Here is a 60,607-nt window from a genome sequence, read left to right on the forward strand (position 1 = left end):
AGAAGAATGAAACTAGGCCACTCTCTTTCACCATACACAAAGATAAACTCAAAATGGATGAAGGATCTAAATGTGAGACAAGATTCCATCAACCTCCTAGAGGAGAACACAGGCAACACCCTTTTTGAACTCGGCCACAGTAACTTCTTGCAAGATACATTCACGAAGGCAAAAGAAGCAAAAGCAAAAATGAACTATTGGGACTTCATCAAGATAAGAAGCTATTGCACAGCAGAGGATCCAGTCAACAAAACTAAAAGACAACCTACAGAATGGGAGAAGATATTTGCAAATGACGTATCAGATAAAGGGCTAGTTTCCAAGATCTATAAAGAACTTATTAAACTCAACACCAAAGAAGCAAATAATCCAATCATGAAATGGGCAAAAGACATGAACAGAAATCTCACAGAGGAAGACATAGACATGGTCAACACGCACATGAGAAAGTGCTCCACATCACTTGTCATCAGGGAAATACAAATCAAAACCACAATGAGATACCACCTCACACCAGTGAGAATGGGGAAAATTAACAAGGCAGGAAACCACAAATGTTGGAGAGGATGCGGAGAAAGGGGAACCCTCTTACACTGTTGGTGGGAATGTGAAATGGTGCAGCCACTCTGGAAAACTGTGTGGAGGTTCCTCAAAGAGTTAAAAATAGACCTGCCCTATGACCCAGCAATTGCACTGTTGGGGATTTACCCCAAAGATACAGATGCAATGAAACGCCGGGACACCTGCACCCCGATGTTTCTAGCAGCAATGTCCACGATAGCCAAACCGTGGAAGGAGCCTCGGTGTCCATCGAAAGATGAATGGATGAAGGAAATGTGGTTTATGTATACAATGGAATATTACTCAGCCATTAGAAACGACAAATACCCACCATTTGCTTCAACGTGGATGGAACTGGAGGGTATTAGGCTGAGTGAAATGAGTCAATCGGAGAAGAACAAACATGTTTTCATTCATTTGGGGAATATAAATAATAGTGAAAGGGAATAGAAGGGAAGGGAGAAGAAATGGGTAGGAAATATCAGAAAGGGAGACAGAACATAAAGACTCCTAACTCTGGGAAACGAACTAGGGGTGGTGGAAGGGGAGGAGGGTGGGGGGTGGGGGTGAATGGGTGATGGGCACTGAGGGGGCTACTTGACGGGATGAGCACTGGGTGTTATTCTGTATGTTGGCAGATTGAACACCAATAAAAAATAAATGTATTATTAAAAAAAAGAAATAATGGCAGAGAATTTCCCAAATCTGGTAAGTGATTTGATATCTAAGTTCATAAAACTCAAAGGTCCCCAAACAACCTCAATGTAGAGATCTTTTGCAAGATAAATTACAAAGACTGTCAAAAATCGAAGACAAGGAGAATCTTAAAAGAAGCTCATAACTTACAAGGGCTCTCCCATAAGGCTATCAGCACATTTCTCAGCAGAAACTTTATGGGCTAGGAGAAAGTGGGTGTTATATTCAAAATGCTAAAAAAGAAAACCTATCAAGAATACTCTATTCAACAAAATTGTTCTTCATAAATGAGGAGAGATACTTCCCAGACAAACCAAAGATGAGGGAGTTCATCATGAGCAGACCTCACTTTTTAGAATTGCTAAAAGGGTGCAAATTAGTAACATGTGAAAATATACATTACACTGGTAAAGGTAAGTATATAGCCAAATTCAAAATATTCTAATATTGTGATATGGTGGTATGTTAAACACTGCACTCTGGTACAAAAGTCAAAGACAAAAGCATTAAAAAGAAGGATATATACAGGGACATCTGGGTGGCTCAGCAGTTGAGCGCCTGCCTTTAGCCCAGGGTGTGATCTTGGAGTCCTGGGATCGAATCCTGTATCAGGCTCCCTGCATGATGCCTGCTTCTCTCTCTGCCTATGTTTTTGCCTCTCTTTCTGTGTCTCTCATTAATAAATAAATAAAATATTTTAAAAAAGAAGTATATGTACAATAATTTGTTAAGGAATACACAATATTAATTAAGGTTAACTATGACATCAAAAACATAAAAGATGGGGGACTAAAAAAGTAGAGTTTTTGTAAGTGATCAAGGTTAAGTTGCTACCAGTGTAAGATAGGCTGTTATATCTATAAGATGTTCTATGTACCATTTGCTGGCAATCACAAAGCAAAAACCTACACTAGATGCACCAAAAATAAGGACAAGGCAATCAAAGCATACCACTATGGAAAACTGTCAATTCACACAGAAAGATGGCATGAGAGGATGAAAGGAACAAGGGAACTATAAAACAGCCAACAAATAATTAATAAGATGGCATTAGTAAGTCTTTACCTAACAATAATTACTGTAAATGCAAATGGATTGAATTCTCCCAACAAAATGTATACAAGGGGCTGGATGAATTTTTTTTTTGAAAGATCCAACTATATGCTGTCTACAAAAGATTCATTTCAGCTTTAAGGACATGCATAGGCTCAACTTGAAAGCTGGATAATGATATTCCATGCAAATGGAAACTAAAAGCGACCAGGAGCAGCTATGCATATATCAGACAAAGTAGACTTTAACTCAAAAGCTTTAACGAGAGACAAAGAAGTTCATTGTATAATGATAAAGGAGGATAATGATAAATGCATCAAAGACAATATAAAAATTGTAAATATATATGCACCCAACATCAGAGTAGAGGTATCTCCTTCTTTCTGAAAGTTTGCATTAAGCCACATTGCTTTTGCAAAAGACCTATATTAGTACCTGTTTTGCTAACCGAAAGACAGCCAAAGAAGATTTTCACTTTTGCATAGAAAGATAAAAAGCAAAAATAGTGTTCAGTGTTTGTTTTGCAGTGAGCCATGATAAAGAGCCCACCCTGAGCAGTGAGAGTGGGGCCACAAATCCCCTCCCTGGGAACTGCACTTAGCATCTCAGCATCAAGCCTTGATAGCTTTGAACTGTGTCTGTGAGCATCTGTGCTTTATCCAGATTTGTTTTGTGCTTTCATTAACGAGATGTGTCCTAAGGTATCAGAAAAAACTAAGAAAAGCCATTTTTTGGATAGTGAGAATGCTCTAAAGTTTTCCATATAAATTAAAGGCAATTGCTTTTTTGATTTATACCATTTCTGCTCATGAAAGTTTTCATAGAAATGCTCTACTTTCAAATAGTGGGAGATGTCTCTACCTAAATAAATTAAGCAAATACTAAAATCTGAAGGAGAAATACACTAAAATACAGTAATAGGGGAATTCAATACCCCACTTTCAATAATAGATTATTCAGACAAAAGAGTAATAAGCAAATGTTGGACTTGACCTATATTTTAGATCAAATGAACCCAACACACATTTACAGAATACTTCACCCAATAGCGGAGGAATACACATTATGTTAAGCATATACGGGACATTCTTCAGGATAGATAATACAAGGAGGTCACAAAAAAAATCTTAGCAAGTTTGAGACTGAAATCACACCAGGGATCTTTTTTAAAATTTTTTTTAGTTTTTTAAAATTTGTTTTAAGTTCAATTTGCCAAAATATAGCGTAACACCCAGTGCTCATCCCATCAAGTGCCCTCCGCAGTGCATTACCCAGTTATGCCAATCCCCCACCCACCTCCCTTTCCACAACTTTTTGTTTCCCAGAGTTAGGAGTCTCTCATGGTTTGTCTCCCTAATTTTTCCCACTCAGTTCCCCTCCTTTCCCTTATAATCCCTTCACTATTTCTTATATTCCCCATATGAGTGAAACCATATGATGATTGTCCTTCTCTGGTTGACTTATTTCACTCACCATAACACACTCTAGTTCCATTCACATCGAAGCAAATGGTGGGTATTCATCCTTTCTGATGGCTGAGTAATATTCCATTGTATACATAAACCACATCTTCTTTATCCATTCATCTGTCAAAGGACATCGAGGGTCCTTCCACATGTCTGGCTATTGTGGACATTGCTGCTATGAACATTGGGGGGCAGGTGCCTCGGCTTTTCACTACATCTGTATCTTGGAGTAAATCCCCAGTAGTGCAATTGCTGGTTTGTAGGGTAGCTGTATTTTTAACTCTTTGAAGAACCTCCAACAGTTTTCCAGAGTGGCTGTACCAGTTCACATTCCCACCAACAGTGCAAGAGTGTTCCCCTTTCTCCACATCCTCTCCAACATTTGTTGTTTTCTGTCTTGTGAATTTTCCCCATTCTCACTGGTGTGAGGTGGTATCTCATTGTGGTTTGGATTTGTATTTCCCTGATGACAAGTGATGTGGAGCATTTCCTCATGTGCTTGTTGGCCATGTCTATGTCTTCTTTGGAGAAATTTTTGTCCATGTCTTCTGCCCATTTCATGATTGGATTTTTTGTTTCTTGGGTGTTGAGTTTAATGAGTTTGTTATAGATCTTGGAGACTAGTCCTTTATCTGATATGTCATTTGCAAATATCTTCTCCCATTCTGTAGGTTGTCTTTTGGTTTTGTTGGCTGTTTCTTTTGCTGTGCAGAAGCTTTTTTATCTTGATGAAGCCCCAATAGTTTATTTTTGCTTTTGTTTCCCTTGCCTTCATGGATGTATCCTGCAAGAAGTTGCTGTGACCAAGTTCAAAGGGTGTTGCCTGTGTTCTCCTCTAGGATTTTGATGGATTATTGTCTCACATTTAGATATTTCATCCAATTTGAGTTTATCTTTGTGTCTGGTGTAAGAGAATGGTCTAGTTTCATTCTTCTGCATGTGGATGTTCAACTTTCCCAGCAGCATTTATTGAAGATACTGTCCATTTTCCATAGTCTTTCCTGCTTTGTCGAATATTAGTTGACCATAGAGTTGAGGGCCCATTTCTGAGTTCTCTATTCTGTTCCATTGATCCATGTGTCTGTTTTTGTGCCAGTACCACACTGTCTTGTTGATCACAGCTTTGTAATACAGCTTGATATCTGGCCTTGTAATGCCCCGGGGATTGGCTTTCTTTCTCAATATTCCTCTGGCCATTCGGGGTCTTTTCTGATTCCACACAAATCTTTAGATTATTTGTTCCAACTCTCTGAAGAAAGTCCATGGTATTTTTTTTTAATTTTTAAAATTTATTTATGATAGTCACAGAGAGAGAGAGACAGAGAGAGAGGCAGAGACATAGGCAGAGGGAGAAGCAGGCTCCATGCACCGGGAGCCCGACGTGGGACTCGATCCCGGGTCTCCAGGATCGCGCCCTGGGCCAAAGGCAGGCGCTAAACCACTGCGCCACACTGGGATCCCAGTCCATGGTATTTTGATAGGGATTGCATTGAACATATAAATTGCCCTGGGTAGCATAGACATTTTCACAATATTAATTCTTCCAACCCACGAGAATGGAATGTTTTCCATTTGCTGTGTCTTCCTCCATTTTTTTTTTTCTTCCTCCATTTTTTTTCAGAAGTGTTCTGTAGTTTTTAGGGTAGAGATCCTTTACCTCTTTGGTTAGGTTTATTCCTAGGTATCTTATGCTTTTGGGTGCAATTGTAAATGGATTGATTCTTTAATGTCTTTTTCTTCAGTCTCATTGTTAGTGTATAGAAATGCCACTGATTTCTGGCATTGGTTTTGTATCCTGCCACACTGCCAAATTGCTGTATGAGTTCTAGCAATCTTGGGGTGGAGTCTTTTGGGTTTTCTATGTAGAGTATCATGTCATCTGGGAAGAGGGAGAGTTTGACTTCTTCTCTGCCAATTTGAATGCCTTTTATTTCGTTTTGTTGCCTGATTGCTGAGGCTAGGACTTCTAGTACTCTGTTGAATAGCATGGTGAGAGTGGATATCCCTGTCATGTTCCTGATCTTAGGGGAAAGGCTCTCAGTTTTTCCCCATTAAGAATGATATTCACTATGTACTTTTCATAAATGGCTTTTAAGATATTGAGGAATGTTCCCTCTGCCCCCACACTTTGAAGAGTTTTGATCAAGAATGGATGCTGTATTTTGTCAAATGCTTTCTCTGCAACTATTAAGAGGATCATATGGTTCTTGTCTTTTCTCTCTCTCTTTTTTTAAAAAAAATTGTTTATTTATTTATTCATGAGAAACACAGAGAGAGAGAGGGAAGCAGAGACACAGGCAGAGGGAGAAGCAGGCTCCATGCTGGGAGCCTGACGTGGGACTTGATCCCAGGTCTCCAGGATCACACCCTGGGCTGCAGGCGGCGCTAAACCGCTGAGCCACCGTGGCTGCCCTCTTGTGTTTTCTCTTGTTGATATGATGTATCACGTCGATTGTTTTATGAGTATTGAACCATCCTTGCATCCCGGAGATAAATCCCACTTGGTCATGGTGAATAATCTTTTTAAGGTACTGTTGGATCCTATTGGCTAATTTCTTGGTGAGAATTTTTGAATCTGTATTCATCAGGGATATTGATCTATAATTCACCTTTTTTGTGGTTTCTTTGTCTGGTTTTGGAATCAAGGTAATGCTGGCCTCATAAAACAGGTTTTAAGTATTCCCTCCCTTTCTATCCTTTGAAACAGCTTTAGTGGAATAAGTATTTTGTCTTCTTTAAACATTTGGTAGAATTCCACTAGGAAGCCATCTGGCCCTGGGAGGTTTATGATGACTGTTTCAATTTCCTCCCTAGTTATTGTTCTGCTAAGGTTTTCTATTTCTTCTTGTTCCAGTTTTGGTAATTTGTGGTTTTCAAAAATACATCCATTTCTTCTAGATTGCCTAATTTGTTGGCATATAGCTGCTCATAATATGTTTTTTAAATCATTTGTATTTCCTTGGTATTGGTTGTGATCTCTCCTCTTTCATTCATGATTTTTTTCATTTGAGTCTTTTATCTTTTCTTTTTAATAAAGCTGACTAGGGATTATTTATCTTATTAATTCTTTCAAAGAAGCAACTCCTGGTTTTGTTGATCCATCCTACAGTTCTTCTGGTCTCAATTTCATTGAGTTCTGCTTGAGTCTTTATTATCTCTCTTCTGCTGCTTGGTGTAGGCCTTACTTGCTGCTCTTTCTCCAATTCTTTCAGATGCAAGGTTATCTTGTGTATTTGAGTTTTTTCCAATTTGGGGGGGGGGAGGCTTGTATTGCAATGTATTTCCCTCTTAGGACTGCTTTTGCAGTATCCTGAAGATTTTGAATGGGTGCATCTTCATTTTCATTAGTTTCCATGAATCTTTTTAATTCTATAATTTCCTGGTTGACCCATTCATCTCTTAGTAGGATGGTCTTTAACCTCCATGTGTTTGAGTTTCTTCCAAATTTCTTCTTGTGACTGAGTTCTAGTTTCAAAGCATTGTAGTCTGAAAATATGCAGGGGACAATTCCTATCTTTTGGTATTGGTTGAGACCTGATTTGTGACCCAGCATGTTGTTCATGTACTTGAGAAGAATGTGTATTCAGTTGCATTCAGATGGAAAATTCTATATATATCTGTGAAATCTATTTGGTCCAGTGTATCATTTAAGACCCTTGTCTCTTTGGTGATGTTCTGCTTAGAAGATCTGTCATTTGCTAAAAGTACCGTATTGAAGTCTCCTACTATTCATGTATTATTATTTAAGTATCTCTTTACTTTGGTTATTAATTGATATACTTGGCAGCTCCCACATTGGGGGCATAAATATTCATTATTGTTAGGTCTTCTTGTTGGATAGACCCTTTAAGGTGATACAGTGTCCCTCTTCTTCTCCTATTACCGTCTTTGGTATAAACTCTAATTTATCTGATATGAGGATTGCTACCCCAGCTTTCTTTTGAGGACCATCTGAATGGTAAATGGTTCTCCACCCCTTCCTTTTCAGATGGGAGGTGTCCTTAGGTCTAAAATGAGTCTCTTAGGGGATCCCTGGGTGGCTCAGTGATTTAGCACCTGTCCTGTGGCCCAAGGTGTGATCCTTGAGTCCTGGGATCGAGTCCTGCATCAGGCTCCCGGCATGGAGCCTGCTTCTCCCTCTGCCTGTCTCTCTCTCTCTCTCTCTCTATCATGAATAAATAAATAAAATCTTTAAAAAAATAAATAAAATAAAATGAGTCTATTATAGACAGCATATAGATGGGTCTTGCTTTTTTATCCAGTCTGATACTCTGCATCTTTTAATGGGATCATTTAGCCCATTCATGTTCAGAGTAACTATTGAAGGATATGAATTCAAGTGTCATCGTGTTACCTATTCGGTCCATGTTTTTGTGGATTGTTTCCTTGGACTTCCTCTTTCTTTTACAGGGTCGCCCTTAATATTTCTTACAAGCTGGTTTGGTGGGTCACATATTCTCTCAGTTTCTGCCTATCCTGGAAGATCTTTATCTCTCCTTCTATTCTGAATGAGAGCCTTGCTGGATAAAGTATTCTTGGCTGCATATTCTTCTCACGTAGTGCCCTGAATATATCATGCTAGCCCTTTCTGGCCTGCCAGTCTCTGTGGAGAAGTCTGCTGTTAATCTGGTATTTTTCCCCATAATAAGTTATGAATCTCTTATCTTGAGCTGCTTTAAGAATTTTCTCTTTATCTTTGAAATTTGCAAGTTTCACTATTACATGTCAAGGTGTTGAATGGTTTTTATTGATTTTTAAAAAATTTTTCATTTATTTATTTATGAGACACACACAGAGAGAGAGGTAGAGACACAGGCAGAGGGAGAAGCAGGCTCCATGCAGGGAGCCCGACACTGGGACTCGACCCCAGGTCTCCAGGATCACGCCCTTGGCAGAAGGCAGCACTAAACTGCTGAACCACCCGGGCTGCCCTATTGATTTTTTCATGGGGGTCCTATCTCTTGGATTTGAATACCTGTTTCCTTCCCCAGTTTAGGGAAGTTCTCAGCTATGATTTGTTCAAATATACTTTGTGGTCCTCTCTCTCAGTTTCTTCTGGAATCCCAATTAGACATATATTCTTCCTTCTCAAGCTATCATTTATTTCCCTAAGCCTTTCCTCGTGGGATCTTGATTGTTTTTCTCTTTTTTTCCTCAGCTTCCTTCCCTACCATCAACTTCTCTTCTATGTCAGTCACTCTCTCTTCCACCTCATTAACCCTAGCAGTTAGAGCAACCAGTTTGGATTGTACCTCCTTTAATCTATTTTTAATTTTGGCCTGATTAGATCTCAATTCTGCAATAACAAAATCTCTAGAGTCCTTTCCACTTTTTTCCAGAGCCACCAGTAACTTTATAATTGTACTTCTGAATTGAATTTCTGACATTGTATTGAAATTCAAATTCTGTAACTCTGTGGCAGAGAGCATTGTTTCTGGTTCTTTCTTTTGTGGTGAATTTTTCCTTCTTTTCATATCATCTAGTGCAGAGTGGCTATATGAGCAAGCTGAGTCAAAAATATCAACCACAACCTAAGTAAAATACACTCTAGATGATTCTGAAGAGGTCAGAGACCAGAAAATAAGAGAAAAAGAAGAACTGAACAAAATAAAACAAAAGGAGCACTAAAGTGAAAAACAAATTTTAAAACAAAACAGTAAAATTTAAAAAAACAACAAACAAAAAATAAGAAAAAAAAGAAAAGAGAAAAAAGGGGGGGGGGTGATGGTGGTGAGGAAGTGGTAGTGGAGAAAGAATGTAGTCTCCCTGAGGTGGTCCTAGAGGGTGAGCCTCTTGGTTCTGAGTGTATATTGTTCTGTATGTTGGAAGATGCTCAATCCCAAATTTATATAAACTAGTAATACTTAAAGACCAAATGTTGACCGCCAAAACAAACAAGATAAAAGAGGGGGGCAGAATGGGAAGGAAGAGAGAATATAATTGCACAGAATGAACCAACCCGGTGTTCCACTTTGTTCTGGGTGTATTTTGGTCATGTGTTAGAAGGTACTAACTTGTAAAACAAAATGAGACAGAAAAAAAAAAAAACAATACCCATATCTTGTACATTTACCAAAATTAAATTGAATATGTTGAAGGGAAACCAGAAGTGAAAAATATATCTAAGACATGTAATTGTAGAAATATGAAAGTCAAAAAGGAAGAAACTGAAAAATGAAGAGTTGATAAAATATTGTAGTTAAGGTAGGAAAAGAGAAAAACTATTGGAAATTGTTTTTAAAGATTTTATTAAAAAAAAGATTTTATTTATTAACTCATAAGAGAGAGAGAGAGAGAGAGGCAGAGGGGGAAGCAGGCTTCATGCAGGGAGCCCAAAGTGGGAATTGATCCCGAGACTCTGGGATCACACCCTGAGCCAAAGGCAGATGCTCAACCACTGAGTCACCCAGGCGTCCCATAAATATTGGAAATTTTTAGCCTGATATAAAAACAAGTCATAATGAACAACAACAAAAAAAAAAAAAAAAAAAAGGAAGAAGACCCTCTAGCTCTATATACTATTTTCCCTCAGTCCTGCAGCTTTCCAGTGCTGCTTGGTCAATAAACTTGTTCTTCCAGCTGGTCTTCTGGGGGAGGGGCCTGCTGTGCTGATTCTCAAGTGTCTGCCTGGACGGATATGCCCCACCTCCTGCTAGGTGCCAGGCTCAGCATGAGCTGCTTATCCTGTGAGGCCTTTGTTCCCTAGAGGCCCCGCCTCTCCCAGGCACCAGGTGAAACAAAGGAAAACTGGTGGTGGGCAGATTTCCAGCTCTGGAATCAAGCTCCCCACTGCCAGCAACTAACCACAGTCTCCCAAGTTCTCACTAGCCTAGATGCTCCTAGGGGCAAGCGCAGGTGCACTGATCTTCACTTCTTGTAGGGCACCCAGGGGTAGAACAGTTTTCGCTCTCCTGTGCCCTCCCTGTTTCCGCCTGTCCCAGTGGGTACAGAGGATCACCGGCTTTGTCCACTTGGGCGCCCTGATATCTGGGGCCCTGTGTTGCTGGAACCACACTCCCAGGGCTGCCTCTCCTGAAGTGAATAGGCACAGCCACCTCCTTCTGTTGCCAGGATCTAGGATAAAGGGAGCTCCAAAGGAGCCCACCTGACTGACTTGCATCTTCCAAATGCCCGGGAGGACTGTGGTGCTCCAGCCCTTTACTGGTATCAGACCACGGTTTGGGCTGAGCTTTCCCCTGGGTGCCCCTCCTCTTATAGTGACTCCAGGAATCTTGAGGCTTCACTGCCTGTCCTGAGCTTCTGTCTGATTTTCCTGCTAAGCACTTTTTCATCTGGGGAAACTCCGGGGGGGATTTTTAAAGTTCCCACTTGTCCAGGGCTGGGCTTTCTTATCCTGGAGGCTCTCACTGCTCGAATTTAGCCTTGCTAGTCATGGTTCCCCTCCCCCACTTTATTCTTTTAATTTTTTTTCATCTTCGTGCTGTTAGAAGCAAAAACTTTTCTCTTTGCAACATTTCAGCTGTTCTCTCTTTAAATCTCAGATCGAATTCATAGGTGTTCAGGATGTTTTGAAAGTTATCTAAACAAGTTTGTGGGGCCAGGTCAATTAAAGACCCCTACTCTTCCACCATCTTGCTCCCCGCCCCCCAGGGATCTTTTCTTATCCAAATGCATAAAACTAGAAATTAAGAGCAGGAGGAAAACTGAAAAATTCACAAACAGATGGAAATTAACCAAACACTTCTAAACAATCAATGGGCAAAGAAGAAGTGAAAAAATATCTTGAGAAAAACAAAAGTGGAAATACAACCTACCAACACTTATGGGATGCAGTGAAAGCATTAAGAGGGAAGTTCATAGGAATAAATACATTAAAAAAAAAGAATAATCTTAAATGAGCAACATAACTTTATACCTCAAGGAACTAGAAAAAGAAGAACAAATTAATCCCAAACTTAGCAGAAGGAAGAAAATAACACAGATCACAGAAGAAATAAATGAAACAGAGACTAAAAAGACAATAGAAAAGACCAATGAAACTAAAAGCTGATTCTTTGAAAAAAAGAAACTGACAAATCTTTAGCTAGACTCAGAAAAAAGGGGGGAAAACTCAAAATCATAAATGAAACCAGAAACATTACAAATGATATCACAGTAATACAAAAGATCATAAGAGACTACTCTGAATGATTATACACTAATAAATTGGGTAACCTAGAATAAACAGATAAATCCCCAGAAACAACCTACAAAGACTAAATCATGAAGAAAGGCAAATTCTTAACAAACTAATAAGAAGTAAGGAGACTGAATCAGAAATTTTGAAAAACAAGATAAAACAAAAACCACTTTTCATGAAAGGAAAACCCAAGACCAGATGGGTTCACTATGAATTTTACCAAACATTTAAAAAGAATTAACATAATCCTTCTCAAACACTTCTAAAATAATTGAAAAGAAAAGTAAACCCAAGATTCATTCTACAAGGCCAGTATTATCCTGAAACTGAATCCAGAAAAGGACATGAGAAAAGATAACTAAAGCCAATATCCCTGATGAATATAAGTATAAAAATTCTTAACAAAATACTAGCAAACTGAACTCAGCAGTGCATAAAAAGGATCATACACCATGATCCAGTTGGACTTATCCCTGGGATGCAAAGATGCCTCAACATATGTAAATCAATAAATATGAGACATCATCTTAATAGAATATAAGATCAAAATAATTTGATCATTTCAATCAATGCAGAAAAACATTTGAAAAAGTTCAGCATTCTTTCATGATTAAAACTCAACAAACTGTATACAGAGGAGCATACCTCAACATAATAAATGCCGTATATGACAAGCCCACAGTTATTATCATACTTGAGGTTAAAGATTTTCTTCCAAAATCAGGAACAAGACAAAGGTGCCCACTTCTCACTACTCCTATTTAACATAGTACTGTAATTAGTAATCAGTTATCAGGCAAGAAAAAGAAATAAAGGGCATCCAAATTTGAAAGGAAGAAGTAAATTGTCTCTGTTTGCAGATGACATGATTTTAATATATAGAATATCCTAAAAACTCCACCAAAAAAACCCCCACAAAACTGTTAGAACTAATCAACAAATTCAGTAAAGTTACAGAATACCAAAACAGCGTACAGAAATCAGTAGCATTTCTGTACACTTACAGTGAAATATGCGAAAAAGAAATAAATAGTCCCATTTACAATAGCATCAAAAACAATAAAATATTTAGGAATAAACTAAGTAGGTAAAAGATCTGTATATTGAAAACTACAAGACCTTGATGAAAGAAATTGAGGATTTAAACAGAAATGTATCCCATGTTAATGGATTGGAATAACTAATACTATTAAAATGTGCATACTACCCAGAGCCATCTATAGATTCAATGTAATTCCTACAACTATTACAATGGCATTTTTTTTACAGATATAAAAAAGATAATCCTAAAATTCATTTGGAAAGACAAAGACCCTGAATAGCCAGAGTAATCTTGAGAAAGATGAACAAAGCTGGAGACATCATACTCCTTGATTTCAAACTTTATTATAAAACTGCATTAATCAAAACAGTAGGTATTGGCATAAAAACAGACATATAGACCAATGGAGCAAAATTGAGATCCCCCAAAATAAAACCCCATATATACAGTCAACTAATTTTTGACAAAGGAGCTAAGTATACTCATTGGGAAAAAGATAGTCTCTTCAATAAATGGTGCTGGGGAAATTGGAAATGTACATGCAAAAGAAAGAAACAGTGAAAAGAAAGAAAGAAAGAAGAAAGAAAGAAAGAAAGAAACTGAGTATTATCTTACATCACTTACAAAAATTAACTCAAAATGGATTACAGACTTAAATGTAAGATGCGAAACCATAAAACTCCTAGAAGAAAATATAAGGAAAATGCTCCTTGACATTAGTCTTTGCAATACTTTTTGGACTATGACACTTAAAGCACAAGCAACAAAAGCAAAAATAAACAAGTGAGACTTCACCAAATTAGGAAGCTTCTACATAGTAAACGAAACAATCAGCGAAATGAAAAGGCAACCTGCGGAATGGCAGAAAATATTTGCACACTACATATCTGATAAAGGGTTAATATTCAAAATATATAAGGAGCTCCTACAACTCAATAGCAAAATCCCCATCCAATTCAATTAGAAAAATGGGTACAGGCCCCGAATAGATATTTTCCTAAAGAATATATTCAAATGGTCAACAGGTACATGAAAAGGTGCTCAACATCACTAATAATTAGGAAGACACAAATCAAAACCACGATGAGATATCACCTTATAGCTGTTAGAATGGCTGTGATCAAAAGAATAAGAGATAACAAATGCTGGCAAGGTGTGAAGAAAAGGGGACCCTTATGAACTGTTGGTAGGATCATAAATTGATTTAGCCACTATGGAAGACAGTATGGAAGTTCCTACTTTTCTTTGCCTGTTTTGGTACTATCTTTTCTATCATAAGTTTTTTTTCTTTCAAGATTTTTTTTTTAAATTCAAGTTAGTACACATATAATGTATTAGTTTCAGGAGTAGAATTTAGTGATTCATCACTTACATATAACACCCAGTGCTCATAACATCAAGTGGCCTCCTTAATGCTCATTACTCAATTACCCCATCCCTCCCCACACCTTTCCTCTAGCAGCTCTGTTTGATCCCTATATTTGAGAATCTCTTATGATTTGACTCCTTCTCTGTCTTTATCTTATTTTTTTCTTCCCTTCCCCTCTGTTCACCTGTTTTGTTTCTTAAATTCCACATATGAGTGAAATTATATGACATTTGTTATCTATCATCAGTTTTTAATTTTGGACAAGTCAAACCTGTCTTTCTCTTTATGAATTTTAACAATGTTATGTAAAGAAAGAACTTTCTTCAAGATGGTAGAGAGATTCACTGCATTTTCTCCTACTACTTCTTTAAGGGATAGGAGAATGGGTGAAGGTGATCAAAAGGCACAAACTTCCAGTTAAAAGATAAATAAATGAGTATGTAAATGTCCAGCATGGTGCCTATATTTAATAACGTTCTATTGCATATTTGAAAGTTGCCAAGAGAGTAGATCTTAAAAGTTCTCATCACAAGAAAAAGTTTGTAGCTATATGAGGTAATGGATGTCAACTAAACTTATGGTAGTAATGATTTCATAATATACACGTATATCAAATCATTAGGTTGTATACCTTAAACTTACACATTATTGTATGTCAATTACATCTCAGTAAAACTAGGAAAACTCATTTTCATTAATTTAATCCTGATTTTTCTTTATATTCTTTAACATGTTCATGCAAATTTTCATTCTTTTTTATGGCTGAGTAATATTCCATTGTGTGTATGTATATATCTATATCTTTATCTCACATATTCTTCATCCATTCGTACATTTTTTAAGGTATATGTTTTTTTTTCTTTTTGAACACTGCTTTTAAGCTTTCATGACCAACTCTGAGCCATTGATCTACTCTGAGAATTAGGGTTGTATTATAACACAATAATGTTGATAAGAAAAACATGGTCAATGTAAAAAAATAACATAGTTGAAATAAACTGTTAATGAGACAAAGTGAAGAAATACTAGAAGAATTAACATGCAATGCTTGTGTTGGGTACCAAATAGTCATCAAAGAGATCTTGTGGTGCCCACAACTTTGTAGGAAGGGGAAAAGTACTAAAAGCCTTGCAACATGATAATTGGGGGCCCACTCTCTTTAGGAATAAGTTGGAGAGCAGCCCGGGTGGCTCAGGGGTTTAGTGCCACCTTTGGCCCAGGGCGTGATCCTGGAGTTCTGGGATCCAGTCCCACATCGGGCTCCCTGCATGGAGCCTACTTCTCCCTCTGCCTATGTCTCTGCCTCTCTCTCTATGTGTCTCTCATGAATAAATAAATAAAATCTTTTTTTTTTTTAAAAGGAGTAAGTTTGGAGCCTTGCTATAGAGATAACATATTTTCTTCCAACAGGGGTTTAAAGTTTGCAAATTCATGCCCTGAGAACTGTATTGGGTCTTGAACATCTTTGTTTGGTCTGTACAGTGTTTTAAGAATTGTGAAATTTCATATAAAAGCCTGGCACCTTTTGAACAAACAGGAATCATTTCCTCATGTCAACTGCTAGAGCTGGGTAGAAGTTGCATACTCCAATTTTCCAGTTAGCATCACTTCTCATTTTGAAACACTTGGTTTGCGCTCTGTCCTAACATTACCTACCTGACTTCCACAAGCACTTGTGGTTTTAACTTGCATTTTCCTGATTATTAGCAGAATTGAGTCTTTCTTATTTTACTTTTATGAATGGCCCATTTGTCTCTTACAATTTTCTTATTCTGTTAATTTTTTCATATTGATATGCATATATTCTGAATTAATCCCTTAAAGTTTATATGTGTTGTGAAGGTTTTCTCCTAGTTTACACTGATTTTTTTTTTTAAGTGTGTGTTTTCTCCCCACACTTTTTGTTCTCTTCTTTGTAATTATATTTCAAGTTCCTTTCAAAATAAGGCCCCAGGAACCTCCAGGTTCAAATATGTCCCTGAGCTTGGCCCACTGCTATTTTATATTCATGATTGGGTATTTGTTCATCAGACCCCAGGATAGAAGATGTGAGATGTGACACAGCAGGACTCCATCTTCCATGGCATGAGTCGTTTGCTGACTTCAGAGGTTGCAGTGACAGCCAATGTGGAAAAAGTGCTGGTACTTTTCCTTGGAACCTGGGCTATGATGAGAAGTGCCTGCCAGGAATATCATCACCTTTTCCTTGATCACTCTCTTCAGTTTCTGAAGATATAGTCAAAGATAATCTTTGAAGATACAGATAACAACTCAAAAAGACAAACACATGCCTCCAATGCATTGTGCTTGCAGATATTCTGGATTTAATTCCACTGCCGAATGAGCTGATTGATGCATTTACTCCATAGCCAGGTCAGCCCACCTCCTTGAAGAAGCCTACTCTATTCCTGGGAGCAGGAGGGGCTGCGGAGATATGGAAAGGATGTAAGAACTCAGAGATTGTTTGGAAATTCTTCCTAGGAAAGGCAATTTCCATGAATGAGGTCTTCCAAGAAAATAACACCATACTTCCCCAGGTGCTCCTCAATCACTGTACTGTCTGTCAAAGGGATGGTTTTATTTATCTTTTAATTAATTTATTTCTTTACTTATTTAAAATAAAAATTTACTTTGTTATTAAATAAAATATTTATTTATTTTAAAATTTATTTAAAATTTATTTATTTATTTAGGCTATCTTAAAAATAAAAACTCATTGGGGGCCTTGAACTCAGGACCCTGCCATCAAGACCTGAGCTGAGATCAAGAGTCAGAACTTTAATGGACTGATGAGCCACCCAGGTGCCCCAGGATGGTTTTATTCTTGACCTTGGCTTGTCTTTGTTTCAAGATGAGTTCCTGGACAGACTTCAGATTTGGAAATCCCCAGGTTACATAAGGTTCATTTCTATATGCACGGTGTTTATATGGTCTGGGGGTGGGAGGGATCATTCTGGCAAAGTCACCACTGAAAATCCTTAGGTGAAGCCCTGCAATGGTCCTCTGCACCAGTGAATTCACTCTATTAATCCTTTGGATGCAATACAACAAAGGCCAAGGAATGTTTATGTGGCACTTCCAAGCCATGAGGTTTCACTTCTAGACGTCTGAGGTGCACCCTGTCACGTTGCTGCCACCAGGAATCAATCATGTAGGAGCCATTCCAGTCGGTTAAACTTGAGCTCTTTTATTTTCTCCTGCTCCTTCTTGTCCGAAAGTACCAACTTTGCTTGAGTGGCTTTCAGGGCCTGATAAGCCTTCCTCTTTTTCAGGAGATTTTCTGAAACCACAGCTATCTTTTTTCTTTGCTTTTTCTCTGCCATGTTTTCAAAGCCCTAAGTGTGTGTTTTGATAGGTAGAAGTTTTATATTTTCATGTAGTTCAATCTATTAACCCTCCCCCTTTATAGTTCGTGCTTAGTTTTTGGAATATCAAGAACCATTCTGGCAATATTTCAACAGCTTGGCCTATACAACACAATGCATTTTATATACATACATACAAATACGGCAAAATAATAAATATGACTAAATTATACAGCTGTAACTAGCTTTAAATATTGTAATTAAACTTGTACAATTAAAATAAGCATGCCAGCCAATGGTTTAAGAAAAGTTTCATTTTGGTATTTATTTAGCTTTTGAGCTACTGAAATCAATGACCAGAGTAAAGCAATTATCTGATGTTTGTGGGTGGCAACCTTGGAGAATCTCATCCTCTTCCTCCATCCCACCCTATTTTTGTCCTTCATAGCAGATATTTATCTCAATTTTGAGATTATATTATTTTCTTTATAATCATAATCTTAAAAAGCTTAAAATAGTACTAAATTTCATGTGGAATAAAACTTCATATTCGCAGCATCTAATCTTTTTTTTCTTAAAGATTTTATGTATTTATTCATGAGAGACACAGAGACAGAGGCAGAGACACAGGCAGAAGGAGAGCCTGCAGGGAGCCCAATACGGGACTCGATCCCAGGACCCCAGGATCATGACCTGAGCTGAAGGCAGATGTTCAACCACTGAGCCACCCAGGTGCCCCACATCTTATCGTTCTTAGTGATTTCTACTTTAGCCTTAAATATAATTATGTCAACTCTTATCTAAACCATTGTTTTTACTTAGTGCTATCTAAAAGTAATGGAAAAGGAGAAATAGGAAGCCCAAATTAACCATAACTATCGCTGCTTTCCGCAGAAGGCAGCATAATTCATATTAGCAAAGAAAGAAATCTCCTTATGGCTTTTTTTTTTCTCTTAACATACGCTAGTGGAAGAGGGAGAAGTGTTCGAGAGATTCCAGTCTAGCAGAACCTTTGGATATCCAAATGGAGCCCCAGAGCCAAGTTCTCCAGAGGAAGGGGCAAAGATTTGGGGGTGGAGGACAGAGAAGAATAAAGAGGGGAAGAGAGGGCTAGATAGTTTCACAGAAGGCTGGAGCCTGTGCTGGTAAATATGTTCAAGGAAATTTCTAAGGAAAAAGATCGGAGATTCAAGATGACTCTGCTCTCACTTTTAACTCAGGTCTTTGTTATAGCCTGTTTCACAAACACATGCCTTGTGTGGACAATGCTTGAAGCAAAGGAAATCTGTTTGATGTGATACAAGGTGTAACAGAGAGAGCATGTGTGGGATAGTGAGACTATTCCTCTATTGAACCAATTCAGCTATGAAAGATGATAAGCCCAAATAGGAATTGAGGGGCTTTGTGTGTGTGTTCCTCAAAGACATTATTCTTAATGCATGACTTCAATAACCCTCAACAAGGGGCTTTAGGCAATTTCGGGGGGTAGGGGTGGTGGCGGCAGCTCAGGCAATTTTATTAGGATATCCTGTCATCTGAGTTATATAAACTCAGAAAAAGAATAGGAAGCATATAGTGATCATTTTGTCCTTTGCAATTATGAAGCCCAGCCAGGCACATATCTATAGAGGGCAACAAATTTTACCTAATTACAGTCCATTTCTGCTCCCTGGAAGTGGTTGCCTGGTTATTATTTGTTTGGAGCTCTTTAATTTATCCTCGGTGATCTTGGCTCTACCTCTTTATCTTTTCTTTTCATTAGAAGATATTTTTCTTAACCTGCTTCCTGCCCATAAAAAAATGGGGGCCTAGAGAGCTCTATTCATTTTGAACTGTCTCTATACCTGTTATTTAAAGTTTATGGTAATAAATAAATAAATAAATAAATAAATAAATAAATAAATAAAGTTTATGGTACTTTAGTAAATATTTGTCTTTAAAATGTTCTGGGTTCCCTCTGAATGTTATTAGGTATCACACCATGGCAAAAACAAACAACAACAACAAAAACCCTATATCCATATTTTTTTCTAAAATGGGCTTCTCTTTGGGCCACATGCAAGGCTGTTGTGGAAAAATATGCCCTTATTCTCTCTATGTGTCTCATGAGTAAATAAATAAAATCTTAAAACAAAACAAAACAAAAACCGCCTTTAAAAAAGAAAAGAAATATATGCCCTTACTATTCTTAGAAATCTAGATGTCTAGGTGGGAGGGTTTATAGATGCTGCCTTAAGTCTTACAGAGTTTTTTTTTTTTTTTTTTTAGATTTTATTTATTTATTCATGAGAGACACACAGAGAAAGGCAGAGACATAGACAGAGGGAAAAGCAGGCTCCCTCTGGGGAGCCTGATATGGGACTCAATCCCAGGACCTTGTGATCACGCCTTGAGCTGAAGGCAAATGCTCAACCACTGAGCCACCCAGGCGTCCCTAGAGGTTTTAACCAGGGATTTTACAGCCAAATCCTTGATTTAATCCTCAGTCTCAGGCCATTTCTTACATTGATAATGTTTTTCTGGCCAGAGAGTCTGTCCTGGGTTTTCTATATTTCTTCTTTATCCTACCTAAAAACAAAATAGTTCCTTGTTTAGTTAATTTCCCTCTTTCTATATTTTATCAGTGTGGCTAAGAGAGGCCAATTGTACTTTCAATATTTTGCCTGGAAATCTCCTTGTCCTGATCAGCAAATTCAGAGCCATTGATTGGAGGCCTAGGAGGTGAGAAAGAGTGATGAAGCCGAACAGTTCTGGAACTAAGGCAATATATATCAACCAGACAGCTGATACTCTCATTTCCTCAAATCAGTGAGTTCATTAGCTGCATCTTCTAGCTTCCATGATTCCACGGGTGATATCATGGACAAAAATTCTACCACTCTGTAGCATAGCTTACTTTTTGTTTTTGAGCCTCCAATGGCAATTTTCTCACTATTATTTCCAAGATGACCTAACTGTTTCCTCACTGAACTTTCTCTTGCTACCCAGTATCAAAACCAATGAGATGTGTTTTAGGTTTTTGTTATAGCAGCAACCCACTTCCAGATACAAATTCTGTTTCAGGTATCTGTTATGATTGCTGTGTAATGAACCAGCCTGGCATTTAGTAGCTTAAATTGGTGTCCATTTCTCTTGATCACAATTCCTTGGGTCAGGAATTTGGGCCAGGGTTGGTGTGAACAACTCATCTCAACTTCTGTGGGTTCAGCTGGGGCAGATAAGTTTGACAACTCCATGTTGTTTGCCAGTTGGTGCTGGCTGTCAGTGGGCACCTTGGTTCTCCTCTGTCCAGCCTCATTATCTGGGCCTACCTCTTTCCAGGTAGGCCCAGATGATGGACCTCCAACAGGATAGCCTGGATTTGACTACATAAGAGTTGGCTTCCAAAAGGGCAGAGACAGAAACTGCGAGACCTCATAAGACCAAGAAATCACAGTGTCATCTGCACTGCATTCTATTGGTCAGGGAAAGTCACAGGATGCGTCCAGGTTCAAAGTAAGAGGAAAGAGACTTTATCCTTTTGTTGGCAAAGCTGCATTGCAGAAGGGCATATGGGATGGAATGGATTGGTGTGACCATCTTTGAAAACAACCTACCTCACAGAAGGAAACCAAACGATCATGAATCCAAATACTCTCTGAGGCCGCTGTATTTCATAATCCATCAATAAACCTGATGTTCAAGGTACCCTCAACAACCTGGCTCATTAAGTCAAGTAAGGCCAGAAGGGAGTTAAGGCATTAAGTAGCCGACACAGACTACTTTTACAATATTCCTATATGTACTTGTTTTAAAGTTTTAAGAGACCAACCTGTTCTCTTGTTGAATGGCTTTAAATTCGAGGGAAGCTGAAGCTACCTTTCTGGACTCACCCCGTCATCAGATATCTGCTCCCTGGAGTCACTTATAGGAAACCTACCCACTTTCAAGTAGATGGCCATATGCATATTGAGATACTTTAAGATTTTAGAGTTAGACATTTTAAGATAGTTTTCTTGCCTCAACATCTACCAACTTCTTTACTTGCCTTTCTCAAATTGTGGTTTCCAGAAACATGTGTTTATGTGTATCACATATACCTCCCAGAATGAATTTTGCCCAGTGTGATGTGTTTAAGCAGAGCATGTAGGAGATTACAGAAAGTTTTAAAATATCTGACGATGCCAGTAAATTAACTGTTTACTGAAAGTGCACTTTGCCTGTGCACTTTGATCTAAGGGAAACCCAGTGCTTGAAATCTGTCTTGTCACAATTTTTTCATAATTTATTTGCTGTTTACCAAAATAATTATCTAAACGTGGCATTGCTGGTATTCAGACGGTGCAAGTGGCTGAGCAGTGATACACAGATTCTAAGAAAAGCTGAAGGTGGGACGCCTCAGTGGCTTAATGGCTGAGCATCTGCCTTTGGCTCCTGTGGTCCTGGGATTGAGTCCCACATTGGGCTCCCTGCATGAAGCCTGCTTCTCCCTCTGCCCACCTCTCTGCCTCTCTCTCTGTGTCTCTAATGAATAAATAAATACAATCTTAAAAAAAAAAAAAAAGGAAAAGCTGAAGGCAAAGTTTGCTGTTATAACTGATGAAAAACCTGTCCAGATACAACAAAGTTGGTCCAATGCCTTGTGTCCCAAAGTGAAAAATAGAGAGCAAGCATGTATGACTGGCTGAACAATCACTTCTCTCTGTGGATGATGTTTATGTAAGAAGGTGCCTCAGACCCAAAATGAGGATGAAGCTTTCACTAGTCAAGGCAGGTGGCTATAAAAAGATAAGAATAATGAAAAGCTACAACCAAGTAAAATGGGAACTTAATCATAGCCTTGTCGACCCACAACAAGGGGTCATGTCTGATGTGCCTTAGGCATGTCTTATCTTACTAAGACGACAACCCCAAATTTTCCTGACAACAGTTTTTTTGTGTGCCTATATATATATATATATATATTTTTTTTTTTGCTTCTGAGAACCAGCCCCCTAATAAAATCAGAAAGCTTTCAAATGTGTGGGTATGTCATTTTTATAAATAGAAATATATTTGGGGATATATGAGAGGAGCAAAGTATCTCACCACACAGTAAAGGGTTTTAAAAATATTCATTGTTGTATAATGTTTTTTAAAGCATTAAAGTAAGTGGGACAGTTGCTTTGAATTTATGAAAACTAACATATATAATTAATGACCTTCCCCTTCTATTTGTATTGTACTTGGTTAGGTTTGTTCAGACTTAATAAAAGGCTATATATAGGAAAAAACAATGTGTATAAATAATAATAAAGATATAAAGGAGACTAATAGAGAAGCAAAAATAGTTCTGTACATATAATTAGTTTGAAGACAGTGCCAGATATTTCTCTACATCTACCTACCTTTCATAATTAATGCATAAGTGATGTGAGAAGATCTTTAAATTGGATAAACCAAACGTGTCCTGGTCAAGCACAAAAAAAGTGAGAAAATGTAATTTTCCTAAGTATATAAGAGAGGATATAGAAGATTGTCAGAATTACAGAAGTCTTTTAGAAAACTGAACTGGAAAAACAGTTGTGATGGTTGTATGACAATGTGAATGTACTAAAAGCCTCTGAATTGTTTAAAATAGTTAAAATGTTAAGTTTTGTTTTATGTATTTTACCATAATTTTTAAATGCCCCTTCAAAATAAAACCCATAATACATCTAAATATGCCGAAAAATCTATTGGGTAGGATGCTAAAATCTAGCAGATTTTAGACAGAAAGGAAAAAGGATAATCTCAAACTGAATTCGCTTGGATTGCCCATCCTTTCCTTTGTTGACAACCTGCAAAATGTTTGCTGACTTCTGGGCAAGTGTGAGTTTAGTTGGCCCAAGCAACAAAGAGGTGATGTGCACTTGAGCCCAAACAGACTTGTTCTCAGGATATCTTTGGAAATTTAATTGGTCTGAGTTCACTGTTGAACCAGTTGCAGACAGGAGCAGGCAAGTTCAAGAGCTACTGATGCTCAGAGTGTCCAGAGAATCAGTTGATTGTAAACGGGACTGGTACAAGTGTCCCTTTATGTGAGTCCCTGCTGGTTACACAGAAGCACAATCCCCCATTCATTTGTTCCTTTGGATGTTTGTGGTCTTGGGGCCTTTTGGATTTTTGTTGCTGCGGATGACAGAAAATATGAGTGGGAGAGTCTAATAGTGAGATTTTCTTTAGATGAGGAAAAAGTTCGAGTTAAAAATAAAATAACAACAGCAGCAAATGGGAAAGGTAGACAACACCAGGCAGTGTACAGCCTGAGCAAAGAATTCCAGCTTTTATGTGAAAATATAGGCTGACCCAGCACAACTCCAGGCCTAGTGACAGACTATATTAGACTATCATGGACTGTAATAGGAATAATTAAGATCACCTGATATTCTGGCTTTCTCATAATTACCAGACAGCTCAGTTGATGTGGTTGGAACCCAGACTGGGGAGGAACATGACAGTTCTTTGGTAGAGAAGTTTCTACATTCACCACAATGGGAAGTGCAAGTCAGAAAGGTTTATGTCACTGGGGGTTGGGGTGCAAATCAGTTGTGCCACTAGGGGTGAAAGTTTAATTATGAGAAGCTGTCACAAGATTATCCAGGGTATTCTCTAAAGTACTGTGTCTCAAACTTTAATGTACATATGGATTAAGTGAGGATCCTGTCAAAATATAGGTTTTGATTCCAAAGATTGTACATTCCAGCAAGCTTCCAGGTGATGCTCATGCTGTTGGTTTGAGGATCACACTTCATGTAGAAAGACTCTAAAAACCATAGGGGCAACTAGGGGGAAGACTAGTTGGATCTAGTCTTCCAGTTGGATCATGATTCCTGTTGGATCTAGTATTTCTACTAATTGAAAGTTTAAGAATCTAACTTTTGATCTAAAGAATTGATTACAAACATGAAATTCCAACTTTAACAAAGTGCTCTGAAATCATTCATTTATACTTCTTAGGCTAGAGCTACTAGATCTCAGTTGAAAGAAGTATGACTTCCAACAGGGCATTCAGAAACATTTAGAGGGTGTTGTTGGTTGCCATGATAATGTAGAAACGCTACTGTTATTTGGTGCCTGGAGGCCCAGGACTCTCATTGTCTGATAACGTATGGGAGGATTCTGAACATAAAGCCATTCCATCCAAAATGCCAAGAAAACCCCCGTTAAGATATCTGACCAACACTAGTGGAAACAAATGCTGCACCCATACCTGGAACCTCAGCCAATTAGTTCTTTGAACATATTTTAAGATGTATAGCTTGGAACAGTACACCCTACTCATGGGCTTTAGCTCATCTTTTTAGAATTTTGGCTACCTTTGGAATTTTCCAGTGGGAATAAAGGCCTTTCTGTCTAGTGTTTCACATGCAATACCATAGCTTGATAAAGTCATGGCCATTCTCACAGCAGAGAATGAGCTCAACATGAAAGACTTCAGAGAGTCCTGCAGAGTCTGGATTCATCAACATTCTGCATGAAAAATCAGAAAAGGGAACTTCCAGGGTCCCACTTGAGGTAATGACCCTCTGCTGCTGATGGTGCTTACCTTCCTCCAAATGTGGGGCCATGACCAGTGTGCCTAATTCCAAACACAAATGCCACCAAGGCTACCAGGTCTATCAAATTCCCTCCCAATTCTTCCACCAGAGGTAGAGTCCCACAGTTCTAGATTTGTTGGCCATAGAAAGCTTTCCTAAGGTCAAGCAGATTCTGACCTCTGATCCCAACAGATACTACTGAACATTACCATGAGTGTATTAGAAGTTCTTGTGGTAACTTAGTTATGGCAAAAAAAAAAAAAAAAAAAAGATATGAGAAATAAAATAGGGAAACAAAGAAGTGACCTTGGGCAATGTTCAAGAAAGTTGACTTTTTTTTTTTTTTTAATTTATTTATGATAGTCACACAGAGAGAGAGAGGCAGAGACACAGGCAGAGGGAGAAGCAGGCTCCATGCACCGGGAGCCCGACGTGGGATTCGATCCCGGGTCTCCAGGATCGCGCCCTGGGCCAAAGGCAGGCGCCAAACCGCTGCGCCACCCAGGGATCCCCGAAAGTTGACTTTTTAAAAGAAGGAAAGCCTAAATCAATTTAGCATGGTATAAAAGGGGCCTTCTCAACTGTTATTTCAGAGACTAATTTTAAAAAGAATGAAAAATAGATATTACGATAAGCATATTTAATACAACATAAGGAAAAATTGTATAGCTTTTTGAGCTTCCATATTAAGTTCAAGAGATAGGGGACTTCTATTTTTTTTTTAAAGACTTTATTTATTCGTGAGAGACACAGATTGAAAGAGAGGCAGGGACACAGGCAGAGGGAGAAGCAGGCTCCATGCAGGGAGCCTGATGCGGGACTTGATCCCGGGACTCTGGGATTACACCCTGGGCTGAAGGCAGGCCCTAAACCAGCTGAGCCACCCAGGGATCCTCAAAGTTGGGTGACTTCTGAAAGGATTTGGCAGCGTCAGTCCGATTCTGTCAGGAAGAGCTTTCTTCACCCTGGCTTGATCTTGGGTATTGCTAGATAGATGGGAAATGTGTCTGGCACCACAGCAGAGCAGTTTCTGTGCCCAGATTCCAAGTCTCCCCTGACCAAGCTGCAACCACTTGAAGGAGATACTCTGTCACTGATCACTACATTCCAAAAACTCTAATATGGATAAATATTGATCTGATAAAAAAATTAGTTACCTAAGTAAAATAATGTGCACATAAACCCATAATCATCTGTATACATGAAAATGTTCACTCTTTCAAGTGTCATTAAACAACAACTACAATTCTTATGAGGTGCCTGGATGGCTCAGTTGGTTAAGTGTCCAACTCTTGATCAAGTTTAAGTCTTGATCTCAGGGTTGTGGGTTCAAGCCCCGGACTGGGTTCCACCCTGGATGCAGAGCCTACTTTTTAAAAATTCCCCCCCCCAAAAAAAATAAATAAATAAAAAAATAAAAATAAATAAAAAATAAAAAATAAAAATTCCCTAACACAGGCTCCTTGGAATGCTGGAAAGCTGACTGATTTTCAGGGCCCTGGACCCTGGCCCTGGATGAGAACTGACTGCACTGATACCAATTTAGTTTCAAGAACTAGGAGCTCTTCATGTTGGTGAATGTTCTCTTAAAATAGTTGGTGGAAGTTCTTCTGAAATGGTGCCATAAACCCCACTGCACAAGACTTAATGAGAATCTGGCAGATCTTCATTTGCAGGAAAAGCTTTCTCCAGCAGCTATGAGCCCTGGAAGGAACTTTGGGGCAGGAGAGAGCCATGCAGAGAAGGCTGTGTCTGCTTTGCTCTGCTTCGAATTCACTTCTGTTAAGTTCTGTACGTGGGCTGCAGCAGGTGTGTGTGTGTGTGTGTGTGTGTGTGTGTGTGTGTGTGTGAGTGTGCGAGAGAGAGAGAGAGAGAGAGAGAGAGAGAGAGAGTGTACACACATGCACACACACATCTGTGCTCTTCCTGTCAATCTGTAAGCTACCTGCAATGATACAGGCCACAGTTTGGATGTGCAGAGAGCATGTCATTTCTTATTTTGTTTACATAGTTTTTTGCCTTCTTTAAATGCTTCCTATTTCTAACAGGGAAACAAAGCAAACAAACCAACAGAAGCCTATCAAGTTTAAACCTTGGATGCACACAATACTTTTAACTGCCCTATGGGTACTGCTCAGCCTCCCAGTTTCCTTCTGACCAGGTATTCCCGTCCACTACAGTCTTCCTCTAGATCCTGGTGATACCTTTGGCTGCCTGGTTGCTGGGCTTCCCTACTGGCTTCTGAGCTGAGACCTGGGGCTGGTAGGTTTGTGGGGGGACCAGCAAGCTCAGGAGGCTTTCCAATGGGGTATGGCCCCGGAGGTTCTGCTTCTCCTCCATCTCACTGAGGCCTCTCTAGAAGCCCATAGTGATCTCCATTCCACCCCTTTGGGCCCTTTGCAGCCTAGCCTCAAACTACCACCATTGACTCAGGGCCAGCCCAGTGGATCTCAGTTCAGGGCCAAGCTGGGATTGGAAAACTCTCTGCCTGACCACTCTGCTCAGGGCTCTTAAGCAGGCTGGGGCACCTCATGTTGGTTCAAGGGACCCCACTCAGCTGCTCCTTGCAGAGCCCCTGAATTCTGCATCATGCTGGAACTTCATGCTGGAACTTCATGAAGCATGCTTAGCACCTACATTGGATTGAACCCTTTGCCAGAACTTTCTTACTTTCTTTTACTACCATCCTTCAGAGGGAAGGTGGTAGGCTTTCTTTTACATCTCTCCAAGAGCTTTTTTTCTGCCAGACTAAACAAAGCTCCAAGGCCCAGCAGTGACACATGGTGGGACTCTCTCTTCACTTTAGGAGATGGTATAAGCTACAAGTCAGGTATAGGCAATTTGAATGTCAGGCAAAAAAAAAAAAAAAAAAAAAAATCCACAAAACCTGAATTTCAATCCTAGTATCTTGCTTAAGAGGGCATATACCAGGCAATGAGACTTTTGGTTCTCCTTCAAAATGTGAAGGTTCAAATGGAATATGGCTTAAGGATAAAATGCATTGGTTTTATATTTGTAGAATACTGTGTTTCATTATAATTGTTTTATAGGGTCTTAGAGGAGAAAACAAGACCAAGCAACAAAGAAATATATAATTCAGTAGCTATAATGGACAAAGAGAACAATTTACTTAAGAATAGGCTTTCCAGGGCAGCCAGGGTGGCTCAGAGGATTAGCACCGCCTTCAGTCTGGGGCCTGATCCTGGGACCCCAGGATCAAGTCCCACATTGGGCTCCCTGCATGGAGCCTGCTTCTCCCTCTGCCTGTGTCTCTGCCTCTCTCTCTCTCTGTGTGTGTGTGTGTTTCTCATGAATAAATGGATAAAATCTTTAAAAAAAAAAAAAAAAGAATAGGCTTTCCATCACAAATTAGGTAGTCACCATATTTTGCATATTATCTATATGTTTGACTACACCTGCACAATTAGAATGTTGGTTGCCACTTGTACATGCATTTGAATTTGCCAGTAATTCTCCTGTCCTCTTTTCAATCTCCCACTACTAATTTATGTTGACCCTCAAAAAAGAAAATGAGGACTCGAATGTCAGAGCATGTGACTTGCATTCTAGGACATATTGTAACTTCCAGAGCACTGACTCAGCAATCTAATGGTTTAGGCTTCATACTCCTGACAGCTGTTTATTTCTTTCAATGTAATTTCAGAGAAAAACATCCAGAAGGGATTTGCTGCCCTAGATCTATCAGAAAACATATTTAAGATATTCTGTAGTTTTATAATACAAAAATTGAACACTAAATAATCACTTCATAAAAGGGTTATAATTTCAGTAGCAATTTATCTGAAATCAGGCAGAAAGGTGTTTAAAGCATGTACCTTGATACTTTGCAGAGATTTAATAAGATAGTACATGGGAACAGTAGAAGCTAAGAAATATTTCAATATTATTTTAAGACAAGCAGGGAATGATAGAATCTGAAAGAAACTTCAAGATTATCTGATTCAGATCTCCACTTTTTGCACCTAGAAAAGTTTACTTATTGACTTCTAGTTGAATGAATAGGGCTGCTCAAAGGTCAGAAAGTCTTGGGATCACAGTCAGTGGCTACAAAAGGAAACTATCTATATATATATGTGTGTGTATGTATATGTGTATATAAAATGGAATATTATGCAACCATAAAAAAGAATGAAAGTTTGCCATTTGCAACAACATGGATGGATTTTTTTTTCCAGTTCACCTCTTTTAATCAGCCAGGCAGCTTGCTAGCAACAAGGGTTAGTTTCTGTTGAGGAAGGTCCTGTGCAGTGAATGTAGTCACCAGTGACCTCTGTCTTATTCTCAGTTGCAGTAGAAAGTTGCTTATTCATTCTTACTTTAGCCATGTTGCAATTTCCAGAATCAAAATAGTTTTTCCCATTCTACGAATGTCTCCTTAAGAAATCTGAACCTCCAGGCTTTTGTCCCAAATGAGGGTTTTGCTTTTGATTTTGCTCTTTAGCTTTCTCTGGACCAGTCACTTTATCTTCTATTTCCTTCTGCTCCTCTACAGAGACTGCCTCAGGGACTTCTGTGGACTTACTTCTCCCTCTTACTCCACTTCTCTGGCTCTGCCAACATGGATAGATCTTGAAGGCTTTATGCTAAATAGATTAGGCAAATAAAGATGAATATTGTATGATGTCACTTGTATTTGGAATCTAAAATAAAGCAAATCGAAAACAAAAACGTAAAAGCAAACTACTAGATGCACAGAACAGATTGGAGGTTAACAGAATTGGATGGTGTGGGTTGAGTGAAAGGGATGAAGGTGGTCAAAAGGTGCAAACTTCCTCTCATAACATAAGGAATGGGGGTGTGATGTACAGCATGGTGACTACAGTTAATAACACCGTAGTGCATATTTGAAACTTGCTGATAGAGTGAATCTTAAAAGTCCTCATCATGAAAAAATGAGTTATTTGTAACTCTGTGTGGTAATGGATGTTAACTAGACATATTGTGGTGATCATTTTGCAGTATGTGCAAATACTTGAATTATTACATTACACCTGAAATGAATATAATGTTATATGTCAATTATATCTCAATTAAAATAAATCCTAGTTCTTAATTACTAGTATATAGGAAAGGAACTGACCCAAAAGTCATGTATTAAGCTTATGCCCTGTAAGCTTCCTACAATCACCAGTTTGTTCTAGGGGTTTGTTTTGTTGTTGTTAATTAATTGAGACTTTTTCTACATAAATAATCATGCCATCTGTAAACAAAGGACAATTTTATTTCTTCCTTTCCAACCTGTATACTTTCTATTTTTCTTTTTCATCTTATTACATTAGCAAGGGCTTCCAATATGATGCTGAATAGGACTGAAAAGAGGGGACATGGGGACATTTATGTTTTTTTTTTCCTATCTTAGTGGAAAAGCATCTAGTTTCTCACCATTGAGTATTGTGTAGAATTTTTGTAGACATTCTTTATCAGTTTGATGAAGTTCCCTTTATTCCTAGTTTGCTGAGAATTGTTATCTTGAATGGATATTGGGTTTTGTCAGATGCTTTTCTGCATCTGCTGATATGATCATGTTGTTTTCTTCTTTAGCCTGTTGATGTGATAGATTACATGAACTGATTTTCAAATACTGAACCAGTATTGCATTCTTGAATAGATCCCAGTTGGTCATTGTGTATAATTCTTTCTATACATTGTTGAATTTGACTCACTCATATTTTTTAGTATTTTTGCATGTATGTTCATGAGGGATGTTGATCTATAACTTTAAATCCTTATAATGTCTTTGTCTAGTTTGGATTTGTGTTATGCTGGCTTCCTAGAATGCATTAGGAAGTGTTCTCTTTGTTTTGATCTTCTGAAATACACTGTAGAGAATTGATATCACTCTTACTTAAATGGTTAATTGGCTTCACCCATGAAACCATCTGAATTGGATGCTTCCTGTTTTGAAGGTTATTAATTATGAATTCAATTTCTCTAATAGATGTAGATCTTTTCAGATATCTGTTTCTCATTGTATGAGTTTTGGTAGATTGTGTCCTTTTTTTTTTTTTTGTGTGTCTTTCAAGGAGTTGGTCCATTTCATTTAAGTTGTCAAACATGTGAGCATAAAGTTGTTCATGATATTCTTCTTATTCAAGTAAATTAAAGTACAATGCTAAATTAGTTTCAGGTGTACAATATAATGATTCAACAATTCTTTTTTTTTAATTTTTATTTTTTTATGATAGTCACACACAGATAGAGAGAGAGAGGCAGAGACACAGGCAGAGGGAGAAGCAGGCTCCATGCACCGGGAGCCCGACGTGGGATTCGATCCCGCGTCTCCGGGATCGCGCCCTGGGCCAAAGGCAGGCGCCAGACCGCTGAGCCACCCAGGGATCCCTGATTCAACAATTCTATGCATGTTCATGAAGATAGGTGTACTCTTAATCCCTTTATCCATTTCACATCCCTCTACTCACCTCCCTTTTGGCAACCACCAGTTTGTTCTCTATATTGAAGAGCCTATATTTTTTTTGTCTTTTTTTGTCCAATAAATGGATAAAGAAGATGTGTGTATATATCCATTCATTTATCAATGGGCACTTGGGTTACTTCCATATTTTGGCTATTGTAAAACATAGGGGTGCATGTATCTTTTTGAATTAGTCTTTTCATTTTCTTTGGGTAAATACCCAATAGTGGAATTACTGGATCATATGGTAATTCTATTTAAAATTTTTAAGGACCCTCCACACTGTTTTCCACAGCGGCTGCACCAATTTACATTCCCATCAATAGTACATGAGGGTTCCTTTTCTTCACATCACCACCTAATACCTGTTATTTCCTGTCTTTTTGATCCTGGCCATTTTAACAGGTGTAAGGTGATATTTCATTGTAGTTTTGATTTGTATTTTCCTGATAATAGTGATATTCAGTGTTTTTTCATGTATCTATTGGGTATCTGTATGTCTCCTTTGGCCAAATGTCCATTCAGATCCTTTGCCCAGTTTGGTTGCATCATTTGTTTTTTTTAGTGTTATGTAAGGTGCACAGGTTCTTCATATATTTTGGATATTAACCCCTTATCAGATATGCCATTTGCAAATATCAGCCAGGTTGCCTTTCCTTCTTATCTACTTTAAAGTGTATGGTTCAGCAGTATTAAGTATATTCAACTGTGGTGAAACAGTTGAAATTCAGAAATTTTCATTTTGCCAATCTGAATCCTTTGATGCACAAAGTTTGAAGTTTGATGTGGTCCCATTTGTCTATTTCTGTTTTGGCTGTCTGTGCTTTTGTTGCTGTATCCAAGAAATCACCCAAACCCCAGTGTCATGAAGTTTTCCCTATGTTTTCTTCTAGATATACTATAGTTTTATGTCTTACATTTAGGTCTTTAACAGATTTTGAGTTAACTTTTGTATATGGTGTAATTATGATTTATAATAAATTTATAATTGGTTTTCATCCCCTTTCCAGATAGCAAGCTACTAATATCCTTGGAATTTCCTAAGTGGTAAGAGTGATAAAGGTGAAAGATGCACTTTTTGTTTTTTATAAAAAGCCCTTTCAACCACACCTAAGCTTCTGTTAATGACATGGCTTTTGGAAAGCCTCTAAGGATGGGAAGAATAATGATTGCCAGGGGAACCAAACATATGATCAGAGGTTTAGAACTGCCAGCCCTGTCTCTTGACCTCTGAGGAAGAGAAAGAGGCTAGAGATTGACTTAATCAGCAATTGTCCAATGATTTAATCAATCATACCTATGTAATAAAGCCTCCATAAAAATTCTAATGAAGGGGTTTGGAGAGCTTCCATATTGGGGAGCACACAGAGGTACTAGAAGTGTAGTGTGCCTAGAGAGGGTATGGAAGCTCCACAACCCTTCCCACATACTAGTCCTGTGCATCTATTTTAACTGGCTGTTTCTGAGTTGTATCCCTTATAATAAACAGGTAAATGTAAGCAAATATTTCCTTGAGTTCTATGAGATACTCTAGTCAATTATTGAACCTGAGAAGGGGATTGTGGGAAACTCCAATTTACAGCCAGTTAGTCAAAAGCACAGGTGACACCTTGAGGTTGTGATTAGTGTATGTGTTGTGAGACTGAGCCCTTAACTTGTGGGATCTGTGCCAAATACAGGCAGTTAGGGTCAGAACTGAATTAAGTTGCAGGACACCAATCAATTAGCATCTACTGAGAACTAGAGAATTGGCTGGTGTGGAAAAACCAATACATTGGGTGGCTGGCCAGAAGTGTTGAGGGTGAGAGTAGTTGAAAAGAAAAAACAAAATTTGTTCGTTTTAATGGATGTTTTCATGGTGTAAAATAAGGGCTCATTATTTTGCATATGGATATCCAGGTTGCCAGCACCATTTGTTGAAGAGATTATCCTTTCCCCATGAAGTGGTCTTGGCACTCTTATTGAAAATCTTGAACATATACATAAAGGTATATTTCTGAGATTTCTATTCTATTTTAGTGGTCTATTTGTCTTTAGGCCAATATCACACTGTTTTGGTTACTATACTTTCCTTTGTACTACATTTGGAAATCAGGAAGCGAGAATCCTCCAACTTCGTTCTTCTATTTTCAAAATTGTTTTGGCTCTTCAGGGTCCCTTGAGATTCCATATGAATTTAAAATAACATTTTCTATTTCTGAAAAACAAAATGCCAAAGGGATTTTGATAAGGGCTGCATTGAATCTGTAGATCATTTTGGATAGTAGGGACATCTTAACAATATTAAGTCCTCTAACCCATGAACATAGGATGACTTTCTGTTTATGTCTGTTTCATTTTGTGTCTTCTTTAACTTTTTCAGCACTGATTTATAATCTTCAGTGTATAAGTCTTTTGCCTCAGGTTTATTCCTAAATATTTTATTCTTTTCAATGCTGTTGTAATAAAATTGTTGAATCCATTTATTAGTTCCAACAGGTTTATTTTTTTTTGTTTTTTGGCGGAGTCTAGGGTTTTCTACATATAATCATCTCATCTCTAAACATAGATAATTTTCTTCTCTTCCCATTTGAATGCCTTTGATTTTTCCTCTTGCCTCATTGCTCTAGTCAGGATTTTCAATACTGTGTTCAATAGATGTGACAAGAGTAGAGATCTTTGCTTTTCATAGATGAAGAGCTTTCCATCTTTCACCATTGATTATGAGGTTAGCTATAGTATTTCATAAATGGCCTTTATTATATTGAGGAAGTTTCTAATCTTCATTTATTGAGTATTTTTTATCACGAAAGGGTGTTGAATTGTGTCAAATGCTTTTTCTGTATCAATTGAAATGATCACGGGCTTTCTGTCTTTCTTTCTGTTAATGAGTATTACATTGATTTTCATACATTGAACCATCCTTGCATTTCAGGAATAAACCCATTTGGTTATTGTGTATAATCCTCTTAATATGCTGGTGAATTTGGTTTGCTAGTATTTTTAATGAATATTTTTGGGTCAATATTCACCAGGGATATTGCTTTGTAGCTTTCTTGTAGAGCCTTTATCTGCCTTTGGTGTAGGGCAATGCAAGCCTCATAGAATGAGTTACAAAGTGTTCTCTCCTTTTCAATTTCTTGGAAGAGTTTCAGGAGGATTGGCATTAATTCTTTCTTAACTGTTTGGTAGAATTCTTCAGTGAACTTATCTGGTTAAGGGCTTTTTTTGTTGTGCAGATTTTGGTTACTGACCTAACTCCTAAACAGAAACTATTCAAATTTCCTATTTCTTCATGATTCATTATTTCTGTGAACTATGTGATTTTAGGAATTATCCAATAGTTGAATTTTTCATAGTATTCTTTTATAATCCTTTGACTTTCTGTGACATCAGGTTTCATGTCTCTTCTTTCATTTCTGATTTGAAGTTTTTCTTCTTAGTTAATCTAGTGAGGATTTATCACTTTTGTTGATTAAAAAACCACTCTTAGTTTCATTGATGTTTTTGCTATTGTTTTTCTGTTCTCTATTTTGTTTTATCTCTGCTCTGATCTTTTCTACTGCTACCGTTGGGCTTAATTTGTCCTTTTTATAGTTATTTTGGGTTATTTATCTGAGGTCTTTCTTCTTTTTTATTTTTATTTTATTTTTTTATTTTTGAGAGAGAGAGAGTGAGCATGTGCAAATTGGAGGTGGCAGAGAGAGAGGGAGAGGATCTTAAACAGGCTCCACATGCAGTGGGGAGCCTAGCAGGGCTCAATCTCATGACCCTGAGATCATGACCAGAGCCAAAAGTAAGAGTTAGATGCTTAACCAAACTGAGATACCCAGGTACCCTGCTTCTTCTTTTTTAATATAGACATTTTTAGCTACCCACTTCCCTCTTTGTATTGCTTTTGCTACATCTCTTAAGTTTTAGTATTTGTATTTTCATTTCTATTTTGTCTCAAGATATTTTCTAATTTCTCTTGCAACTTTTTCTTTAACCCATTAGTTGTTTAAGAGTGTACTGTTTAATTTCCACATATTTGTGGATTTTCCAGTTTCCCCTATGCCATTGGCTTCCAGTTTCATTCCATTATGACTGGAAAAGATACTTGGTATGATTTCAGTCTTCTTGAATTTGTTAGGACTTGTTTTGAGGCCCAACCTCATATTAGTATACCCAGCCCTGCTCTCTTTTAGTTATCACATTTCACATATTTTGATGCTTTCTTTTTGGTACATCTATATTAAGAATTGTTATGTCTTTTGGGTAACTGACCCCTTTATAATTTTGATACTTTTTACCCCTGAAAAATTTCCTTGCTGTCTAGTCTGCTTTGTGCAAAACTAATGTGGCTACTTATACTTTCTTAGTGTTAGCATGGTATGGTTTTCTCCATTCTTTTACTTACATATTTTATTATTATGGCAAAATATGCATAATATAAAATTTACAATTTTAACCATTTTAAATATACAATTCAGTGGCAGTACATACATTCACAATGTGCAACCATTACCACTGTTTCCAGAAATATTCCATTACAGAAGCATTGATCACAGAAGCTCTGTACCCATCAAACAATAACTTCTCATTATTCTTTCCCATCAACCCCTAATAATTGTTACTATACTTTCTGTCTTTGTGAATTTGCCTATTTGGGGTATCTCAATGTTATGGATTCAATTTTTTAAGATTTTATTTATTTATTCATGAGAGAAATAGAGAGAGAGAGAGAGAGAGGCTGAGACACAGGCAGAGGTAGAATCAGGCTCAAAGAGCCCGATGTGGGACTAGATCCCAGGACCCCAGGATCATGCCCTGAGCCAAAGGCAGATGCTCAACCACTGAGCCACGCATCTGCCCCATGGATTCAGTTTGTATGTTCCTTCAAAATTTCTATCTCAAATTTTACCTCCCAGTGTGATGTATTGGAAGGTGGCGATTTGGAGACATAATTAGGATTAGATGCAGTCATATAGGTGAAGCCCACATGAATGAGATTAGTGCCCTTATAAGAGTCATGAGAGAGCTTGCTTACCCTTCTCTGCTCTCTACCACATGAAGATACAATGAGAAGTCAGAAGTCTATAAGCTGGAAGATGGCTCTCACCAGCAACCAATCATGCTGGCACCCTGACCTCAGACTTTCCAGTCTCCAAAACTGAAAAATATATTTCTGTTGTTTATAAGCCACCTAGTTTATGGTATTTTGTTATAGCAGCCAAACCTAACTAAGACACTTATATAAGTGAAATCATACAATATTTGTCCCCTTCTGTCTAACTTACTTCACTTAGGAAATTTTGCGTGTTGTGCCGTGTTTCAGAATTTCATTCCTTTTTAAGGCTGAATAATATTCCATTGTATGTGTTTATTTTAAAAATCCATTTATCTGTTGATAGACATTTAGGTTGTTTCTACCTTTTGGCTACTGAGAATAATGCTATGAATATTGGTATACAAATATCTGTTTGAGTCCCTGCTTTCAATTCTTCTAGGTATATATCTATAAATGGAATTGCGGAATCAAATGGTAATTATATACTTAGTTTTTTGAGGAACACCATACTGTTTTTCATAGTGGCAGCATCATTGAACATTTCTACCAACAATGCACAAGAGTTCTAATTTCTCCACACCTCCTCCTGAGTTTTGTTTTCTTTTGTTTTATAATAGCCATTCTATTGGGTATTAAATGGTATCTTATTGTGGGTTTTTTTTTTTCTTATTGTGGTTTTGATTTACATTCCTTCAGTGACTAGTGATTTGAGCATCTTTTCCATGGTAATTGACCATTTGTATATCTTTCTTGGAGAGAAGTCTATTTAAATTCTTTGCCCACTTTTATTTTTTATTTTTTCCATCTCTTGTTTCTTTTTTAAAAAATTTATTTAAATTAAATTTGCCAGCATATAAGATAACACCCAGTGCTCATCCCATCAGGTGCCCTCCTTACTGCCTGTCACCCAATTACCCCATCCTCCCACCCACCTCCCTTTCTGCAACCATTTGTTTCCCAGAGTTAGGAATCTCTCATGGTTTGTCTCCCTCTCTAATTTTTTTTTAAAGATTTTATCTATTTATTTATGAGAGGCACAGAGAAAGAGAGAGAGGCAGAGATGGGGGAGAGGGAGAAGCAGGCTCCCAATGTGGGGCTTGATCCTGGACCGTGGGATCATGCCCTGAGCTGAAGGCAGACACTTAAACGCTGAGCCACCCAGGCACCTCCCTCTCTAATTTTTCCCACTCAGTTCCCCTCCTTTCCCTTATAATCCCTTTCACTATTATATTCCTCAATGAGTGAAACCATATGATGATTGTCCTTCTCTGATTGACTTATTTCACTCCACATCACTTACCATCAGGAAAATACAAATCCTTTGCCCACTTTTAAATTGGATTATTTGTTGTTGAGTTTTAGGAGCTGTCCATATATTCTGGATATAATAATAAGTGATTTGCAAATATTTTCTCCCATTCTGAGTGTTGTCTTTCCAGTCTCCTGATAGCATCATTTGATGCATAAAGTCTTATATCTGATGTAGTCTAATTTATTTAATTTCTTTTGTTGCTATATCCAAGAAATCTTTGTCAAATTCAATTTCATGAAGCTTTTCTTCTATGTTTTCTTCTAAGAGTTTTACAGTTTTAGCCCTCTGATCCTTTTAAGTTGATTTTTGTGGATAGTGTAAGGTAAGGGTTCCACTTCAATGTTTTTGCATGTGGATTAACAGTTTTTCAGCACCATTTGTTGATCTATCTTTTTTATTTTAATCCATCTGTATCTTTATATTTAAAATGGTTTTCTTATAGACAATATATAGTCTAAAAAAACATATAGTCTAATAAAACAAAAGTGTTTTCTTTTATTACCTACTGTAATACTCTGTTTTTTAATTGTTATATTTAGATCATTCACATTTAAAGTAATTATTGATTAGTGTCCTCACTCTATTAAATTCTAGGGCATTGCTTGTTCCAGGATATCATAACTTTCCACATAGTTTCCTTTATTTGCAGGTATTTCTCAAAAATGGAACCACTGACATTTTTTTTTTAAAGCAGTGTTCACTCACAACTCTGAGATCAAGACCTGAGTGGAGATCAAGAATTGGACCCTTATCCAACTGAGTCACCTAGGCACCTCAACATTTTGGGAGTGATAATTCTTTGTTGGGAGCTGTCCTGTACATTTAAGAATGTATAACAGTATTCTTGTCCTCTCCCCACTAAATACACATAGCACACCCAAGTTCTGAAACCAAGGATGTCTTCACATATTGCCAAAGGTCCCTTTGTGGGGGGGTGGGTGTGAAATCACCATGGGTTTCTTTAGAGGCTGAGAATGGTAGAGGGGGGCATGTTGTCCCTTGCATAATCATGAAAAGGATTCTCTCCATCAGAGATGGAGACTACAGTTCAAATTTTGAAGCATTAGGAAAAGATTTCCCTTCCTAAGTGTGAACTCAGACTGCATTCCTCTGAAAATTAATATTCACTGTGAGTGTGTGTGTGTAATTATTTGACCCAAGAGTTAACCACTGGGCTCTTAGATGAATAAGTAAGTATAGCTTCTACTGAATCTGTAGCTAAGTCCTTGAAAGTGTCCAGAAAGTGCCTATGTCTCATCATACTTCCATGCTTCTGAAAGTCCATTTTTATTTTAATTTTTTAATTCATCAATTTTTGGAATCTGCTGTATAACACATAGTTCAAAATTTAAAAGTATAAATAAGTGTCGAGTGAAAAGTTTTTTCCCCATCCCTGTCTCTGGACACCTTTGTCCTTCCCATGAGGTAGCCATATGAACAGTTTCTTATTTATCCTTCCAAATGTATTTTATGCATACACAAATATGTATTTCTCCCTCTCTCTCTCTCTCTCTCTCTCTTTTTTATAAAAAAATAACCACATACTGGATATACTGTTCTGCATTTTCATCCAGACTCTTCTATGCATGTACAGCATACATTCACCATTCCCTCCTTCCTAATAGAGCTCTGGCTTGTGCAGTTCTTCCCAAACCTCTACCCACGGAACTCCTATGTGCCTTAAGAGAAGTGGATTCCAACCCCAGACTTGAGGTTGGTCAAGGGGTGACCCATTCTCCTTGCCCTAAATCAGTTCACAAATGGGTATAAGATCTAATTCAGGCTAGTGAACAGGCTGAGAAATTTGTTAGGCAATCCAGGAAAGATATTTTTCTTTTGAGAAAGCTGTGGAAGGGAATCTTTCTCACTTCCTCTGGACATTGCTGCATAGGGAAGTGTAGATGAGGCAGATGTTTGAGGCATGGCACTGGAGGAACTGGAGTCCCTGGATTAAGCCAATCTTTCTGATCTACTGCTGTCCATCCAGGCATAGAATGGAGAAGTGATGACACTTTTAGCAGTCTAGGGTGGGTCAAGCGGCAGTATAATTTAAAATGTGAAGCCATTTCAAATCCATGTCTGGTGTGGCTGGTGGGCTTTGGGTTTACAACAAAAAAATTCCTCTCTTGGATGTATAGTGTGTTACAGTTTAAAGAGACATTCAGGTCTCATTTGAGAGTAACCATGCAAGGCAAGGCTTATGCCCCCACTGCAAAAATGAGGAAGGAAAAACACAGTGGGGCAAAATGCTTGTCCAAGGCCACATGATTTATAAGACTCAGATCTGGAATCTGACCCAACTTTGTTTCCCTATCAGGGCTACTTTTCCTGATTTTCCTGAAAACTCCAGGATGCTGTGGCTCATGGTATCTGTTCTCACAAACACATACTATCCTCTAGAGCAGCAGGACCAGGAAGCTCTGGAAGGTGAATAAGTAGGAAGGAAGTAAAAAAAAGTCCTGATGTGATATAGCTGCGGTCACTGAAGCTGCTGCCACCAGGACAATATGACCTCTGAGCTCTGACCCTGCCCAGTTCCCTGCATCATGACACTCAAGATTTGTGTCCCAGGAGTCAATGTGCCAGCCTCCAGGCTACACTGGGGCAGGAGAGTGCCCCCCATCTGATGGAAGATTCCCATGGACATTGAGGTGTTATGCTAGAAAGACCCCAATGATAGGTGTTCCTATTGACTCTAAGGCTCCTGCCATCTCCAAAACTCTGGTGACAAGTAAAATAAGTATCCTTTAGTGACCTTCTCTTGATGACAAACTTTCTTTTTTATTCTTATAATCTTTCAATTAATCTCAAAGAATCCAATCCCAAGGGTGAGAGTACAGTGGATGATGGGTCAGAGAGCTGACCTCAATCAAAAGTGGGGAAAAAAACATGTGTGAGCAATAACGCTCCTGCTCTCAAATGTAGTCACAGAGCTTCAGCTGGGTTTATGAATGTGTCATTTGGGCACATGCTAGGCATTGCACACACCCTTTTGTTCGGGCACGAGCCCAGGTATGCCACAGTGGTGTGGCTGCATTTTGTTTTTAATCCTAGGTTTATTTTTAGATCTTAAAACACCAAACGGAATTCAGGAAGTGTGAACTTACTTGAACCAAACTGAAAAAAGGTTTTCTCAGCCTCTGCAAAATGAAGCTGCCGCATTCACAACAGTTTTAATTATAACACACTAAATAAATACAATAAGCTGCTCTTTGCTCTGAGGTTGAAGTCTCTATTCTCTATTTTTATCTCCAAGCAAATAAGATACCAGAAGGGAAAGTTACTACATTATGAGTGGATGATTGAACCTAAGCATCAACAAATTCTTTGATATTATTTTGTACTGTCTGCTAAAGAACATCATTTCTCAGAAGACATACTGTAAACCACCTGAACAAAAATTTTAGGATTTTGGAGAAAAACATTTTCTCTGAACAGGCAAAGGAAAATTGAGCATATTAAAGACACTGCTCTGCATATTTGTGGTCTGTGAACACAATGGTATATTTTTCAGTCTTAAAAAGGAAAAAAATTCTGACACCTGCTACATACAATGTGGATGAACCTTACGGTTCCTGGAGGACATTGTGTTAAGTGAAATAGGCCAGTCATAAAAAAACCAAATACTGTATGATGCCATTTAAATAAGTTTTCTAAGAGGAGTCAAATGTATAGAAAGTAGAATGGTGCTGCCAGGGGCTAAGAGAAGAGAGGAATGGGGAGTTAGTGTTTCATGGGTGCAGACGTTTGGTTTTGCGAGACAAAGTTCTGAATGTGGATGGTGGTGATGGCTACATATCATGAGTGTATTTAGCCCCACTGAACTGTACACTGAAAAATGGTTAAGATGGTAAATTCTATGATATATGTATTTTACCACAATAAACAAAACAAAACAAAACAAAAAACATGCTGCTCTGAAATAACTTCAAGGCATAATTCTCATTTTGTAATTCTGTAGAGCTGTTGAAAGAGGGATAAAACTCTTTCTCATCTTCCATAGTCTCCAGGGCCTCAGAGCTCAGGCCATGAAAACTGAGATCACTCCAGTTACAGCTACAGCTGAGCTCTGGAGGAAACTGGGGCTCTAGGAACAGAACACCCAGGAAGTAGTCGGCTGAGGCCTTGGTGGGCTGAAATCTTAAAAAAAAAAAAAAAAAAAAGAAAGAAAGAAAGAAAGAAATCAAATTTGAAACAAAAAGAGCTACTATACTGAAAGAATATTAATTAAAAAAAAAAAAAGAAAGGGCTGGCAAGTGGATCGAAATCCCTTCCAAAGAGAAGAAAACAGACATGGATATTTCCATTTATTTCCTTTTCGAAGCAACCCATACTACAGATGAGAAAATTGAGATTCATGGAAGTTAAGAGGCTTGAAGCCCACACTTCACTGAATGGCTGAAGCCAATTTTATTCCAGCGTTGTCTATCTCAAAGTTTGTTTTTTAAGATTTTATTTATTTATTCATGAGAGACACAGAGAGAGAGGCAGAGACATAGGCAGAGGGAGAAGCAGGTTCCCTGCAGGGAGCCTGATGTGGGACTTGATCCCAGGACCCTGGGATCACCACCCGAGCCAAGGGCAGATGCTCAACCACTTAGCCACCCAGGCATCCCTGACTCAAAGCTTTAAATGACACCAAGATCATTTTTTAAAAAGATTTATTTATTCATATGAGAGAGAGAGAGAGTGGGGCAGGGGCAGAAGGAGAGGGGAAGAGAAACTCCAGCCAACTCTGTGCTGACCATAGAGTCTGAGGTATGGCTTGCTCCCAGGACCCAAAGATCATGACCTGTGCTGAAACCAAGAGTTGGTCGCTCAACTGACTGAGCCACCCAGGTGCCTCCAAGATCATTTCTAAATCAAAGATTCAATCCTTACAGTTACAGAAAAATTAATAAGCTGCCCAATCAACTGTTTGGGAAGTTCAGTGGTATAACTGCACAAGAAGTTTTATAGAGAGGCAGTGTTATTTTGAACACTTGCACCATTTGAACACTTACACCATTTTTCTGGTGTTTCAGAACCAAACAGAACATTTCTTTATGATATATTTTTTTAACGACGCAGATGCTGAGCTTTAATTTTGAAATCACCCAGTATATTTGTCTTGTTTTTCCCCCAATTTTTCTTATACATTTTTAATGAAAGAAAACATAACCATTATCATTCATCATAAAATATAAAACAGAGGAGATTTTGTAGCCAATCAAACCTGAGTTTAGTATTGGGCGCCCCTGCACTTTATAACACACTTGGGCCAAATGGCCCCCTCCTGCAGGCTTCCCCACACCCCTGAGCACCCATGACCACCAGAGGGCACTGCCTGCATGCTCCCATAGCCTCTTTACTTACTCTAAAGATTCATCAATTCAACAAAAATATGTTTAAGCCACTATGCTTGGCTTGGAGCCCTGAAGACCAATGGCGTCTATTGTCAGGATAGTCATTGGGCTTTTGTACTTCTTTTTATTTTCGTGTGTGTGTGTGTGTGTGTGTGTGTGTGTGTGTGTGACGGTGCCAATGCCTGAGGGCTGTGTGTGCAGTATAGCTCACTCCATGTTGTTAAATATCTCTGCAGACTCTTGGCTGTTCTTGCCTCTCCATTCACACCCTTTGGGATCTGAAGTTTGTCTGTCCTGTTCATCCCTGAAATTGGAACATGTGCTTTCTCCTCTTATCTCTCAGGGGGGTTCAGATGCTTTTTCTGGTTGAGAGCTGAAAGGTTGCACCATCTTAAGTAGTCATTTTTGTCCTGGGTACAGGACAATTTCATATCCTTCATCTTACTACCTCTGGCATGGTAAACTACCTGCTTTTGTGACTAATACGGGGAACAAATAGTTCCTCCCTCAAAGTGTTTTGCCGGGCAGAACGATGTTATTTTTATTTATATTTCCTCTTCATGACATTATCTGCACAGCCATATGGCTTCAATGCCATTTCCCCGGCATGCAGGACTAAATTACCCCTGCCTTCCCACGGAGAACCCCTCATCTGCAATGTATGTGACTAGTCCCCTTTCTTTCGGTCACTCTACCAGGATTATCTGTCTCTAAGGGTATGACGATAAGAGTAATCCAAAATATCCTTCTGTTCAGTTTAAGTAGTAAATTATACTTTCTTCTATTTTCTCTTTGGCTGAAAGCTTTACAAGAAGTTCAAATTTCTTCTTACATATGTAAACAGCAAAAAGAATGTAACATGCGTGTTGTTTTTTTGGGTGTTGGGTTGTATCAGTTCTTTATATAGCTTGGATACTAACCCTTTATCAGATATGTTATTTGCAAGTATCTTCTTCCATTCTGTAGGTTGTCTTTGAGTTTTGTTGACTGTTTCACTTCCTGTGCAGAAACTTTTAATTTTGATGCAGTTCCAATAGTTTATTTTTGCTATTATTTCCCTTGCCTCACGAGACATATTGAGAAAAATGCTGCTATGGTCAGTGTTAGAGAAATTACTGCCTGTACTCTTTTCAGGGATTTTTGTGGTTTCAGGTCTCACATTTAGGTCTTTCATGCATTTTAAGTTTTTTTCTGTGTATAGAGATCACACTACTATAATGTAATAGCACTGCTAGGTGTTTACCCCCAAATACAAAAACACTGATTCAAAGGGATACACACAGCCCTGTGTTTATTGCGATATTATCTACAGTAGCCAAACTATGGAAGCAGCCCAAGCGTCCATCAATGGATAAATGGATAAAGAGGTGATAATTCCATTAAATGGAATTAAATTGGAATAATGGAATGGAATGGAATATATTGCTCAGCCATAAAATGGAATATATTGCTCAGTCATAAAAAAGAATGAAATCTTGCCATTTGCAACAGCATGAATGGAGCTGGACAGTATAATGTTAAGTAAAATAAGTCAGTCATAGAAAGACAAATACCATATGATTTCATTCATAAATGGAATTTAAGAAACAAAACAAGAGAGCAAAGGGGAGAGAGAGAGAGAAGCCAAGAAACAAACTCTTAAGTCTAGAGAACAAACTGATGGTGATCAGAGGGGAGGTGGGTGGGAGAATGAGTCAAATAGATGATGGGGATTAAAGAATACACTTATTAAAAGAATGTAACATGTACCCTGTTAGCTGGTTTGGAGTTGGAAATAGCACTGGGCTCTTTATCTACAGTCTCAGATTCTCATCAAGCAGTTGATAAATCTATTTCTTATTTATTTATTTATTTATTTATTTATTTATTTATTTATTCATGAGAGACACAGCGGAGAGGCAGAGACACAGACAGAGGGAGAAGGAGGCTCCATGCAGGGAGCCCCCATGTGGGACTCGATCCCGGGTCTCCAGGATCACACCCCAGGCTGAGGGTGGTGCTAAACCGCTGAGCCACCTGGGCTGTTATTTTTTTAAGATTTTATTTATTTATTCATGTGAGACACAGAGAGAGAGAGAGGCAGAGAAATAAATAGGCAGAAGGAGAAGCGGGCTCCCCACAGGGAGCCTAATGCAGGACTCAATCCCAGGACTCCAAGATCACAACCTGAGTCAAAGGCAGATGTTCAACCAATGAGCCACCCAGGTGCCCTATTTCTTCTTTAAAATGAACTTGAAAAAATAAATAAAAAATAAATAAAATGAACTTGAATATACAAGTTCCCACAAAGCCAGGGCCCATGCACATCACATGAGAATGTGGAGAAGAATCAAGGTAAAGAGTTTAGGTATGAAGTATCTTTTCTCCCCCACTCATTTTTTGAGTTTTCTGTCTTATTGATTTGTAGAGTTCTTTGTACATGCTAGATCTGTGCCATCCAATAGGATAGCCACTAGTCCCATGCTGCTATTAGAATTACAATTAATTATATAGGTAAGTAAAATTAAGAATTCAGGGGCTCAGTTACACTAGTCAGTTACACTCATCACATTTCATGTGCTCAGTAGCCACAAGTAGCTAATGACCTGGCACATTTTCATCATTGCAGCAGACTCTCCCAGGCAGAACAATCCCTTGTCAGTTTTATTCATTTCAAATGTCCTCTCCTAGATTATTGTTTTCTGCTAACTTTGACAAAGATGGCTTCACTGAACAGAAATGTTTAGTGTTTATGTGGTCTTATCCATCATATTTTGCCCTTTCATTTGTGCATTTAAGATCTTGTTTAAAGGGGCACCTGGCTGGCTCAGTTGGAAGACCATGTGACTCGTGTGAGTTTGAGTCTCACTTTGGGTGTAGAGATTGCTTAAATAAGTAAAACTTAAAAAACAAAACAAAACAAAAAGATCTTGCTTAAATAATCTCCTCCCTGAGGTCTCCAAGACATTTTCTGTCACTTTTTTGTAAAGTTTTATGATTTTACTTTTCATATTTAGGTATTAAACCCAATAGGACCTTGCCTTTTTTGTATAGTGTGAGGTAGGGATCCAACTCTTTGCTGTCCATTTATTGAGGTGGTTTTCCTAATCATTGCTGCTAACACATTGATCTTTCCTCTCTGGTTTGGAGTGTCACTGCTCTCTTGTGCCTGTCCTGGGCCTGCATGTGGTAGTTTGTAGGCTCACCTGCAGGCTGCATTTATCTCCTCTGCCAGAACCAAATTTCCTACTGCTCCAACATTGTAATATGACTTCACTTAGGGGGAATACTCTACAACCCCTGGCTCTTCTTTAGACAAATTGTCACAGTTATTTGTGGACCTTATGCATCTAGACACATTTTAAAATCCATTTTTTGAGTTCCTCAAAAAAATACATGTAGAAAATTAGCAATCAGTCACTAATGAAGTACTGTCCTTTAATTTAAAAATAGTGTATGTGTGGGGCAAGTTCTGTGATCTACTTCCGAACCTAAGAATGAAGCTCCAAGTATTAACAGTGATTTAAAATCCATTCCCTAGAGTTTCGATTAGTCTGGGTATCTTTAAATGCTCATTTCCAAAGTGCTTTGCCTTTGGAGGCTACTAATGCATGCAGTGTGTTGCCATGGTAACGGTTACTTTTAGTTAGTACTTTTTATAGATTAAAGTGTTACACCCTGGAGTCTTTTCATGTAAATGAAGAAATCTTAAGACTGTATGATACTTCATTTAATGTAGATATTTAATGGCACAGAGTCAGACTTAACCTACCGGAAATGGAACATTTTCAGCCTTTATATTTAACATGGACGTGCACTGTTACCAGAACTGTAACAGTTTCATGAACATTTCTGTTCTTCTTTTTTTTTCCTCACAAAATACAAGTTAACCACTTTATCCATTGGAATTTATCAGCATTTAATAATTGGTGGCAAAAATGTGTGTGTCTGTCAGGAGTTTGCACATATCACTTTTCTTTTCTATCTGGGGCAAAATCCCAGTTATAGTGGAAAGTCAAAAGACTCAGAATGCAGTGTCTCACAATCTAACAGGGGAGATATCACAGGGCACCCGGGGTAGAAGGAGCACATGGGCGTGGGTGTGGGTATTGGCCCTGACCTTCACAGTGTAGCATTGAGCTTCAATTTCCTCAATCATAAAATGGGATTATTATATTTACTTTGCTGAGCAATTGTGTTGATTTTTTTAAAAGATTTTATTTATTTATTTGAGAATGAGAGAAAAGAGAGAGAGAGAGCACAAGCAGGAGGAGGCAGAGGGAGAAGCAGACTCCCGCTGAGCAGGGGAACCCAATGCAGGACTCGAACCCAGGACCTTGAGATGATAACCTGAGCTGAAGGCAGACACCCAATCGATTGAGCCACCCGTTCGCCCCACAATTGTGTTGATTAAATGTATCTTTGGTTAGTGACAACTATGATTTTTAAAAATGACCAGATTGATTTCAAGTCAATATTTAAGACAGAGAGAGGGATGCAATATATCTAGCATGAAAGTATTGAGGAAAGTTGAGAGTGAGCAGTCATGGGCAACCATCAGAGAATAGACCCACGTCTTCTGCTTCCATGCACAGAGGGAGAAGGAGGACAGGGGCAAGACCTCAGTAGAGCTATGGGTCTGGGAAGAAGGGCCATAGGGCTGGTGGGGTGATCGGCCAATGAGGAACAGTGTCATGGTGACAGGAGGCCCGTAGTGTGGGCTGAGAGCTCTGTGCCTCACACAGAGAGTGATGTGGTGTTAAGAGGTATGTCAGAAAGATCTGACAAAAGTAAGTGGCACATGGAGATAAGTGTGAAGGCTATGTCCTTGGCCTGCGAAGAGAAAGGCCTGAACTCAGGCATCAGGAGAGTGAGATGAAGGTACAGATCTCAAAGTCATAAAGAAGAGGCCTCCTCTTGAGATGTAGGCATTACCCACCCTGGGAAGAGAAGGAGTAGAAGAAGCCAAAATGAATCTTAAAAACTTTGAGCTTTTCCAATAAACAGGTTTTTGAAGCAAGAGTAATGAGAGGTGTCTGGCTGGCTCAGTTGGAAGAGAATGCAACCCTTGATTCTGGGTCCTGAGTTCAAGCCCCACACTGGGTGTTGAGATTACTTAAATGAATTTTAAATACTTAAAAAAAATTAAAGCAACAGCCACGATAATAGCAATATGTGGTTTGAATATCCACATATTTGTGTTTTTCAAAATGCATTTATGAACATTATTGCATTTGGCTCCCACAAGAGCTTTGAGATAGAACAGGCAGATGTTACATCCTTGTCTAAAATAGGAAGAGACCATTTCTAGAAAAGTAACAACAGCAATCAAGGCAGAACAATTTTTAGGCCTTATTCGGTCTCAAAAAAAAAACAAAACAAAATAAAACAAAACAAAACAACAAACCAACATCTAAGTGACTTCTTTTGCCTGTGTGGTTCAATACCATGGCCAAGGTCAGTTTCATCAGTCAGTTGTCTGAGAATCAGGAGGAAGTTGATGAAAAATACCTATCCCCTGGAGGGGTTCTTTAGAGTTCTCAAGGACAGACCTGATTGTTCAGAGACCAGACAGTTTATTGTGCAGATGTGTGCAATGGAATTAAGCATACCAGTCCTGCACATGGTCGAAATGGGATGCCTCCTAATTTAGGTCCCCACTTTGCCTTCTTGCTTGAGCTCTTCATGGCTCAAATGGCAGTGGGTTGTGGTTCTGGATGCTGCACCATTACTCACACTCTCTGGGAATACAACTCAGCTCATCATCTGAGTCCCTGAATGACCCCCATCCTGACTATCTTGCTGTGGTCCATGGTATTTCTCCTCCAGTCCCTCAGTGGTGGGTAGCTTCCCACAGGGCTCTCAATGATTCCCACCTCCCGGTATTCATACCCTGTAGTTTCCTTCCCTCGTGTATATGAGCTGAACCCAGTGACTTGATTGTAATGAATAAAATACAGCAAAGGTGATGGGATGCCAATTTTGTGATTAGGTTATATGAGACCGGGCAGCCCGGTGGCTCAGTGGTTTAGCGCTGCCTTCAGCCCAGGGCCAGATCCTGGAGACCCAGGATTGAGTCCCGTGTCGGACTCCCTGAATGGAGCCTGCTTCTCTCTCTGCCTGTGCCTCTCCCTCTCTCTCTGTGGATCTATCATGATTAAATAAATAAAATCTTTTTAAAAAAAAGTTATATGAGACCAATTTCCATCTTTTTTGTACACTGTTTCATTCTGACCCCTTTTGCACGTTTGCTGATAAAGCAAGCTGGTGAAGCTCATCTGGCAAAAAACTGAGGGCAAACTCTGACCACCTACCAGTGAGAAATCAAGACCCTCATTCTACTGTCTCACAAGGAATCCTTGTGAGACATGTGCACGACCTTGGAAGTAGATCCTTCTCCCATTGACTCTTCAGATGAGACCACAGCCTTGCCTGACAGCTTGATTGCAACCTTATAGGAAACCCTGAATGGATAACTCAATTAAACTGTGTCCAGATTCCTGACTCACACATACTGAGAAAATAAATGTGTTTTTTAAGCCACTAAGTTTTGGGGGTAACTTGTTATACAGCAGTAGACAGCTAATTCTTGGAGTTGTCTTTGATGCTATAGATTCCAATAAGGCACCCAGATGTTCTCCTGACCTTTCTAAGAGCCCTAAGTTGCTTCTTTGGAATTTGATGGAAGGTGATGTGCTTCTTAGGTCGGAAGAGATCACTCAGTATATGGCACCTCTAAATATTTTTTCTTCTGTTGGACAACTGTTTCTCTAGTCGAATCCTTCCCCAGAGTTTCACTGGGGGATTTAAAAAAACCACTCTCCTTACTTTTCTTCCTTGGATATTCTATGTCCAAACATGTGACTTGGAGTGAGATTATAATTATCTGCATCCCTCACCAATTCCACAGCCCGATTGCTGTGTTTCTGAGCCTGACTTGGTCAGCAGATCTTTTATTACTGCAGCATTTGGTGGTTGGTTTCTGGTGTTCCTGACCTTGTATTGCACCCATACAAATCAAAACCACCTTGGCAGCTCTGCAGGAGGGTTCAATTCCCTCCCCCAACAATATAAGGCCGGGTCCCAAGTTACCAAATTAGGACCCTGACTAGCTTCCAGTGCTCAGCCCTGGTCCATAGCCCCCTGAATGCCCCTCTCAAGCTTTTTGTAACCCTGACCTTTCCAGCTCCACCACCTTAAAGAGGCATGAACAAAGGCTTGAGCCAAGTTCCGAGCTGGCTCTTGCTATCTTTCCAGGGGAGTGGGATGGGACTTGTGAATGTGCCAACTCTTCAGCCCCACATAGAGTTTGGCAACAGGCACTGCCACTCAGTGGCACAGCATTGACTCATGAAAGCAGGGGGCGGTGAAATGTGGCAGCAGAGAATCAGCTCCTGGCCCCTCTCAGAAATTATGAAACAGGCTGTTGACTTGGAGCCAGGAAAATAGAGTAAAAGTTCCTTTTCCTGGCTTTCAAGGACTGTCTGCCATAGGCTGGCTAATGCCAACCTGTTTGCCTGTTCTGTTCTTCCTCATGAGCCCTCTGCTTCCACCACTTTCTAAACCAGAATGCTTTGCTTTAAGAGATATTTACTAAATGGATGAACCGCACGAGACCTCATGTGAAGCATATGAACTGCTTACATTACTTCCTTCCAGAAAGTCATCTCTCTTTGTGCTGGCTCAAGAAGACTTTCTTTCTTTTTTTTTTTTTTCAAGAAGACTTTCTTTTATCTGACCCCATAGCATGGCTGATTCTCAATCTGCTATCTTCTAGTTTTTTTTTGTTTTTTTTTTTTAAGATTTTATTCATTTATTCATGAGACAGAGAGAGAAGCAGGGACACAGGCAGAGGGAGAAGCAGGCTCCACGCAGGGAGCCCGATGCAGGACCTGATCCCAGGACCCAGGATCATGCTCTGGGCCAAAGGCAGGTGCTAAACCGCTGAGCCACCCAGGGATCCCCCATGCTATCTTCTAGTTATATGGGGCCTTGGACTGTCTTAAGTTGTTTTAAATTTGTGTTTGATTTCTTCAATGAGAATGTGTGGATATGTGCTCTTGAGGGTAGGATCCATCTTTACTTCTTTGCATTCCTCATAACACTTAGAACTATGGTGCTTAGTAGACAATTATTCAGATTCTTATTTAGAAAATAATGGACTATTTTCTTACTAAAAATTGAATGTCTTCTTTATCTCTTCCATACACCACACACACACACACACACACGATCTCATGAGTCTCAATGTTGGTATTCCTTTTTTTTTTTTTAAGATTTATTTATTTATTCATTTATTTATTCATGAGAGACACAGATTGAGAGGAGAGGCAGAGACATAGGCAGAGGGAGAAGCAGGCTCCTCACAGGGAGCCCGATGCGGGACTCGATCCAGGATCCAGGGATCACGACCTGAGCCAAAGGCAGGTGCCCAACCTCTGAGCCACCCAGGCGTCCCAATGTTTGTGTTCCTTTCAAGTCATATGTTGAAATCCTAACTCCCAATGTGAGCCTATTTAGAAGTGGGACTTTTGGAGGTGATTAGAGCATGAGGGTCGGTGGAACCCTCATGAACAAGATTAGCATCCTTATAAAAGAGACCTCAGGGCGGCCCGGTGGCGCAGCGGTTTAGCACGGTCTGCAGTTCTGGGTGTGATCCTGGAGACCGGGGATCGAGTCCCATGTCGGGCTCCCTGCATGGAGCCTGCTTGTGTCTCTGCCTCTCTCTCTCTCTCTCTGTCTCTCATGAATAAATAAATAAAATCTTAAAAAAAAAAAAAAAAGAGACCTCAGAGAGCTCCTTCTGCTATGTGAAGAGACAGAGAGAAGATGGCTGCCTATGAGCTAGGAAGCCCTCACCAGACATCACACCTGTGGACACCATGATCTTGGACTTCTTAGCCTCTGGGACTGTGAGAAATAAATGTTTATTGTTATAGCCACCAGCCACCTGCATTTTGTTATAGCAACTCAAATGGAATAAAACATATTTTTATATTTATAAATATGCCAAGAATTTTTTCTCAAGATACTGAACTAAAAGACTGTTACTGGGCTATGTTCTTTCATGAAGGAAATATAAACATAAGTATAAATATAAATACAAATTTCTAGTTATTTAATTTTGGTATTTGCCAAGTCAATGTTATTTCCTATTTAACAGATTTCTATCTATATTATTTTTGTTATCTGACCTCATGCATATCATTCTAGTGCTGAGTTGGTTGTAGGGGAAACATTTGTTCTGTGTGTGTGTTTGGTAACATTGGTTCTAATGGAGTTACTGGGAGTTAAACTGAACTGACTCAGGCCTTGGAGAATGGAATAATTCTTTTTTTTAAGATTTTATTTTTAAGTAATCTCTATACCCAACTTGGGGTTCAAACCTACAACCCTGAGATCAAGAGTTGCACGCTCCAACGACTGAGCCAGCCAGGTACCCTGAGAATGGAATCATTCTTACCAGTTGACCACAAATGAAAGAGGAACTATATCTACATTTTACAAATCAGCACCGGAGTGAGCTTCATGCATAAATGGTGTAGAATTCTTTTTTCCAATGAATAATGGAAACATTCAGCAGCACAGAATAAAGTTGGCAAATGCTGTCTGGAGTGAAACCATTGTATTCTCTTGGGGGACTGAGTCCACTAGGAATGTCCATCAGAGAAGATGCCGGAAACAGCAAAGCTTTGATTAAATTGGGTACTAACCAGAGCCTGATTGCTTGAACCACACTGATAAAGACAAAATTCGCTGTATCTATCAGAAACAATCTTTCCATGCAAGACTTAACAACGAAAATAAACACAAGCTTCAGCTTGTCAACTACATATATCATGAAGATTGGTGAAGTTTTGTTTGTTATTAATGCTACTTTGGTTTTTCTGCTTAGTTGGTTATAAAAACTATTATTTGCATTCTTTTACAATATTGTTTAGAGCTTGAAAGTAAATGTGAAAGAACACAGGGAATTTATATCACTTCTCAGAAACCCTTATTTTATTTAACCCAAAGAACTTTTATGTAAGATATTTTGTTATGACTCAAAGGTGTCAATTCCTTCACCATGGGATGATTTAACAAATTAAAGTTAGGAGAGGAGTAGATAGAGCTAATGTGAGTGACAAAGATGCCTTCAGAATGATTTATTCCTTGAAGAGAAAAACCGCTGTCAACACCAAGTTCAAGCAAGGTGGAATTTAATTCCTACTTTATAGTACCACCTAGTGGTGACATATGTCCATCCTCAGGTTAAATGAGGATTGTAGTTTATTCTAGCCTGAAACTAGCAACTCCAGGTCTATAGTCAATTACACAATCTGTGACTATAAACTATTAAAAGTGTGCAAGGAAAAAGGTGTCTTTTATCAGCAGAATGTGTTTAAGAGGATAAAGTGAACTAATATAGAGTAAACAAAGTATGTAAAGATGTTGTGAGGTGCCTGGCTGGCTCAGGTGGAAGAGCATGTGACTCTTAATCTTGGAGTCATGAGTGTGAGCCCTGTTTGGGGGTAGAGATTATAAGAAAATAAAAATTAAAAAAAAATTTTTAAGTACATTTAAAAATGTTCCTAACAGGGCACGTGGGTGGCTCAGTCTGTTAAGTCATGACCTGGGTACTGGGATCGAGCCCTGCGTGGGGCTCCCTGTTCTGTGGGAAGTCTGCTTCTCCCTCTCCCTCTGCTGCTCCCCCTGCTCATGCTCTCTCTCTCTCTCTCTCTCTGTCAAATAAATAAATAAATAGAAATTTTAAAAATATGTTCCTAGGGACGCCTGGGTGGCTCAGGGGTTGAGCATCTGCCTTCAGCCCAGGGCATGATCCCGGAATCCTGGGATCGAGTCCTGCATCAGGCTCCCCGCAGGGAGCCTGCTTCTCCCTCTGCCTGTCTCTGCCTGTCTCTGTGTGTCTCTCATGAATGAATAAATAAAATCTTTTAAAAAAAGGTTCGTAGATCTCAAGTGTGTTCTATATGGATTCTCAATAAATTCTGTCTTAGGAACAAGTACTGTGGTTACTTTTTTTGACAATAATTAGGGCAATTTGTTTTGGGATTACACGATAGAGTACTAAATAGTGCTTTGTTTTTTCTTACTCTGAACAACTGTATTTTGTGCATTTCTTCTGGTAAATATGATCTGGAAAACACACTTTTGATATGGCAAGTGTTGTTGGAACACAGTTATCTTTATTTAGTGAGATTTATAGAGGGTAGAGAAAATAACTTTTTTAAAGGGACACTTCCTCTTACAAGGACCTGAAATCATCATGAATACTGCTACAGGTAATTTGGGAATTTTTAAATCAAATTCAAATATAAAAAGGCACTTGTACTTGGTTTACCAATATTCATAATCATAAGCCCATTTTCAGACTCCTGGTCTTATTCTAGTTTAAACACAGACAAGATACAGGGTGAGTCTATCATTTTTTCTTACTTCAAGTGTTGCTTTATTAAAGTGGCATTGATTTGTTTGGCATGAGTAAAGTGAACAATTTAATCTGTTAGCTGTTGTATCTCAACAACAAAGGGCCTGAAGAAAGAATGTTAATGTCTAGGCCCAGAATTATTTTTTACAATTCATATAATATGTCTATTCTATTTTGCTTACTGAATTAAAAATTGTGTGAGGAACACCTTCATATGTATGATGGTGATATGAGTATGTCATATATGTGTTTTGTTAAATGTGAGAGAAATTGAATGTGAGAATTTTACATTAATTGTAACTTCCTTAAAAAGATGAAGAAATGTTACAGTATCTAAATAGTAAGTGCTTTTATAAAAAAGCAGCAAGATCAAGGTAAAAATACTTCTGCAGAGGCACCTGGCTTGGCTGGCTCAGCTGTAGAGCATGGGACTCTTGGTCTTGGGGTCATGAGTTCAAGCCCCATGTTGGGTGTAGAGATTACTTAAGAATAAAATATTAAAATATATATATATTTCTGCAGTTTAGCCTCATGTTTAACGCAGACAAAATACCTTTGTTTGAACTCACAATCAACCTTATAAATGCCTTTTTCTCATTATAAAACTAATGGATATCAATTGAAGAAAATTTTAAAAACTGGAAATCAGAAAGAAAGTAAGAAACTTCACTTGGGGGCACCTGGGTGGCTCATTCAGTTAAGTGTCTGATTCATTTTCTTTTTAATTTATTTATTCATGAGAGACACAGAGAGAAAGGGAGGCAGAGACACAGGCAGAGGGAGAAACAGGCCCTTCGCAGGGAGCCCAATGCCAGGTCTCCAGGGTCATGCCCTGGGCTGAAGGCGGCGCTAAACCGTTCAGCCATCCAGGCTGCCCTAGTGACTGTTTCTTGATTTCAGCTCAGGTCATGATCTTGGGGTTGTGAGACTGAGCCCTGTGTCTGGCTCTGCACTGAACTTGGAGCCTGCTTAAGATTCCGTTTCTTCCTTTTCCTCTGTGTCTCCCACCCCACTTGCATGCACTCTCTCTCTAAAAAAAAGAAAAAGAAAAAGAAACTTCATTTGAAATCTCAACACTCTGAAAACTACTTAAAATATTTCCCCCTTTTAAAAAAACTAGTAAATTTGTTTGCCACCTGACCTCTTTCACCTAATAATAAATTTTCAGTAACTTTTCATGCCAGAAATACATTTTTTATGAAATTATTTAAAATCACTTAGCTTTCCTTTGTACAGGTGTATAACAATTTTTTCATTTAGCTTGGCAACGTTGAACTCAAGCTGCAATGTTTCTATCTATAATAAACTTTTGGAAACATCTATGTTTATTTCCTTGGGCTAAGAAAATAAAAAATTTCCATTTAAGTGAAAAAATATTTAAATAATGAACGCTTTTGTAAAAGAATAGCAACATCAAGACAAGGTAGTTTTAATTCTGAAAACTGCCCAGCTCCTAAGCCCCACTGCATGCAAGGAAATTAGCTAAAAATAATGATGTAGTCCTTGCAGAGACTAGAGTATAGAAGCAGAGGCAATACCTAGTAGGTGATGCTAAATAAAATTTCCCCAACAAGACTTAAATTTCTTTGAGGACAAGGCTCATTTCTTCTGTTTTTGTTGTTTTCTGGTCTCAGTCTAAATTTTTTCTTTTCTTCTTTCTTTCTTTTTTTTTTTTTTTTTTTTTTTTTTTGGTTACAAGTGGCAGAAAATCAGAACCTAACTAGCTAAAAGCACAAAGGAAAGTTATTGGCTTGTGTGACTCAATTCTCTAAGAACAGGTACAGCTTCAGGCAGAGCTGGATACAAGCTGTTTACCCATGTCACCTGGTCCTGGCACCACTCTGCTTCTTGGCTAGTGTCTTCTCTGCTTGTTTCTCCTCTGGTAGATCTTCCCTCAAGGAGGCAAAGCAGTAGCTCTAGGCTACATACATTTTCAGTTAAAAAGCCCAGCAGCTACTCTCCTGGAATGTTCACCATCTTCCTGACAATGCCCTTTGACTCAATATGGATTAGAATCTTTGTTTCCTTATCCTATGTTACTGTCTTCCTTGGTTCATCCTTCATTTTGGTGGAGCATCCCCTCTAGCAGCTTCTGGAAAGAAGATATCTCAGAATTAAATGTTCTATTCTGAGATTTCGTTTGACCAGAATATTTATTTAGTTTACCTTCATACTTGATTAGTAGTTTTGCTGGAATGAGAGAGACTCCCAATATTATCCATACTGTCCTCCTCTCTTTCCTGGGTATACAGGGGATGACTCTTCTAGAGCCTTTGCAGTTAGGTGATGTTGTGATGAATTCAGGTAGTGAAATGTGATGGAAGAAGTATATCACTTCCAGGCCCAGGGAATTGTGAGCTTGGGTGCCTCTCCATGTTGTTTCCCCTGCCACGGTAACTCTGGAGGACATATTTTTATTTTTTTTTAATTTTTTTAATTTTATTTTTTTAATTTTTATTTTTTTTTGGAGGACATATTTTTAAAAGCATCCCTCAGGAGGCACCTGGGTGGCTCAGCGGTTGAGTGTCTACCTTCAGCTTAGGTCTTGACCTCAGGGTCCTAGGATCGAGTCCTATATCGGGCTCCCCCAAGGGAGTCTGCTTCTCCCTCTGCCTATGTCTCTGCCTGTCTCTCTGCGTCTCTCAATAAATAAATAAAATCTTTGAAAAAAAAAAAAAAAGCACCCCTCAGGATAGGAAAGCCTGGATGCCTGAATCACAGGATGGAGGACCACCTGCCAACCTGCTTTTACAGAGCAGGAAATAAACATTGTGCTAATCTAAGATATAGGGGTTTTTCTTTTTCTTTTTAAAATGCAATAGTCCTCAGTGGAATAAACATTTCCTAGGTACACAATTCTTATGAAGAAAAATTTAGAACACTTCTGAGGAACACAAGGAAAACTCAAACAAATGGAGATCTTTACTCCTGAAAAAGAAGATTCATGGGCATAACAGTACCAGTAGTGGAAAGTGTATTAATTATGAAGATGATGTCATACCAATAAATATACCAACAGCATATTATTTTTTGAGAGGGAAACAATACAATCTCATGCTAAAGTTAATAGGGAAAGGAAAATTCTGAAGAAAAAGAAAGTTAAATTCAGATCTTGCACATGACTCCAGGATAAATTCTATTTGATTGAATAATTAAATGTAGACATGATACCATAAAATTAGAAGAAATAATAGTAATTGGTTATTTATTTTTTTAAAAAAGATTTTATTTATTTATTCATGAGAGACACAGAGAGAGAGGCAGAGACACAGGCAGAGGGAGAAAAGCAGGCTCCATGCAGGGAGCCCGATGTGGGACAGGATCCCGGCACTCCCGAGATCACGCCCTAGGCCAAAGGCAGGTGCTAAACTGCTGAGACACCCAGGGATCCCCTAGTAATTGTTTAGAAGCAAATAATGGGAAGGCCTTTTCTAGATATGACATAAAAACTCATAGCAATCAAAGAAAATATTGGTAGATTCCATTATTTAAAGGTAAAGGGGAAAAATCTGTATCTGAAAACCCCCCATAAGCAAAGTCAGAAGACAAATAATAATTTGGGAACGTATTTCCAAGTCAATTCCTGTCTAAAGAATAATTTCCCTGGGGTTGCCTGAGTGGCTCAGTTGGTTAAGCTTCAGATTCTTGATTTTGGCTCAGGTCATGATCTCAGGGTTGTGAGATAGAGCACAGCATCAGGCTTTATGCTGGGCATCGAGCCTGCTTAAGATTTTCTTTTCCCTCTCCCTCTGCCTTTCCCCACCCTGGTCTCTCTCTCTTTCTTAGATGAGGAAGAAAAAGAAAAGAAGAAGAAGAAATATTTCCCTAATATATGAAATGCTCCCACAAATCTGTAAGAGAAAGACCAATTAACTTAGCAAAAAAAATGTGCAAATGATATGAACTAAGATAGAAGGAAACATACATGGATCTTAAAAGATGACATGATGCTCAATCTCATTCATAGTAAGTCATTTCACATTGAAACTACAAAGGGACATCATTTTTCACCTACCAGATACTGGCAAAGATCCCAGAGTTTGATAGCATGCTGTATTAGTGAGGACTCAGGAAATGAGCACAGTCATAAATTACCGGTGGGTGTGTTAATTACTACAGTCCTTATAGAGCACAATTTGACAGCGTCTATGCAAATACCCTTTGAACCAGCAGTCCCTCTTTTAGGAATTCCTCCGTATCTGCAGATAGGTGAAAAGATAATAGTGCAGTCTGGCAACGTTGTTTGTAACAGTAGAGACAAGAGATGAGCTAAGTGTCAGTGTAGGGGCCAAAGGTAGCCAGCCCCGAGATGGTCACTTGGGCATGAATACTCTTTTGAGGTCAAAGTAATCAAAACTCAGCAGTTGGAGGTAAAGGTCTTTTCCTGATCCTCAACGCCTAAATTTACTTTGGGAAGGAGAGCCAGTGCCAAGAAAAGACCTATTGACAGAGATTCCCCTTTACCTAAGAAACCCATCTGCATTACAGTGCAACCTTTGTTTTTCAAAACACCTCCTTTCCCCGTCCTGTTGATGGCCTTCCTCTGCTTCATTTCCTCTGCTTCTAATCCTCTCCTTAGCTCATATAAGCTTCATGTTGCCTCATTGTCTTTGGAATTTCCATGTTTATGTGCATTCCCCATAGGTATGCTATAAAATTTAATTTTCTCCTGTTGGGCAACCCGGGTGGCTCAGCGGTTTGGCGCCTGCCTTCAGCCCAGGGTGTGATCCTGGAAACCCAGGATCGAGTCCCACATCGGGCTTCCTGCGTGGAGCCTGCTTCTCCCTCTGCCTGTGTCTGTGCCTCTGTCTCTCTCTGTGTGTCTCTTTCATGAATAAATAAAGAAAATCTTTAAAATAATAATAATAATAATAATTTTCTCCTGTTAATTTGTGTCATGTCAATTTGATTCTGAGTCCAACTAGAAGGACCTCGAAGGGTAGAGGAAGATCTTCCTCCTTGACATCGGCCAACAGGGATTGCTTAAACAATCAGTAGAAGCAGTACAGCCACACAATAAAATATTCCATAACTGTAGCAAAGAAAAAAGAGGCTCAAGAATAGATTTGAGTTTATCTCTCACACATATGATTGGGTGAAAAAGGCAAGTTGCAGAACATGTGTGCAGTATACTGTACAAATTATGTGGGCTTTTTTTTTTTTAAGAAAAATGTATATAGCTTTTATATGCAGAAAATATCTTTGGAATGAAGTATAAAAATCTGGTCATTGTGGCTGTTCATGGGAAGGGAACTGGATGGGGGTTGGATGGAGGGAGAAGTTTTACAATGTATCACTTTAAATTCCTTGAATTTTGAACCAAGTGAATGTATCTGTGTAAAAAATAAAAATAGTTAAAATTGAGGAAGAAGATTTGAAGGAAAGAGTTTGGGCACTTGCAATCTACCTTTCAGCATCAATGACCGTGACCATTTAACCCCATCATTGACAAGCATCTCACCTGGAGCTGAGTCAGCTCATAGCTCACATATGTGTAAGGGACTCCATCTGTAGTCTGATCTCTTTTGGAGGTTTTCAGGACACCATTTGTAACTGTGGGCAAGTGTTACAGCCCTGTCTACCATATGACAAGAGTGTGGGTTTTGGCTTCCTACACTGATATAGTCCAGAGGAATGGCAGGTAAACAAAGCAATTCACTTTTAATATCTTTGATAACAACACCTCTAACTAGTGAGCAATGAGAATGGAAAGATTTCCAGTTGAAGATGACCCACCAAACATATGAATTTACTCTTCCTCCCTCTGAAAGTCCTATTGCAATGACCAAAGAAACCTAAAAGACAAAGTCCATAGTAGTGTTGGAAATCTGGGAAGGATGCTTTTAAGAGATCAGAAGACGCACAAAAATATTCCCTAAGATATAAAGCAAATGGAGTAAGGTTGGTG

General features: G+C 38.7%; 1 pseudogene; it reads right to left on the bottom strand.

Annotated features, from left to right (window-relative positions):
* Positions 1-16,651: 16,651 nt before the first annotated feature.
* Positions 16,652-17,650, bottom strand: LOC112653226 (60S ribosomal protein L7-like 1; annotated as a pseudogene).
* Between the last annotated feature and the right edge of the window lie 42,957 nt (positions 17,651-60,607).

Source organism: Canis lupus, chromosome 3 (genome assembly GCF_003254725.2).
Source record: "Canis lupus dingo isolate Sandy chromosome 3, ASM325472v2, whole genome shotgun sequence".
Lineage (NCBI taxonomy): Eukaryota > Metazoa > Chordata > Mammalia > Carnivora > Canidae > Canis > Canis lupus.